Below are 72,089 nucleotides of genomic sequence, written 5' to 3'. Positions count from 1 at the left end.
TGTCAACATCAATACATCCAATCCCTTGCAATAACAAACAAGTACAGATTCTGTTCAGGAAATGAATTCCTCTAGCTGCAGCCACTAACCTGACTCTGGCAGATGGGGCGGTATTGGTTATATACATGTAGGTCATGTGGCCACAGTGCTCCATTGGAAAGACAGAATTATTACAGTACCTCCGCCAAGGAGGTTTTGTTTTCGGCAGCAGGATTACGGAAAAACTACTGGTCTGATTTTCATGAAGCTTCTTGGAAGGGTGTACCAAGGGCCAAGGAAGAACCCATTTTAATTTTGGAGCAGATCCGGATTCAACTCACAAACAAGCGATAATAGCGAAAGATATAGACGGTTTTCACCAGAGCGCAACCCCACAGCACTTCCTTTTTCTCAGCATTTGGCAAACTGCAGAAATATTCACTCGACATCGTTACTTTTGTTTTCGCCGCTCAGCTGTATAGACGGTTTTCACGGCATGGTCAGTCCTGCACTTGAATGTTTTTTTTTTCATTTATGTCCATAGCAAACACTGCAACAGGAAGTGAGCGGGGGTTCAATTTAGAATGTTTTTGTTGTCAAGTTAAAACCGTCTATAGCGAATGATATGGATCTGGCTCACAAACAAGCAATTTGTAGCAGACTGGACTATTGGCCTTTGCCAAGGTCTGCGCTCTTCGAGTTTCCTTCTAGTTGACAAATGGATTTATATCACCATGGTGGAAGAGGCAGACATCCAGTAGCCTAGTTTTGCTCATAAGGGTGCTACTTCATATTTATTAGTAGCCTAGCTTTGCTCATAAGGGTGCTACTTCATACTTATTAGTAGCCAGCTTTGCTCATAAGGGTGCTACACTTCAAATACCTGGGGACTGAAATAGACACTTCCCTGTCCTTCTCCCAGCACACTGACTCCATCTACAAGAAGGCCCAGCAGCGCCTCCACCTACTGAGGAAGCTCAGGGCTTTTAACGTCAGCAAGGACATTTTAACCCTGGTTTACAGATCCCTCATTGAATCCATCCTCACCTTTAACAATTCATCCTGGTACAACAACGCCCTCACCATAAAACACAAAACCAAACTCTCACATAACCAATCAGGCCAGTCAAATAATCGGTTCACCCCAAATCCCCCTGTCTGAATTGTACAACCGGTCAGTCATTAGGAAAGCCACCCACATCACACAGGACCCCTCTCACCTCCTTCACCAGTCCTTTCAGTTACTCCCCTCAGGTCTCTCTCACCTCCTTCACCAATCCTTTCAGTTACTCCCCTCAGGTCTCTCACCTCCTTCACCAATCCTTTCAGTTAGTCCCCTCAGGTCTCTCACCTCCTTCACCAGTCCTTTCAGTTAGTCCCCTCAGGTATCTCACCTCCTTCACCAATCCTTTCAGTTACTGCCCTCAGGTCGATGCTACAAAGTCCCACTGGCCCGGAAAAATACTCACAAAAAATAATTCATCCCATCCGCAATCACCGCCCTCAACCTTTTAAAGGCCCATTCCGTCGGTTCTGGCGAGAAATAAATGTGCACAAAGTGTTTATTATTGGCAATGAGAGAATGCGCCTTGACGTAACTTAAAAATGGCGACCAGGGGCGTTTCTCTCAGACCAGCCGTTCAGAACATACATGGAAAAACCGCAGTTTCGAAGTGGATAGCATCTCCCGCCACAGCTAGAGGATGTGACGTCTCGCGCGTTCACGAGCTTGTCTCTTGTCCTAGACGCTAACAGGAAATGGCTGAAGTAGCTTTTAACGTTACGTTCGTCGCTAGCTGCTAGCTAAAGGAAACAACAACACAGACTCCAGAAAAAGTCCAGACTAAATAAATAAATATTTATCTAATGAAGCCCGTCTGGCCAGACAGCAGCAATGCTGACCGACATCGGGGGGAAACTAGAGTCAGGACTGTGTTTTCGGTTCATGAAGGAAACTTGCTGCTTGTAGCTACTGTAATGTGGTTTTGACCAGATAACGTTAGCTGCTTGCTAATGGATTTTCAAGATTCAAGATTTTTACTGTCACTCCGTAGTACAAGGATCTGACCACCTGGTCAGAAACTCTGCTAACATTACTGTCTTGTGTGAAGTAATGCAACCCTAACGTTACTACCGTTATGCTTATGGTCATGGAACATTATTGTTTGACTGCATTTAGCTGCGGTGGTGAGTCTGCCTGAACGTTAGCTTGATGCTATATGCGGCTAACTAATAGATTTAGCTATATTTATAGAAATTACCACCAGCCCCACTAACGTTACTGTCTTGTGTTGATAATGAATCTAACAGTCGGAAATATGCCTAACGTTAGCCTACTGTCTGTTATGCTTACGGTACATTGTTTGACTGTTCAGTTTGGTCAACTCCACTTCCCGCAGCCAGCAGGCTCTGACTGCAGTTGGCTGCAGTGGGACTGCACATACTAGTAACGTTAGCTTGATGCTAATCGCGGCTAACTAATATTAATTTACATTTATAGAAATTACCACCAGCCCCACTAATAATGTTACAGTATTGTGTGGATAATGAATTTAACAGTCGTAAATATGCCTAACGTTACTGTTATGCTTATGAAACATTGTTTGATTGTTCAGTTTGGTCAACTCCAGGCATTACACGGTACCGTACATACAGGGGGAGCAGGCTATTTCCTGGCTTGTGCTAACATGAGTATCGACTTGCCCGCAGCCAACGTAAGCCAAAACACGACCAAACATGCCACAATAACGTCCCCTAATTCATCCAGAATCCTTCCTGGGCATCTCGAGGCTGATCTGACCGATAAATTGTCCAGTTTGCCGTTTTCAAGTGACTTTTATGAGTTAACGTTACAAAGCAACGAACAGCTCTGCTGTTGCCAGGCAACTGCTTGTGCGCGTGCGAGTATGGTGCCCGCGCGTCAGCTCGTTCACACGCTGCCTGCAGTTACACTAACGGCCACCGGCGTCAGTAATAGTGAGTATTGACGGATTGGGCCTTTAAAGTAGGAACTACATTTTAACTTTTTAACATTTCTTTAACTACTGCACTTTGACTCCCCTCCAGTATTGTCTTTTAAATGGGCACTGCACTTTTAACATCTTAACAACACTGTTTTTGTCAGTTTTGTTTTTTATTATATGTGTCTGTGTTTTTTATGTGTTTTTGTAACATGCACCTGAGCCTGGTCAAATGAAAAATGTCTGTTGCGTTGTGACAGACAATAGTTTTTGAATCTTGAATCTTGAATCTACTTCATACTTATTAGTAGCCTAGCTTTGCTCATAAGGGTGCTACTTCATACTTATTAGTGGAGGAAGCAGGTTGTAGTGTTAGGGGGTGTTTCCTTCACAACATTTATATCTCTGTTTTCCAGGGAAAGGTTTTAAGGAGCACACGTGCTCTTTGATGCACCCCAGCTTCGCAATCACATACAGACCAAGGCTAGGGTTGAGTAGTCAAAATAATAGGTCCTAACTGATGTAACCACTTTTCCTTGACCTCTGGAAAACATCATGAAATCCTAAGGTAATAAGGTCTTGGGGTAAGCCTTTTACTAGGCTACGTACGTAGGCTACTAAGCTACGCTGGGCTCAAAGTGCCACTGAGTAACAAACAGCTAGCTATCAAGTAGCCTACAACTAAGTCACACTAACTTTTGTTTTTAAGAAAAGTGTGTTGTTTTTTAGCAATGCGTCTATTCCTTGCAGCTCAGCCGCAGATCTACATCTGAATACTGTTTCATACGCAGCAGATCGTCTAGTAGAAACACTGACTGGAGGGGTTGCTTTAAAGGAGGAGAAGAGAATGACTGAATCACATTACCAAACCAATAAAATAAGACAGTTAAAGACATTCTTAATCATTGTAAAAGCTACACAAAATGGTCATTGACAAGACAACCAACATGGTAGCAAGGGCAAGCTTGCCTTCCGTCTGACTGCTGTCAGGGGGAAGCTGAGGAAGAGGAGCAGATTCTGGCTGACTGGAGGAAGCTCCTCTATTCTCTGAAGTCCCGCCAGGATCACTGACATCCACTGAAAGAGAAAGACAGACAGACAGGGGGGGAGAGAGAGAGAGACAGACAGACAGGGAGAGACAGGGAGACACTTACATAACTATTCACTTGTCACCAGTATTTAGGTAGTTAGCATTAGTTAGAACAATTAGCCTATGGAAGGCAAACCATTGCAAACTGTTTTCCTCTGTGCAGACCCTGTTCCTGTTTAATTAAAGCTGAATTGACCTGATGTCTGTCTGTCTGCTCTCTCTCATCTTGACTGAAGTCTGCTGGTCCTGCGTTGGCTTGACAGCCACCGGAGGCCCTGATGGTCTGATGGAGCTCCAAACCCTTTTCTCTGCTTCTATACAGCACTTAATGGGACCGGCATTACATTCATCGTCAACTCTCTGACAATTCTGTGACAATGTCAGCTAGATTTCCTGAAATCTAGTCTGCCTATTTTCTGTTCAGGGATTTATGCAGTTCAACACCAATTTCAACCACAGTGATCCCACAAACTTGAATCCACTTGCCTACAACTAACACAACTAAATACTGGTTAATCTTAGCCGTGTCTGGTAACAGGGTTCTTTATCAGGTCAACCAATCCATCCTATTCAAAATTGTGGTGGGAAAGACATTAGTAAGTGTGTATAATATTTTGTGTCCAGTTGGCCCCTTGTGGCCAGACCTACTGAAGTGTCCTTGACCAAGAAACAACCCCTAACTGCTCCACCGGCGCATAGCTGGTTGAAATTGAGATTGAGATTACATTGAGATTTAGTGGTTTGCAGAAAAGTAAAATGAGAGACTGTGGATGCAGAGTAACAGGTACTAATAATCTAGGCGAGTGTTGGCATAAAGTGTTGTGGTCACAATCAATTTATGAGATATGTGACAGCATTATATACTAGGTCTATGTTTTTCACATGTCTTACCTTCAGCTCCTGACAAACTCTGCATTAGATCATTCCTGTTGATCTTCATCAGAACCTGCTTGGTCACCTCCAGAGAGTTTTCGCAGTAGGTCTGCTCCATCAGATCCACTGTGTCCAGCCTGTCTGCATTCTCCAGTCGGCTCTTTGGGATGGCTGGGAAGCCTTCCAGGATGTCGGCATACAGGAACCACTTGAACTTTTTGAAGTCTTGCTCTCCTAAAGCATCCAGTGTTTGGAAAAGGAGCAATTTTGTCGCCATCGTTGTGTCCTTTGTGTGGGTAGTGTATCGCCTACCACCGTGGAGACCCGGGTTCAATTCTGGTACTTCCGGCTTGGTCAGATGTTCGTACAGACACTGGCCATGCCTGCAGGTGGGAAGCCGATTGGGTATGTGTTCTGGTCGCAGAGAAAAATCTTCAACTCAGAGAACAATAATGCATTGCATTGTCTTGGGATACAAAATGAGTTAAAAATACAATAATTTGTGATTATTTTTTAATGTGAAGGTTTGGCAACATTATCTATCACGGTTATAGTGATCAACCACTTATATATTGACAAAAAAGCTTGGTCCCTGAATCTGCACCAATAACATTCCTTTACTTTATATGTACTGTATTCATGTAATACATATACAAATGTCAATTAGATGGTAATCTGCATGAGAAATAATGAAAAGAAAAAAATTACCATATGCTTGTATAGTGATCAATTTCACCCGTCCCAAGGTGATCACTATAAGAGGAGTGCACTGCAGTAAGCCAGTCAAATGTAATAAACCAGCCAAACTGCATCATGCCTTAGCCAGTATATCTCACAAGAGGGCGCTCTCACTCCACACAAAAACATCATCTATGACAAATCCTAGTTTGACTTTTAACACAGAAACCATCAAACTGCATTTCATGTTGGCGCATCACATATGTGTGGTGGCCTGCAGAAATCCTTCACATGTCGCTGCTGCCCATGGTTGGCAATGAGCCAAAGAAGGTTGGAAAAATGAGTTTTGCAGGTATTTTTGAGAGATTTGGCTACTTTCATCTCCCTGGTTCACCATGGTGAATAATTATTGTCATAAAACAAAGGGAAAGTATTTATTTTTATGTTTTTGGTGAAATGCCACTGCAGAAAATATGTAGAAAATGTTTAAAGACATTTTTCTCATGTTTTACTTTTAGGCACATAACATTAAAATACTCATAACTTTTGATCTGAAAGAGCTATCACAGTCATTCAAAAAGTTATATATACGGGAGAGTTTCTAATTCATGGAAATATCAAAAATGAAAATGTAAAATTCCCACCATGTGAAGTTTTTTTTTTGCACCACATCATTTCCTCTTTAGGGTCTTCAATTCAGTTTATAGCCCCTTATCACACAAGCATGTCTGAAATGGCTTTACATAGCATCACCACAGTCACTGCATCATAGGTGACATCACATACTACCCAGTTTACTAGATTACATTACGATACACAAACACAGCATGTCTTTAGACTGTGGGAAGAAACCCAGGCATACATGGACAGAACATGCAAACTCCACACAGAAAGGACCAGGGTGGAGATTCGAACCCACAACCTTCTTGCTGTGAGGCGATAGCGGGGAGGGGATGTAGATAATATTCTCCTATGTTTACATGCAGACATTACATTACATTCGCAAACTCGTACAATAACTCCAAAAGAAATGAATCAAGACAAACCATTTAGAAATTGTTTTCACTCTCACACACTCAATATCTTAGGCTATATCTTAGACTTATCTTAGGCTATTATATTAAGTTTGAACCACTGAAAAACACATTCATGCGCATTTTTGCGTATGTATAATGGAACCCGGTCACCGTGTGAGCGGGCAAAAGCTCACTGACCAGTTACAGGAGGGCTCAGAGACTATAAAGATGTTACGCGACGTCTGGTTTAGTGTGCTACACTCTGTTCACCAGTAGAGAGCGTAGGCTGATGGAAAACATGACATCGTCATGTTATCTTCAACGATACAGTCATACACTTACACAATACAATTACACAGGGTTCATGTTCCTGATCCTTATACCTGAATTCACATCCATCAAAGATGTGTACAACGTGTTTGCTAGTGCAGTTCATATAAATCGACTGATAAATCTAAGTTAAATTCACTCACATTGGGTTGAAAATAGTTTCATCTTTCTCCGCCTGGCAGCTCCACAGATCACAAACTGTCTGCGACTGTAGAGAGCGATATCTCATCTCATATGCAGATTTGAGTGCTGCACACAATTTCCACCGAGTGTGTGGAAAAACCCTAATGCTTCATTTCACTAGTGGTTTCCTGTCCTCGCTTTATTTCTGTGAGCTGGTAAACAGCTCGGAAAGTCTCTTCTACATAAACAAATTCAAACTAAACTAGGAATCCTGCTGAACACTTAATTTTACTCATACTAAATTATAACAGTGAATAATTTTGGTGTTACTCTTGTTCATACTGCAAGGTCTAATGCCATAAAGATACCACATGTGACTGTACTAATAGTGATCAAAATGTGTTTCAGTCAAATTTATTGGAGTTAGTTTTCAGACCAGTTCTGAGATTTCTTCACATTTTACAAAGCAAATAAAGGCTAACAACGTGTGGCCTCGTATTGATCCAATTAGCAGCACTAAAAGTAGGCTGATGGAAAACATGACATCGTCATGTTATCTTCAACGATACAGTCATACACTCACACAATACAATTACACACGGTTCATGTTCCTGATCCTTATACCTGAATTCACATCCATCAAAGATGTGTACAACGTGTTTGCTAGTGCAGTTCATATAAATCAACTGATAAATCTAAGTTAAATTCACTCACATTGGGTTGAAAATAGTTTCATCTTTCTCCGCCTGGCAGCTCCACAGATCACAAACTGCCTGCGACTGTAGAGAGCGATATCTCATCTCATATGCAGATTTGAGTGCTGCACACAATTTCCACCGAGTGTGTGGAAAAACCCTAATGCTTCATTTCACTAGTGGTTTCCTGTCCTCGCTTTATTTCTGTGAGCTGGTAAACAGCTCGGAAAGTCTCTTCTACATAAACAAATTCAAACTAAACTAGGAATCCTGCTGAACACTTAATTTTACTCATACTAAATTATAACAGTGAATAATTTTGGTGTTACTCTTGTTCATACTGCAAGGTCTAATGCCATAAAGATACCACATGTGACTGTACTAATAGTGATCAAAATGTGTTTCAGTCAAATTTATTGGAGTTAGTTTTCAGACCAGTTCTGAGATTTCTTCACATTTTACAAAGCAAATAAAGGCTAACAACGTGTGGCCTCGTATTGATCCAATTAGCAGCACTAAAAGTAGGCTGATGGAAAACATGACATCGTCATGTTATCTTCAACGATACAGTCATACACTCACACAATACAATTACACAGGGTTCATGTTCCTGATCCTTATACCTGAATTCACATCCATCAAAGATGTCTACAACGTGTTTGCTAGTGCAGTTCATATAAATCGACTGATAAATCTAAGTTAAATTCACTCACATTGGGTTGAAAATAGTCTTTCTCCGCCTGGCAGCTCCACAGATCACAAACGGTCTTTCTCCGCCTGGCAGCTCCACAGATCACAAACGGTCTGTGGGCAAGAGACTGGGTACATTTATGAGGCCAGTCCGGAAATTGGGGGGGGGGGGGGGGGGGGGACACATGATGATCCGGAAGTGACGTCACATATGTTGGCCTCAATATTGGTCTGTGTCTTAAATAAACATTTTCCGACTGAGTTTATGGTCTGGATCAACAATTTAATATCTTTTTCATGCGCTCATGGGCTCCATTTTCTAAATTATGGCCCCATTTCGAGTAAAAGAGGCGATAAACAAGACTAACTTTTGGGGCATGGCTTCCTTGATTCACACAACCAGCCACAGGAAACCAGATGATCCCAACCACAGATCAGCCAGACTTGTGCTGCATTTCATAACCGGCCCTCGATTACAAGCTTCCCCCTCAGAACTTCCCCTTGGGGGAATTCCCTCCTCCAGCTGTGCTATTCCAATTCATTCTCAAGTGAATGTTCTAAGATCGACCCTTCAAACAATCAGCTTCATTCCCTTATTTGCCTGCATTGACTGTGCTGCATGTCAGAAAGAGTGTCCACGCACCTGGGGGCAACGTGCGCACCCACCTCAGAAACCTGGGCGTCATTTTTGACCAATCAATGCACCTGGACAAGCATGTCAAATCCCTCACCCGCACCCGTTTCTTTCACCTCAGAAATATTGCAAAACTCTGGTCCATCATATCACACACTGAACTGGAAATGTCTGTACATGCCTTCATCTCATCCAGACTCGATTACTGTAACTCACTGTTCACCTGCCTCAACAAATCATCTGTCAACCAACTCCAGTTAATTCAAAACGCCGCTGCCAGACTGCTCACTAAGTAAAAAAAATCATGTCACATCACCCCCATCCTTGGCGCCCTGCACTGGCTCCCCGTACACTTCAGAATAGATTTCAAACTCCTCATTTTCACTCACAGAGCCCTCCACGGTCACGCCCCTCCTACATCTCAGACCTCATCCTCCCATACTCCTCCAGCCGGTCACTGAGGTCATCCGACCAGGTGCTCCTGGTCCCCAGGACCAAACTAAAAAGTAAAGGGGACCGAGCCTTTGGGGTAACGGCCCCAAGGCTCTGGAAAGAGAGAGAGCGAGAGAGAGACGAGCCAGCTCTAGGCATAGGCCATGAAGGCGCCGGCGGTCGCCTAGAGCGCCGCAGTCACCAGGGGCGCTGCACTGGTTGGATGCGTAACAGATGATATTACACAGTCTTTCAGAGGCTAGGGGGCTCATTTTTAAAGCCAGAGTGAAGTTACTGGTGTCATATGAAGCTAGAAATCCTAATGCATCCATTGGGAAAATGTCATGCTAGCTTGGCAGCTAGCTTGACAGGAAGGGGGCTAAATGGTGCTCCAAAGTTATGCTAAATTTTGGCGAGGGAAAAACTGACATGGCCATTTTCAAAGGGGTCCCTTGAAAATGCAGGGTTTTTTGCATGTGATATTTTCGCCTATTCTATTTTAATTCTACATACTGGGATCCCTAAACAGTCTTGGAATTGCATGAATTGGAAAGCTGAGACTCTTGTGGATTCAATCACGCCAATCTATGCATGTGTGATGCTCATAGACTGTATATAGTGATGACGTTAGTCCGCATAGTATTCTCATTTCATTGTAGTCAGACATTTTCCGAAGGTTGACCTCACTGTATAAAATGACCTCTAGTCTAGGATATTCACAGCCTCATGGAACTTTACAATCACAAACAAGAGACCTAGGACATTAAGAGGATGTACTGTATGGCTTCCCTATGTATATTGACAATAAGGGAGTTTCTGAACAATTTCCAGAGCAGAAGTGCTTGAAACCAATCGCTGAAAAATGCAATTCTTACAGACATTTCTGTAACACTTTATAATAACGTTGAGTAAGTCATTTATAAGCTATTAGTTAATGATGAACTAATCATTTACAAAACATTAATATACATTTCTAGATGATTAGTATGCGTTATGTAAACATATCACAAATGTGTTGTAAGTCATTTATAAACTTTTAGTAAATCATGAAATGATCATACATAAATCATTAGTAAATGATTAATAAGTGATTAGTCAATATATTATGGATCACTTGTAAGTCATTCAGTTTTTATACTTCAACTATATGTTCTGCCTATCATTATCTATATGTTCTGTCTATCATTATCTATCTGTTCTGTCTATCATTATCTATTTCATCACTATACACGTTTGTTAATCATGAACAAATGATGAACAAATCATTACTATATGATCTGTATATAATTTGTTGATGTATCCTTAATTACTTGTAAGGTAGCCTGTTAAAAGCCTCAAAACTATTATGATCAGTGTTCCTGCACCATAACTGTACCGGCTATGACCTGTTAGAGAAGCTCCTCCACAGGCCAACAGGAGCAGTCAGCACTTAGAAGCACTGCAGCACAAAGTACAAACTCTTCCTTCCTTCCTCTTCCCTAAGTGTAATAAATGATGTGTAAATCATTTACAAGTCACTTATGAGGCTTTCTGTATCCCCTAATCTAAAGTGTAAACAATTCATCACACATAAATGTGTTACATCATTTGTAGATAACTGTGAGCCTGTTAGAATCCAACACTTATCTAGCCTGTACTCTACTGTAGGCTACTGTACTGTACAGTACAGTACAGTACAGTACTGTACTGTACAGTACAGTAGCCTACAGTACAGTACTGTACTGTACAGTACTGTACTGTACAGTACAGTACAGTACTGTACAGTACAGTACTGTACAGTACAGTACAGTACAGTACTGTACAGTACATTACAGTACTGTACTGTAGGCTACTGTACTGTACAGTACAGTACAGTACTGTACAGTACAGTACAGTACTGTACTGTAGGCTACTGTACAGTACAGTACTGGACTGTACAGTACAGTACTGCACTGTACTGTACAGTACTGTACTGTACTGTACTGTACAGTACTGTACTGTACAGTACAGTAGCCTACAGTACAGTACTGTAATGTACTGTACAGTACTGTACAGTACATTACAGTACTGTAAAGTACTGTACAGTACATTACAGTACTGTACAGTACAGTACAGTACAGTAGCCTACAGTACAGTACAGTACAGTACTGTACTGTACTGTACTGTACTGTACTGTTGACTGTACTATACTACAGTCAACCTAGTGACATCATCTAGCAGCGACCTAGTTGGCGAAAAGGTGAAATGTTATCATATGAGTACATGAGTCATGATCAAATGTTTCATGTCCTCACACAAGTCTTCTTTGTTTAATTTGATTGCAGAATGGGAATCTATTTTCTTATTTTATTTTATTGTATTTCATTACATTAGGCTACTACTTTGTTTGGTTTTTACTGTTCACTAGATTGTTTGCACAGCAATTGAAGAAATTAAAATCGTATTTTGCACTGTTGCAATAAAAAAAATCTGTGTTCTGTTATATGCAAATCATTTGTATCAGGTGTGGAAGATCTACAGATGATATGTAACACACAGTGGTGTAGTCTAGTTTATTGTGTGTGGGTTTCAGCTTGGAGTGAGATTTGTTTCGGGGGGGGCGGGGGGTTGCGGGGGGTGGTACAAGAAGTTACTGTCGCTCGGCAATTCAGTACAGAATCCTGGATCAGCTGTAATTTAACAGGTTAAGCCAGGTTATCTTATCTACATAATTTGTAGCATGTAGCAGCATAGGTTTCTGACCGGATAACAAGCTGATGGCGAGAAGCACTCATCCAGTGGCTGTCTACCTCTGTGAGATATCTAACCAATAATGGTCAAATGCTGAATCATTCTGGGTGATTTCTTTAACTGAATCAGCGTCTGGGCATGCTTCCTGTTTTGACCAACTTTTGCTGAGGCTATTGGCTTCAGTTCTCCCTGTGGTTCCTGTAGGGGAACTAAGTCTCACTTTTGAAATTAATCAAACTTTTTTTTCTATGAAAGTAGAGGCTCTCTTCTTTCTTTTGGGATACAAGGTGAGATTACATTTCTATCTGGAGCAAAGGTAATAGATTGAAGTCATTCTCATATCCTTGTCTTAAAAGTCAGACAGAAAAGTAATTTATTTTAAATTAATTAATATATCTACAAGCATCAAATAGACATTTTGAAAACCCCTATCACCATGATCTCAAGCACGTCTAATACAACACAATGTGATATGATCCACCCTATTCATCGAAGATGTATAATATTCCCTGGTAGGATCCTTACCTGGTGAACTCAGAACCAGATCAAGCCGAAGACACTCTCCACCTTCATCTGTAGAGGAAACACTGAGACACTGCTTATATATGTCTGTTGACCCTCATAAAATCAGACCAGTGAAACCTGTTGCCACACCTATGGAAAATCACAGATAAGGTGAAGTTCCAGGGCCGTGCAGAGACCTTTAGAGGGGCAGGTGGTCAATGGTAAAAAGGGGCACATGCCCCTTTTTACCATTGATCAGAAAGCTCAGAAAGCTGATCATATTACTCCATATTACTCCAGTTCTTAGGTCCAGTAGGTTGCCAGTGTGTCATAGAATAGATTTTAAAATACTGTTACTAGTCTACAAAGCACTTAACGGCCTAGGCCCAAAATACATCGCTGAATTGCTCCCACGCTACGAACCGTAGACCTCTCAGGTCAGCAGGGTCTGGCTTACTAACTGTCCCTAGGATCAAATCAAATCATGGGTAGGCCGCATTCACCCACTATGCTTCTGCTAGCTGGAACAAACTGCCTGAAGACCTCAGATCTGCCCCAACTTTACTTACTTTTAAAAATAGACTAAATACTTTTATGTTTAGCATCACTTTTAACTGCTGACAGCTGTTTTTTTAGGAGATGTGTGTGGCCTATAAAGGTTTGAGTCCAACTATTATAAAGGTTATGGACATTTTTAACTGCTGCGCCTGTTGCTTAATGCACCTTTTATGCTCTTTTTCTGTTGTGATGCTTTTAAATGTATATTTTATCCTCTTATTCTTTTATTTTCTTGTGTCAACCATTTTATGTGAAGCACTTTGAATTGCCTCTGTGCATGAAATGTGCTATACAAATAAACTTGACTTGACTTGACTTGACATGCAGACCTGCCAAACTTGCGAAGATATTTTTTTTGTACGACAATAATAATAATAATAATAATAATTGATTGGATTTATATAGCGCATTTCTAGACACTCAAAGCGCTTCACATATCAGGGGAGGGAGGTGAAGGGAACTCAACTCATCCACCACTGATGTGCAGCACCCACCTGGGTGATGTACGGCAGCCAGTTGAATTGAATTGAATTGAATTGAATTGAATTAGCCTTTATTGTCTCCCTTGGGAGAAATTCTTTTTGGGCATCAAGAGACACAGCGTTAGACATATACATATTGACATATAGACAGTGCAATCAGACGACAATTAACATTACATTCCTACAGTGTACATATACATCAAGCGTACCCAGTGGTAAAGTATTGCACCAGCCCTCCACAAAAAAAGAGAAAAATGTTGAAATGAAAAATTATTAAGTATTGCACCGCTTCCCTAAGAATAGAACATGATGAGCTGTACTAAGTTGGTCTGCGTTATCTCTTACTATTGAGTGCTTTAATGGACAGTGGGACAAAGGAAAATTTATACCTGTTCAATTTACAGTTTGGTAACCTGTACCTTCTGCCTGACGGCAGCATCTCATACTCTTTATGGAGGATGTGATTGGGGTCGCAGGTAATTTTGAGGCCCTGCTTCCTCGCCGTCTCCTCAAAGATCTCTTGGAGAGGAGATGGGGGCTGCATACCGATAATTTTACCAGCCCTCTTAATTAGGTTTTGGAGTTGTGATTTAAGTTTAACGGACAGGTTACCAAACCATGTAGTGATGCCATAGCGGATGATGGATTCAATGGCTGCCCTGTAGAACAGCAGCATGATGTTTTTTTCCACTCCATGGACCCTGAGCCTTCTCAGAAAGTGCAAGCGCTGGTTAATACGAGAACATACAAAATCAACTTGGTTGGCCCAGTTTAACTGAGAATCAAAATAAATTCCTAAATACTTATACGATGTCACCTGCTCTACTCCATCCCCATGGATCAGGATCTGACTGTGATCCCCCACAGACCTAGGATCAAAAACAATTTCCTTCGTTTTTTTTTACATTTAGAATGAGGTTCTGCTCCTCACACCACTTCACAACCTCTGCTAGCTCTTGTTTGTACATGTCAACATTTGAAGTTTTAAACAATAAACTGAGTATAACTGTATCATCTGAAAACTTAATTATATAATTGTTGGGATACTGATTCTTCAGATAGTTTGTATATGCTATAAAAAGAAAAGGAGAGCTTACGCAGCCTTGAGGGGCTCCCGTGCTTATGACCTGTATGTCAGAGAGAGTGGAATTTACTTTTACCTGCTGTTGCCTTTCTATGAGAAAAGCACTGTACCATCTAATTATGTAAGGGTTGACATCCATCTGTTTCAGCCTGTTTAACAGGATCTGAGGGAGAATAGTATTAAATGCTGAGCTAAAGTCCATAAACATCAACCTAGCATACGCTGAGGGATTCTCAAGGTGCTTTAAGATCAGGTGAGTTGTAGAATTTAGAGCATCATCAGTGCCTCTACCTCTATTATAAGCAAATTGGTGGGGGTCTATGAGATGTTCTACCTCCTCACGTAGTTTTTCTACTATAATACGTTCTAATGACAGTTTGCGCCAGAACGCTCACCACACATCAGCTATCACGGTGGAGAGTTGAGGACTGAAAGTGCCAATTAAGTAACGAGGGATGATTAGGTGGCCATTATTGAAGGAAGGCCTGTTTGGGAATTTAGCCAGGGCTCCGGGGTTACACCCCTCAGGGCTCCGGGGTTACACCCCCCAGGGCACCGGGTTTACACCCCTACTCTTGCGAAGAGTGCCGATGGGATCTTTAATGACCACAGAGAGTCAGGACCTCGGTTTAACGTCTCATCTGAAGGACGGTGCTCACTCACAGGACAGAGTCCCTGTCTCTGCCCTGGGGCATTGGGGAGATTATTCATCAGATCAGATTATTCATCAGACCATTCGGACCAGAAGGGAAGAGCAGCTCCTACTGGTCCTCCAACACCACTTCCAGCACCAGCCTCCCATCCAAGGATAGGCCAGACCTACACGCGCTCGATTCCTAGGCTCGCCCCGCCCTGCAGCTCGCATACGCAGCTCGCTCGGTGTGTGTTGCTCACAAAATGTTATTGCCCTTAAGTTTACATGCGCGCGGTGTGTGTGTTGACATCAGTGCCTATGACATCATCAGTCTTATGACATAACTGGTGACATCAGTGATGTCACCAGTGATGTCAATGCCTCCTATGACATCAGTGGGACAAAAATGTAAACAAACAGATTGTCCTAATTTTTTATTTTATTTATATACTAGGCATCTCGCGCGCTCGATGCTTAGGCTCGGCAGCTGCGCGGCCTCCCCCGTAGCTCACTTGCTCTTATGACATCACTGATGACCACTGCGTGTCATGGCCTCGCCTACGCTATGACATCGTAATTAGGGCAAGCACCTAATTAAAAACATCCGTGAGGTCACCCGCACAGCCATCGCCTCGTTCCTCCCGATTCTACCTCTACTTATACTCCCACTTATATAGCCTCACACTGATGACATCACTGCTGACATCATCACTGATGACATCATCACTGAACTATAGCCTCAGCCTTAGGCCAAAAAAATCAGGCTCCGTCAGGTCACCCGCACGGGTGCCCTTTACACACCCTGAAAGTTTCAGCCCGATCACATGTAAAACGGCATAGCTGTGGCCGGACACAGAACTTGAAAGAAACAAACATTGCACATACTAAATTTTATATAGATGCTAGTCATCTCACACGCTCGATTTCTAGCTAGCGGCCAGGTCTTTAGTTCAAATCTCTTTAGGCAGCATATTGGCTCAGTGGTTAGCACTGTGGCCTTACAGCAGGTCTTTAGTTCAAATCTCCACCCTGCTCCTTTCTGTGTAGTCATCATCCTCATGCCATAAACAGAGCCTGAGTGGGTTTAGTGAAGGTGTGTGTTTCTAAAACCAACGCTTTGTTAACCCAGTGACTGACTCACATACAGTATACATAGATGTATACTGTATATATATATACTGTATATATACATGTACATACATACAGTAGTACCCTGAAAGCTAGAGTAGGTGGATTTGCTGCCTCTCTTAAGGTCTTTGCACACACAGTACGTTTTGTTCATATGCTTTTGTTTAATCCGTCATTTGTATTATTTTAATTTGATTTAATTATTATTTGGAGTCAGTGTGTAAGCATGAGTGACAGAACATTTATTTTAAAACGTGTGACAATTTCAAAGATGAAAAATATGGACTTGGAGTGCAAAAGCCTTTATGGTCCTATAAGCCTCCTGAGGGAGAGGAGGAGCCTTCCTTCTCTCCCTCCATCTCCTCCTCTACCTCCTTTCCTCTTCTACTTTCCCCTCCATCTCCACTACCCCCTATCCTCCAAAATGTGAACTTTTCATGAAATCGAGCATAACGTTTTTCGGCAGCTAGCTCGATTGCTAATGTTAGCCAAGAACTCTGGCAATGTTTATAAAACTATAAAGCACGTGAACGCAAACGACTCAGATCATCTGAGTCAGATGATCTGACTCAGATGATCTGAGTTGTGACGTATTCCCGGCTCAGAGAAGAGTAGGAGCTGACATCACATCAATCCAGGGTGATGCTGAATCGGAATCCGTAAAGCCTCCAGGAGTTGATGAAGTATGTAAATGCAAAAAGCCAATGTTTACCGTGTTTTTGAATGGGTTTTGTTTGCTGCACCATTAGGTATGCTTTACTTTTGTTTTGTACTGCTTACTATTGTTGTTGCTATAGAGAAGCTATGACTTCCCTATTCACCTTATGTTCCAACACAGGGGCCAGCCAGTTACTTCTATTGCGTTGACACTTCCTGTGACCAAAACAGACAGTGTTTTGAACAGGAAGTCATAACACAACTGGGTCAAGTGGGGCGGGGCTACATAAGGTGAAGAGGGAAGGGAAGTCATAGATGCAACAATAGTAGACTTCCCAAAGGGGAAGTCATATACCTACAATATAATATACAATATAGTTACAACAACAACATAAAGCAGGAAGATATGGCCACTAGCTTCAGCTTGATATAATCACTGCTAACTGAAAACCCAGTTTACATTACGTCAGTTTAGACACAGACTGACCGGCTGATCATTTAGATGAGATGATATGTAACTTCCCTAAATTTTATTGTTATTTTAATGTGTGAAAAGCTGCATATTTTGCTGCTTACTTACTTTCTTTCCAATATTTCTAGGAGTCAACAATGAAGCTTTTAAAGCTACTACATGTAGGCTACATAAGAACACACACACACAATAAATCTCTTCTGTAATATACAAGAACAACCCAGATGAGTCTTCCTTTCTATCGTTTTCTGGTTTTGTGTACCTTGTAGGGCGAGCTAGCGACAGTTTTGTAACCAACAGTGTACCAACAGTGTAATTATAGAGCATTGTGTTGACAGTGTTTTATAATTTCACACACACACACACACACACACACACACTCACTCACTCACTCACTCACTCACTCACTCACTCACTCACTCACTCACTCACTCACTCACACACACACACACACACACACACACACACACACACACACACACACACACACACACACACACACACACACACACACACATACACATACACAGCTTTTTAGGTGCTCGGGTGGAGGGGAGAGTGGGAAGGGGCTGTGGTAGCTCAATGTGGTTGGAACAAAGTGAACTGACCAACAAAATATTATTGAATTACTGCATTTTGACTCACTGACTACAGCTGCTTCCTGGTCCTGCGGATGCACTTGTTCAATGCTTGTGTAATCTCACATATGTAGCCACACCTCAGAGTTTGAATGAAAACACAGGGAATCTGCTTTGTTTTTCGGTTGTAGAAACGTAAAGATAATTAATAATTAATGAATTAGTCTTAATTAATTAAGTCTTAATTAATTAATTAATAAAGACTAAGGACCCTATCGTACAGGCGCTATCGTTTGCACAGCAATTTGCGCACCTCTTGTGCCATCTTCCCTGCGTCTTAAGCTATCGTCTGCCTCCACCATCCAGTTTTGCGCTGGAATCTAAGCACAGACACAGGTGTAGGCGTGGCCCAGGCATGTTATTATAGGCCACACTTATTTTAAATCATAGGGGATCCCTGAGCCCTCCCTGTGTTAGAGCCTATTAAAGAGATACTCAACACTTTTTCCACTTTTTTCTGCTGAAAATCAATATAGGAAATTAGCTGTGTTCTTGATCAATCCAGGTCAAAGTCCTGACATTTACTGTAAAACTGAGTAATTCCTTATCTCTTCTCACATACCTATCCAGTTCCATACAATCCAAAAAGGCAAAAAAGGCCAGCTGTAGACTCACATTTCCCTCTCTTTCTATTGGCAGAGCTCTTGGTCAGTGACGCAGGCGCGTAGCCACGGGTGTGCTAGGGTGTGCCAATGCCACCCAGACAGGCCGCTGGCACACCCAAAAAAAATGGGGTAAAAAAGGTTTTTTGTTTTGTCTGCAAAACACATCAACGCTGTCATGCACTGTGTCCAACTTATCCTATGTGCGAATAGAAATCACGCTCCGCTGACCTATGTGCCCCAGAGCATCATGGGAATAGTTAAGCTGTCGTCCACGTAAAGTAAACAAATGCACGCACAGCTGTAGCAGCAGCAGCAGCGCAAATCAAGAAGACATGAAACAAAGCTCGCTTTTAAGCTTTTTCGGCAAAGGCAAGAAACGTCGCTTTGACGACGAGGAAGAAGATGACTCGTTGTCACCCTCCCCCTCAACAAGTGCGGATTGTAGTGCACCCTTCCCGCACCTGTATTGGTGGTGTACAGTGGAGAAGAGACAGATGATTATGAAGAAGATGATGCAGCCGAAACAATGACGTTAACAGCGGGGAACGCAGCCAACAACACACTGGAGGTTTGTGCAGAGCCAGAGGACACTGAGAACGTTACAGATCTCTCTGCAGTAGACGAACCTTCATGCCAACCAAATTTGCGTTCTTTCCCGACTAGAACACTCATTGGAAAAAGTAGGTGAGACTTTTTTGAGATACTAAACAAAGTGGTTTTACATGTTGCCAAAAAATACAATTTAATTGACTGCTTCTACCTGCTAATAATGAGTGTGAAAAGGAGCAAACAACACACAAATATTCCTCTAAATCTGGTTTGAAAAGACCCAAATTTTTTTTGGCGGCGACCGTAAGGCATACCCTGGCTTTCTGTGGCACACCCAATGAGCCAAGTCTGGCTACGCTACTGCAGTGACGTCACCAAACCCAGGCCGCCCATCTCTCGTGCCTAGGCCCCTCCCAGCCAAAGTTTATAAAAGTGCCTGCACACCACGCTGGGCCTATGGAGTGTGGATAATTGTTGAATAGAGAGAGAGATATGTGGAAGACGGGTGTAAGAGGGGAAGATTTCTGCAGTTTCATTCACTGTAGAAGCTTGTATTGTATAGATGTTTGCTGTGACATCTGCCCTGTGGAGTCTGTGGTGGAGGCGGAGGACTGGATGTGGCGATGTGGACAATTATTACCAGAGGTGGAAAGTACTCGAGTACAAGTACTTAAAGCAGGACTAAACCCCCCCAGATTTCCTGCAAAACTTGTTGAAAGTTTAAAATTCAAATAAACCTTAGTCACACACACAAAAATCCCATGTTACGTTGTATTGTTTGTATCTTTCTCCACCTATCCTCACTTTAAATACATGTTGGCTTTGCTGTCAATCACTCACACACACACACACACACACACACACACACACACACTTCATTATTTCACTTGATAGCAGAATAACCAAAGAACAATTAATTAGTTGGAGTACAGCTTTCATATTTATTAATAATATAATTATTCCTCTATATGGTGAAAACAGAACCTGTTAACCAGCATAAACCTGTTAACAGAGGCAGAGGCAAGTTGATTTGTACATTATATACTATTTTATGTATAGCACATTGCATACACAACTCAAAGTGCTTTACATAAAATAGATAAAAAGAAGAGCAGAGAAATAAAAAGTATCACAAAGCAAAATAATAAATAAGCACATAGAGTCAAGACAGAGCATGTAGTCGGTTCACTTTCTGGCAGAGGCCTTTGGCATACAAACATGAGAAAGCCCTGTCCTATTCCTAATAATAACAACAATAATAATAAGTTCCTTAGTGGAAAAGAAGTGCTCTGGTCCAGTGTGGCCAGATCCTCCAGCTGTACTCCTAGGAGTGAGCGGGACAGTGATCCAAACTGTGGTGAGATCATAGTCCCGTCTGTTATTTTCAACATTCTTAAAAAGACACAACCCTAACCCTAACTTGCAGCAAATAAAACCCACTCAACTTAAATGTGTAAAAATCCAGAAGCATCTTGAAGGGAAAACAGAGATACGGAGCCTTGTGTTTGGTCTCATACAAATAACAGACACACAGCTCTGTTACAACAGCTGGACAAACCTGACTGATAAAGACAAATGATAGTTCTAAACCTACTAGTATTAATTAGCTCTAACAGTTCTAATTGAGTGCCAATAACATCACTCATGCCCGCTTCCCAGTTCAGCATGGGACGTAAGGGATTTCATACCCCATCCATTTCTCCATAGACATTTCAAGAAAATCATTACAAATAGTTTTACATGGTCAATTCAGCTATATTAAGAATCAAGGGTGGTCAGTGGTTCTCAAACTTTTTTTGGGGGTAGGCTACCCGCTTTCCCTGATTCCTGAATCCAAGTACCCCATTTACCTGACTACATCTTTTGAGGAATATATTACAAAATAAGAAGTGGAGTGAAATAGTTGGAATTGGTGCCTCCTGAGTCGATTTATCTTAACATTTCATTTATTCTCATGATTTATTACATTTGAACCTTTCGCTCAAGTATCCCCTAGGGGTACGCTTACCACAGTTTGGGAATCACTGCAGAGAAATGCACAGTTGCCATCAGTTGTACAGTAATGGAGTTAGAGAGTGTAGATTATGATCATTAATCATCATCATTAATCATCATTTGTTTGATGGTAGCTGAGATAACCCTATGTGAAAACGTGTTCTTAAAATGTACCTGTAATTCTTTGCACTAAAACAAACAGAAAGATTTGGAGGTTTTGTCATTTCTAGGTTATTATTGATTTTCTTTGTCTGGCCCACTTGAGGCCAAATTGGGTCGCAAGTGGCACATGAACTAACATGAGTTTGACACCCCTGGAATGTTCTAGAACAGGCATGTCCAAAGCCCTGGAATGTTCTAGAACATGCATGTCCAAAGCCCTGGAATGTTCTAGAACAGGCATGTCCAAAGTCCGGCCGGGGGGCCAAATGCAGCCCGCGGACCGATTTTAAGTGGCCCTTGGCTTGCCTCTCAAAATATACATGTGGCCTTCCGCACAGTATTGGTTAATCAAGCACGTTCAATTTGCATTTTTCCTCCAGCTGATGATGACAGCACTATCCTACAGTTTGTAGGCAAGCGCCAAGTAGGAACAACACGGGCAGAACTACAGTGTTTTCAGATTGTAAACAAAATACGTAGAGTACAATTGTATGTTTAAAAAAAATAACCCATATGATGCGAGAAGCAGCTGGACCCCCGGTATTTTCACATGGTCTAATCTGGCCCCCATTCAAAGAAGTTTGGACACCCCTGTTCTATGGTCTCTCCTGATTCTGACCAATGACCAAGTCAAACTCAATTATACAGATTTTTCTAAACGTCTACGGGAAAATGAATGGGGAATGAAATCCCTTTGGTCCCATGGCGAAGCCGGAAGAGGGTGTGACTTTGGCACTCTATTAGAAGCAGTAACAGTTGTAATTGGTCTGGATCATCGTATCGTATTAGACAGTTGGCAGTTGGAATACACAAGAACCCCTCAACAACACAGTGTTAATAGTTCAGCATCATTATAGTAAAGCAAACTGTGTTGTCAAACTCCAAAGACGTCCAAAAATGACACAGCCTATAGAAGTATGGCATCAATACCACTGTCAAATGATGTTCAAGCCGTAGCGCAGGCAGGGTAGCAAGACGACAAATCACAGTACAGAGGAAGCAAACATTGACTGTGAACTGACGCTGGGCCCAAACTGCATATCATCTGAAATACTTCTCAAAACCAGCCAGAACTCCTGAAAAATGACTACCGTAATCTTTTTTATTGCTCATTCTTAACCCATTGATACCTGATGCAGCATTTGCGTGTATATCCCTATATGGGTGCTGCCCGCCCGCCTGGAATCTCCACGGGGCGACCCCTGACAACCACGCTCTTATGCGCACGCCATTTACGCTATTTCTGTAAATACGATATTCCTGGAATGCGCGTTTTAACGAGCCAGTTACATTTCTTTGCATTCTTAGAGATTATAGTTTTTGTTTTTTGTTCATGTTTCATACAATTGGCCACGTTAGTAGTTAGTTTATGGGATAGGAATTCTGCCAGATGACAGGCACCAAGCGCCATTTTCTACTTCATTTGGAAGAGAAAATGATCCTGAAATGAAGATTTGATTGACAGCTGCATGTCGTGATATGATTGGTTGAAATGGGGTAGAAATTTGATAGTACTAGGTGACGTCAGCAAACTGTAAATTACTGTTATCAATGAAATCTTGAAAAATTAACTTTTGATGTGAAAAAGTGTGAAAAACTAAAGAAATTAGATTTTTGTGATTTTGTTTGCATACATTATTAAATAGGTGCACTGCATACCCAGGTATTTGAACTAAAAGAAAAGAGAAGTAATTTTTGGGTTCAGCTCGACTTTAAGACCACGAACCGCGTCACGCGGTTCGTGGTCTTAAAGGGATACACACACGAATGCTGCATCAGGTATCAATGGGTTAAGTCTTAACCCATTGATACCTGATGCAGCATTTGTCTCTTAACCGTTAAGAGATGTGAATAGGAAGATGCAGGGGCGCCGCCAGGGATTTTGGGCTCCATGAAAGGATATCACATTGGGCCAAAGGTGTAGCACTCTATGGCTTTGTAGAAATGTGATTATCTAAACAGCTGTTTTAATCATTATGATTGTGATTCTATAGCACAAACGTTACACGCGGGGAAACCGCATCAAACTGAACCATTTTATGAAAATCGGAGGGGAGGGGGGTGGATGATTTTTTGTGTGTGCCAAAATACAGTAAAATAAAAAGAAACCATTAGCTTTATTAGTACATTGTGAATAAAATATTCTATTAATGATGATAAGTTAATAATTTAATACTGCAAAAAAAATCACGAGTCTTCAATTTTCAGTGTCAGTGTCAGTCAAGGGCCCTTGGAATCATCCACCTTTTGCGCACCCTTACTGCGCCCCTGGGAAGATGGCATATACATAGCTAGAAATAAAAATACAGCAGTTTGTAACTCTGATAAGAACAGCGGTATTATTTTGCATGATTATTAATAGAGTTTTCAAGTGTTTGGATCAAGTAAGGCCCAGGAGAGCAACAAACTTCTTATTGATCATCTATAATCTGTCCATATTCTCCGCTGTGCACTTTTAGTGTCTTAAGGTCCATTCAACGCTCTCTGTGTGTGTGTGTGTGTGTGTGTGTGTGTGTGTGGTGTCATGTACCAAAAACACTCAATGCATTTCTCCACCTTCATTTTCCAGCCTCTCTCTGAGCTTACCAAGAACAGGCTGTTTCTGTCGCCGTGTCTTTAAGGCTCATTAATATTAACGACCCCTCTGTTCTGATTGGCTACTCGTTACAAGAGTGAAACGTGAGACTACTACAGATAGGGAAAATGCAAACCTTTGTGAAGTTGCATTAGTCCAAGCAGCTGGTTTAGAGGCTGGCTTTTCTAATATGGATTGCGTGAATTGAGTTTTGAAACTTTCACCGATAGACCATCCAATTCCCTTATAACCAAATGCCCCATTTACTGTACACTGGGACACATCAGTGTGTCGCCATTAAGACATGATATGGGCCCTGTAATACCCTCTCACCTTGTCACATCTGGACATGGACTGTGGGGTACTTGGCCGCTTGTGCTATACAACAATATTAAACAATATGCATTCATGCAAATATCCCCTTGGGATGTAAAAAGTGCATGAGATCCAGACCAAGGAAAGTTTTCTGACCACTAAACAGCTGGTGGATTCCAAAATTCATCAGCCACTTTCACAGTGTTTAGATGAGGTGGTTGCTCATGTAAAAAAAAATGTACTAGCCTCATTTCCCATTCCCACCCTGAAGAGAAATCCCATAATACTCAAAGCACAGCAGAATGTTGAAACAGCATTTAATGCGTCCAAACTCAGCGAATGCGAGCACACTCACATCACAAGAATACAAGAGAAGCAGGCCAGCACTCCAAAATGTCCTTTCAAAGATGTGATGAGTCACCTGGGACAGAGAAGCACAGGTGTCTCTCTCTCTCTGTCCAGGTAATGAGTCACCTGGGACAGAGAAGCACAGGTGTCTCTCTCTCTGTCCAGGTGACTCAAAAAGACATTTTGGAGTGCTGGCCTGCTTCTCTTTTATTCTTGAAACAGCATTTAAACCATGTCCTCTATCAACCTAAGCCTTACCTTAATATTAACCTAAACCGTAACCTAGCCCTCACCAAAAAGCTTATAACCAACCCAGATTAAAAATAAATAAATTAAATGCTAGGTGTCAGTCGTCAGTTTGTAAAGCAAAACACATTAAATTCTCCACCACACCGCAGTTTTGGCTTTCAAGTTTCATGAGCCATAGGAGCTCCAACTTCAGACCTAAAAAAAATAAACTCCAGAACATCTGAGCTAAAAACTCGAGACATGAAGCACTCTAGATTTCCATAAATCCAGAGGTCAAGAACTCAAGTAGCCGAGAGATCCAGAGCTAAACCACCACAGAGATCTGCAGCTCCAGATCTACCGAGGCATCGAACTCCAGAGATCCAAAACTGGGGAGCGCAACAGAAGCCCGCAGCTAAAGAGCTCCAGAACTAGGGCTGGGTATCGTATCGTTACTTGATACCTTTAAGGTATCAGCCAAAATAACCCAGTACCAAGTAATATCGAAACTTCTCCAGTCAAATGATACCCGCACTTGATCCTTTTTGTACACAGATCTAGAAAAAAATTACTATTTGTAGGTTTTTTTGCTCACAGCCAATCACTGCAAGCGTTCTTCGATTTAATGCGACACCACCTTTTTTACACCAAAGAACGGTGGAGAAACAAGTGATCTGCGTTTCTTAAGCCGGCAGAAGAGCTCCAGACGGCAGATCCTTCAAGGAGCATGGGGAACCAGCATGAAGCATGGGGAAGCAGCCCGCCCGGCTCCAACCAGAGGTAGTGAATAAAGTACCCTATTGTATCACTTAATGGGGACTGTTTTTTGGGTTTCTTTACCCAGCTCTATCCAGAACTCCAGAGAATAAGACCCCAGCCCTAAAGAGTTCCAGAGGTCCAGAGATCTAAATCTCCAGAGTGAAATAAATTCAGATCTAAGGAACTCCACAGCTCCAGAAATCCATAGCTTAAGAACGCCATAACTCCAGACAGAGAGAAAAAAAAAGTTCAACAAAGTTCAAGTTCCCAGAGTTCAACAAAAGGAGGGGCTGTATTCACAAAACCCTCTAGAGGGGAACAAAAATAAATAAATCTTCTCAAGTGCCATTTTTCTCTCTCAACTTCAGTCTTGAGAGGGGAAAAAAGATATTCTCAAAACAGTTCTTATATACTGTCTTAACGTTCTTCTTATATTTCTTAATAAGAACCGACCTGTCATACAATTACGAAAGGTAAGCCTCTAATATCCTATATTTAAACACATTTTAGATAAATAAATTATAGTTCAAAGTCTAGGTTCCCTACAACATTAAGATTTTAAATTTCTAACATTAAGTTTAACGTGTATTGTAAAGCTTTAATTGGTGTAGTATTGTAAAGCTTTAATTGGTGTAGGGACAAGTAGGCCACTGTCTCATGTCTGTTGAAAATAAGCTACCAAATTTTACGCTTACCAACAGCAAACCACGTTTACTTCTTTGCCCTATAGTTGCTCTAAACAGGTTTTTACCCGTTTATAGATGGAAGCTCTTTGGGTTGTCTCCTAGCCTTGTCTCAATGACAGTAAACCTAAAGTTTATTAACCAGGATTAATTCAGGCACAATTTTGAGAAGTTCTTGGGTAGGAAAATTAAATAACTTTGTAAGAAATTAGACTGTCAATAAGAAAATATTGGGCAATTGCATTTAAGAGCTTTCTTAAGAACTACCTACCGTAAATGTTCCTCGTATGTCATTTCTTAAGATCTAGCTTAGAAGACTTTGCTGAATCCAGCCCCAGAAGTCCCATGCAAAAAAAAACAAAAAGATCCTGGGAATTCCAACGCTAAAAAAACTCCTCGGTTGAAGAACTATATAAAATAGAGAGCTCCATCGGCAGCTGGCAAGAAGCGGCTCAGGATGCGGAGGCAGGTGGGGGGGTGGTAGCTCCCACTTCTTCCCCTGCTGGTGAGGAGGAGGTGTGGAAGGAGTCGGGGACGCTCTTGGCATACTCCACCAGCTCGTAGGAATCTCTGATGTCTGCCAGGCCGAACCAGAAAACCGTCCACACACCGTTAACGAAGCTGCCGTCACAGTGTTTGAAGTACCTGGACAGACAGAGAGAGGTTAACGAAGCTGCCCTCACAGTGTTTGAAGTACCTGGACAGACAGAGAGAGGTTAACAAAGCTGCCCTCACAGTGTTTGAAGTACCTGGACAGACAGAGAGAGGTTAACAAAGCTGCCCTCACAGTGTTTGAAGTACCTGGACAGACAGAGAGAGGTTAACAAAGCTGCCCTCACAGTGTTTGAAGTACCTGGACAGACAGAGAGAGGTTAACAAAGCTGCCCTCACAGTGTTTGAAGTACCTGGACAGACAGAGAGAGGTTAACAAAGCTGCCCTCACAGTGTTTGAAGTACCTGGACAGACAGAGAGAGGTTAACAAAGCTGCCCTCACAGTGTTTGAAGTACCTGGACAGACAGAGAGAGGTTAACAAAGCTGCCGTCAGTGTTTGAAGTACCTGGACAGACAGAGAGAGGTTAACAAAGCTGCCCTCACAGTGTTTGAAGTACCTGGACAGACAGAGAGAGGTTAACAAAGCTGCCCTCACAGTGTTTGAAGTACCTGGACAGACAGAGAGAGGTTAACAAAGCTGCCCTCACAGTGTTTGAAGTACCTGGACAGACAGAGAGAGGTTAACAAAGCTGCCGTCAGTGTTTGAAGTACCTGGACAGACAGAGAGAGGTTAACAAAGCTGCCCTCACAGTGTTTGAAGTACCTGGACAGACAGAGAGAGGTTAACGAAGCTGCCCTCACAGTGTTTGAAGTACCTGGACAGACAGAGAGAGGTTAACAAAGCTGCCCTCACAGTGTTTGAAGTACCTGGACTAGGGTTGTCACGATACCAAAATTATGAGTTTGATACAGATACCTGCCTAAGTATCTCGATACCGATACTGAAACAATACCACGGCAAAAACCTAAAACAGCCGGAAAAATTGTGGAATGTAATAATAATAATAATACTAAATTGATTTTTTCAGTTTGATATTGTCATTTTTAAATCTAATTGACTACATTTTAAATTTGACTAAATAGAAAAGGAGAAATGTGCTCAGAGTCAGTAGAGTGCAGAACTCTGCCAAGGTGTATTGAGTCACTTCATTTTGTGTTCAGTCTACTTTAGTGCACATCAACTGTAGTGTGCTCAGTGCTGTATGTAGTGTGTATGTGGTGTGTATGTAGTGTGCTCAGTGCTCTATGTGGTGTGTATGTGGTGTGTATGTAGTGTGCTCAGTGCTCTATGTGCTGTGTATGTAGTGTGTATGTAGTGTGTATGTAGTGTGCTCAGTGCTGTATGTGGGCTAATAATCCTGCTTGAGCTTCATCAACATTAAGTGCCAGATTTACAGTTCATGTCATTTATGTTTATTATTTGCATGCACAATAAATAGGCTATTGAAATATAGGCTATATGTGGCAGTGGTTTATTGTGTGGTGTAATTTTTCATACATGTAGGTGTGTTTTTGACAATGAATTACTATAACATTTGTAGTTGAATTATTGTAAATATTAGTATTGGGGACATCGGATTGCTGCATGCCATGTAAGGGCTTTAATGACACTCTATGCCACAGACGGCATAGCGGCTCACCTCGCAGTCGCAGCACACTTCATTCAATGTGGAATATTGCATCATCTTGCCCTCCTAGCGACTTCATTTATCAAAAAGTGATCTGGTAACTATCTGACCGTTGAATACGAAAGCATTTGGCAATAAACTGGTATAAAATGGTGTCGCTGATGGCTGTTTTCTCTAGCCTACTGGTACTTACTTTTCTAATCCAGAGAGGTCTGAGCGCTTCACACAGTGCAACCCCTCCTGTCTGCGAGCTGGGGACTGTAGCATTTGTCTTTGCTACCAACGCACAGACCAGCGTCAAACATCCGTCACTTCACACATACCATTTCCCTTTCCTGCCTTCAAAATAAACTAGACTAGACTACTCTGTACTAATCTAATTCACTCAGACCCTTCAGATAGGAGGCAACTCAATAAATTCCATCAAGATAGCTGAGGCTACACAACCATTAGTGCAGCTCATCAAAAAGAGCAGATTAATTTATTCAAGACTTTGTGGCTGTATTGTTTTTGATGTATTTGTTTTGACTATGTGTTGATGCATTTGATAAAAAAAATGCAATGTTGTGTTGCACTCTTAAATATACTGTTATACGTTATTGATTGTTGGTTTATTTATTCATCACATTATTAGACCTAGGGGTGTCACGATACCCTCAGTTCACGATACGATACAATACACGATATTGGTTTCACGATAACGATATGATACGATATTTATTCATTTTTTACAAAAGTTGAATAATGAAAATATATGACTGGAAAAATAGTCTATTTGAAATACACAAAATGCAAAACAAATGCTGTTGTTGGAAATTGTTATTATAATAACTAGAAAACAACATGGAAGATAAGGCTTATCTTGCAATATAATATATCACTATACACTATAATGTACACTGTCACAAACTAAACGTTTGTTGCATGGTAAAAGAAAAATAAACTATACAATCTCTTAAATAACTTATGCAGGCAACGAGCTGTGTATTGTGTAGGCTAGTATCTTCACATTTAATTGTCATCCTCTAAGAGGATGATTCCTCTTCAATTAATTCTCTGACTGCACTGCATGTTGAGCGTTGCGCAGCGTTAATCGACGATTGAAACGTATCAAGTTAACGTTACTCTTTATTTAATCAATCCAACACATGCCAGAGAAATAGTTTCACAACGAGAGTACAGAGCTGCATCGCCTAATGACAGACATTATGCGCACATTAGATGCATTCAGAGCGAGATTCATTTGTAGGCTGCATTGATTAACTGTTTACCCGACATGTTGTGCCCGTGGAAACAATGGCACAACTACGGTAGTTCATTTCAGACTAGGTCTTTACAGATGAGGGGAGACATCTTGCCTGTCACTTGGACCGGCGGGCTCTCCCTGTCCTTCTCCCCCTCATGTGCAGTGCAGGCAGAGGCAGACACACACAGTCAGTGCGCCCTGCTGTCATCCACTGAAACATGCGGTCCTCATGGGGATAAACACACGGGGAAACGTGAATAAGTGTTGCGCAAACTTCGCCAGCCAGGGGAATGCATTAGTCTACAAACAGCGCATTTAATCTTGTCGGTTATTTAATGAGCGTCGGTTTAGTCCCCATTTCAAGCAAAGCAATGAAAACGATAGAGAGAGAATGCAGATCAGTGCCGTCAGTGCAGCATGTTCACAGGTTATTTTTCTCACTATATAGTTTTTCATCTCCACGACACATATCGTCACGTTTTGATATCGCGAAATTTTGTGGGACGAAATAGCGTGACATCCCTATTAGACACTCTCTCTGATGATTAAAAATAGCGTAAACAGTAAAACACAGAATTCAGGTGTTTTGCGGTAAAAGTGGCTCTCCTATTGACTTTATCCTATTGACTTTATCCTGCCAGTGCGGCTCTCATGGAAAAAATAGTGAGGATCACTGCACTAGCCAATCGTGCCTTTATGGACGCCCGACCAAGCTGGAACCGAGGGAACACGAGGATGCGAACCTGCGACCCTCGTGTTGATAGGTAGGGAACCGCTACTCTACCCGGACGCCCCAATGCAACTATTGACTTTATTCGCATGGTGGCCTTTTTTGATTTATGTAACTGTGTTAAACGATGTTGATCCTCGTGCTGGGCGATATGGGGTGCACAACGATTGATCGATATTTTGTTGACGCATGATTTGAATTTTTTTTAATGTTAATGTTGTAATCTATCTAATGTTGTAGTTTAATGTTGTAATCTATGTTTAGTTCCATGTTCTATGAGAGGACGAAGACCAAATGGAGAGAGATATTGCCTACGGTGTATTTCCATATAGCTAAGGACACAATCTGGGAACCCAGAGTCTATTTTTATTTGAAAAATAGACTCTGGGACAGCCCTACCTTTTTCCCCGGCTTCCTGTACAGAGCGCCTCTCCTGCCACCGTCACTTCCTTTTCCGCATCCGTTTTAGCTATTCGCTAATAACGTTAACGCAAAAACACACTACATAGAAGACGTCAACTCCTCTCAGTGGAAAATTACTGGAGGTGTAGTTGTTGTGACGGGTAGTATCGCCAAATACTACAAGTATGTTCCTATGTTCCTTTAGATCAGAGATACAAGTTATTTTGCCTAAAATTGATGATATTGACTATCGCGATATTTCCCGAATATCACAATTTCAGAAAATGTACTTTCAGAGGCTGTAGCGGGCTCAGTTTTAAAGCCAGAGTGAAGTTTCTGGTATCATATCAAACTAGAAGACCTAATAAATCAATTGGTATCAACCATCTCATGCTAACTTGTCAAGAAACTCGCTAAATAACACTCAGCTAGGCTACATTTTGGCGATGGAAAAAACATTTTCAAAGGGTTCCTCTCTTTCACAGCCTAATGTTGGCAGGTATGGTGTGTGTGTGTGTGTGTGTGTGTGTGTGTGTGTGTGTGCGTGTGTGTGCGTGTGTGTGTGTGTGTGTGTGTGTGTGTGTGTGTGTGTGTGTGTGTGTGCATGTCTCTCACCAGGGGTTGATCCTGTTGGTGGCTCTGGACCTCCAGAAGAGTTTGCCCAGGTCTTGGGTGATACACTCCCACAGGATGTGGCTGGTTCCCTGGCCCTGCTTGCTGCTGCTCACCACAAACTTGTCCAGGTAGGGTGTGCCACTGTTCACTGGCTCTCTGGTGATGATGGCTACCGCACTGTAGCTGCAGGCACAGACACACACACAGACAGGCTGATGATGGCTGTGTGTGTGTTTGTGTGTAGCTGCAGGCACAGACACACAGACAGGCTGATGTTGGCTGTGTGTGTGTTTGTGTGTAGCTGCAGACACAGACACACATACAGGCTGATGTCGGGTGTGTGTGTGTTTGTGTGTAGCTGCAGGCACAGACACACAGACAGGCTGATGTTGGCTGTGTGTGTGTTTGTGTGTAGCTGCAGACACAGACACACATACAGGCTGATGTCGGGTGTGTGTGTGTTTGTGTGTAGCTGCAGGCACAGACACACAGACAGGCCGATGTCGGGTGTGTGTGTGTTTGTGTGTAGCTGCAGGCACAGACACACAGACAGGCTGATGTTGGCTGTGTGTGTGTTTGTGTGTAGCTGCAGACACAGACACACAGACAGGCTGATGTTGGGTGTGTGTGTGTTTGTGTGTAGCTGCAGGCACAGACACACAGACAGGCTGATGTTGGGTGTGTGTGTGTTTGTGTGTAGCTGCTGGGTGGGCAGTACGTACCCTTCAGAGAGGTAGATGTTTAATGGGCCTGGGTGGGCAGTACGTACCCTTCAGAGAGGTAGATGTTTAATGGGCCTGGGTGGGCAGTACATACCCCTCAGAGAGGTAGATGTTTAATGGGCCTGGGTGGGCAGTACGTACCCTTCAGAGAGGTAGATGTTTAATGGGCCTGGGTGGGCAGTACATACCCCTCAGAGAGGTAGATGTTTAATGGGCCTGGGTGGGCAGTACGTACCCTTCAGAGAGGTAGATGTTTAATGGGCCTGGGTGAGCAGTACATACCCCTCAGAGAGGTAGATGTTTAATGGGCCTGGGTGGGCAGTACGTACCCTTCAGAGAGGTAGATGTTTAATGGGCCTGGGTGGGCAGTACATACCCCTCAGAGAGGTAGATGTTTAATGGGCCTGGGTGGGCAGTACATACCCCTCAGAGAGGTAGATGTTTAATGGGCCTGGGTGGGCAGTACATACCCCTCAGAGAGGTAGATGTTTAATGGGCCTGGGTGGGCAGTACATACCCCTCAGAGAGGTAGATGTTTAATGGGCCTGGGTGGGCAGTACGTACCCTTCAGAGAGGTAGATGTTTAATGGGCCTGGGTGGGCAGTACATACCCTTCAGAGAGGTAGATGTTTAATGGGCCTGGGTGGGCAGTACGTACCCTTCAGAGAGGTAGATGGAGTGCAGTCGCCCTGTCAGAGTGGCCATGTAGTCTGACCTCAGAGGCTTATCAAAAGACTTGTTGATGAGAGCCAGCAGCCGCTCCACATCGATACCCTCCAGAGAGCTGTACCTACACACACACACACACACAAAATTGCGTCACAGTAGAGCTGGGTGATATGATTGACTGTGTGTGTGTGTGTGTGTGTGTGTGTGTGTGTGTGTGACTGTGTGTGTGTGTGTGTGTGTGTGACTGTGTGTGTGTGTGTGTGTGTGTGTATGTGTGTGTGTGTGTGTGTGTGTGTGTGTGTGTGTGTGTGTGTGTTAGGGGTGTCACGGTACACAAAAGTCACGGTTCGGTACATACCTCGGTTTTGGGGTCACGGTTCGGTAGGAATACGGTACGGTACAACGGGGGGGAAAGCAAAAAATCTAATTTTCTTTTCATTTTTTATTTGGAACCTTGGGCATTCATTTTGAACAGGCAGTACTAGTGCTCCACCTAGTGTCACAAACTGGTAGAGCATGGCCCTGTTTAAAGCAGTAAACAGTGAACAGTGAACATACACTCTCTTGCATTTAGGGATGCACCGATTGCCATTTTCTTGGCCGATTCCGATTTCCGATTTTTGAATAGTCTGACTTGCCGATACCGATTTTTGCCGATTCCGATTTTTTTTTTTTAAAACAACAATTGACAGCTTACACAAACGTTTTTGTAACTTTGTTTAAAAATGAAGATTCATAGAACAATTCTTACATCTAATGGGGATCCAAATAAACAAATAAACAATTCTTATCATTTGCATGAAGTAGGACCTTCTCACTCAAACACATCTCAAAATAAAAGTGTTCGAGGTTAGGCTACTGGACAGAGCTTTTTTGTGCAAATACAATGAATACAAAAATTAAATTAAATCCAATAGCCTATATCCCACAGCTATCATGCATTTACTTTTCCAAAAGAAAACAGGTGCAACAGAACATCAAAATGATCCATGGACAAGGAGTTTATAGACTGGCTCCAGACCAGTCCTCTTGAGTAGAGGGGAAATGAGTTTATGAGTTACAGTAACGATCTTCAGTCTGAATATCAGGCGGAGTTTACACACAGTCCGAAGTTTGGTATGCGTATTTTTATCTGCCATCCGAAAAAATATCGTCACGCACAGAAAACGTTGCACACTTGTGAGTCCGATGCATTTTTATTATTATGTCCGTCGTTCTCATGTCGTTCTATTTGCAATACGAAACAAATAGTCTCTCCTGTATCCACGTCACGTTACAACATGACTTGACAGGCTGAGGCAGCAGCGCTGATGTGGAATGGAAAAGCAGGTTGGGGAATGGTTATACTGGATGCTCGCGTTCACCTCGCCAAGCCGGCTGTGCGCGGTGGCGGGTTGCTGGAGCACCGCTTCCCGGGGAGAGAGAGCAGCCAGTGAGGTGAAGCGAGCCGCTCTGACTGGACTCCAGCCGAGCGGGACACGGCCGCACCTCTGTCTCCACGGCTTATTTTCGACTTGCATGTGTGACAAACTGCGAGCTTTGTCTACTTCACTGACGGTGAAAAAAATCCACAACGAGGAAGGTATGCTGGCATGTGTGGTGTGGTGGCTGGGTGCCTGTCTCGTTGCTTTGGGGTGCGCGCACGTCATGTGAAAATCGGCTCACAGAATCGGCTATTTAGAGTGACCGGAACAGATCACCGATCGAGGCCGATCACGTGAAAATCGGCCATTTCCGGTCACGTGCCGATCGATCGGTGCATCCCTACTTGCATTAGGTTATATTTTATGTAGGGCTGGCTGGGTCACAATGCCACAATGAGCTACAAGGCTGAAAAGCATTTCGTTATAAAAATGCAAAAATAGAATAAAAAAAATAAAACTTGTGCAATTGGGAGTATTTCAATTTGTTCAAATTAAGCTATCTATAAACATTCAAAGTTTAAGCCTAACTCTGTCAAACAGACAGCAGAAAACAAAACAACCTAGTAGTTGCTAGTAGCTAGCTACTAGTAGGGACTGAGGTAGCAGGCCAGATACAGCCAGGTATTTGCCAACTGGCAACTTTGGTAACTTCATTCTAAACAAAGAACTCAAACCTTTGCATATAATACTGCATTATGTAGTTAAATGTAAACAGCAAACATACACTGGCACATAGGCCTTATGTTTGTGCTGGATGTTGTCAAACAAATGGTTCAATAAACTCAAAAGCACCTCTTTCTTAAGTTGGGAAAATAAATAACAAGGAGTGGTTTGAATATTTTGGTCTAGGGCTGATGTAAAATAAAAGGCAATACAGAACTGAATAACATCTGTTGTGAAAAAACAAAATAAATACAACGTAAATTAAATAATATGATCAAATAAAATATGTGCTTTTAGGACCAATGCATCACATTATCCTGCAGACAGCTCCTTCTCTCTCATTACATTACATTACATTACATTACGTCATTTGGCAGATGCTTTTATCCAAAGCGACTCACAATAACACATTTTTTGTCAGCAATAGAGCGATCCACTATGTAACAGTCTATAATAGTAAAGGGATTACTTGTGCATTTTGGGTAGGAAAAATTACATGGGTTACTACGTCTGAAGCTGCGATATCTACGGCGTCTATGGGCTGAAATAGAAAAGAAATACAGAAATAAATATTATATAAAGTGAAAAAGATAAGGTTCATGTAAAAGAACAAGAAAAATGCATTGCATTTAAATAATTTAAAAAAGTAAATGGAAAGCCATTTTACCCCCTAAAGAAAGTAACCGTAATATGTTCAGTTAAGACATCATAGAAAATATCAACCTTAGTATAAAATTTTATTAATACAATACCTGTTCTGCTCTGCTCAGAAGTTCTGGGATGATGAGATCATCAAAGGTTCTCAGCTGACAGGCAGGATCCAGGTGAGGAAGTGTCTTAAACCTCGGATCCAGGGCAGTACACTTGTGTCAGAAGTCCTGAAGACCAGGGTCAGCATATCTGTTTTGCAGATTGTCCCTGATGGCATGCTTGATTTCTCTGGCAGTAGGAGTGTCGTCATCATCTTGTTTCATGGATTCCAGGATCGTTGCTTTGAGTGGTAAGATCATGGAAACCGATGGTGTTTTTTCTGTGCACAGTATTGTAGTGATCGTCTTCAGAGGCTTCATGATCTCAATGACACACTCTGCGACGCTCACCTCATGGTCAGTCAGATTGACGATCTCCTGGTTGTTTCTGAGGGCCCTTTCTGTTAGCGAGGCGTAAACAGCAGATTTCTGTTCATGGTACCTCTCCACCATCTCGTAGCTGGAGTTCCAGCGTGTGGCCACATCGTTGATGAGACAGTGCTTTGGCAAGAGAAGCATCTCCTGCTTTGTCTCCAGAATGTGGGCAGCCGTGGTGCTGCGGTGGAAAAAAGAAACCGTTTTTCGGATTTTCCACAGGAGTCGAGATACCTGGTTGACTGCCATGCCTTTCTGTGAAGCCAAATTCAAAGTATGGGCAAAGCATGCCACCCAGTCCTGCTTTGTTGACAGCATTAACCATGTTTCTTGCATTATCTGTGGTCACGGCGACCGTTTTGGGCTTTTTGAATTTCCACTCTGCTACTGCCTCTTGTAGCTTCTCAGCTAGGTGGCGCTAGTGTGCTGTTCATACACAGGTCTCGTTAGTAGAACAGGATTCTTCATTTCCCACTCACTGTTGATGTAGTGCGGTGACGGTGAGGTAGCTTTCAGTAGCACGGGACGTCCATCCATCAGTTGTTAATGCTACGGCGGGTGCGCTTGTACAGACGTGGGACCACGGTTTCGCTCATGTGTGAACGGCATGGGACCTTGTAACGAGGCTCGAGTACCTTTAATAAATGCCTGAAGCCGGCTTGCTCTACCACTGCATATGGGCGCATATCCATGGGAATGTAGACGCCAATCGCCTCTGTAATCTTCTTGTGTCGGTCTGTGTTGGCATTCAGAGGATGGTTAAAAGCAGCGGGGAGAAGCAGTTGTCCCGTTTTCTTTACCCCGTCTCCGGTGAGCGGTGCATCTGGGTGGTGTCGCCTGAGATGCGTCAGCATGTTGGAGGTGTTTCCACCGACGTACCCAACAACTGGCGAACAACGCCGACACACCGTCTTTGTTCCATCAATCTCTCGCAATCCATCGCTGTTGTAGTCGACTGGGAACCTGAAACTCTCCCACACCGCTGATTTAAAAGAAGGTGGCGGCTCTTCCAGCTCTTGTATCTCGCCTGCACTCGCCATAGTGTTAGTTAAAGTGACTGACAAAATGGTCGTCTTCCTCGTGTTGTTTTCACGTGTCTTCTTCTGTGGCGTTTAATGGCGTTCAAACAGCGTTTAGGTGCTTTACTGCCACCTTCTGGATTCGACGTATTCATCGTGGAGCTCCACATATCGAACCGTGATGCCCATACCGTGAAGTCACGCGACGAATACACGTACCGCGACACCCCTAGTGTGTGTGTGTGTGTGTGTGTGTTATACTGACCGGTGTATGGGGTCTGCGTTTTTAAAGAGGGTCCCAGAGCCTGAGATGGAGGACAGACAGAAAAACAAAAAACCTTACACAACTATATAAATCCTATATACTGTATATATATTATATAAATTATATATATATTATTATTATATATATATGTACTACACCAATTCATTTTGTTGTCGCAGTCGACTTTCCAATGTCAGGCCCAAATATGAACATGGGGAAGCAGGAACAGGCATCTTTACCTCTTGTCATGTGACATAATGGAAGCATCTGGGACGTCCCACGACACCCCGACAAAAAGTCTAGCCTGTCAGAATGTTTCCTATTTTCCTGCCTAGTTTGACAACTCCTACGACGTGTTCCTTGACATTGACCAATAAGATGACAGAGTGCTCTCTGGACGGTCTTCCTTGACATGGACCAGTAGGATGACAGTGTGGTGGTGTGGTGTTCCTTGACATTGACCAATTAGAGTTGCGCAATCTTGACCTCAGTCAGATCGTCCAATCGCCACCCTTTGACATCGCCAATACACAATGTCATCGCAAGACAAAAGTACAGTATAACAACTTTTTATTCATCGGTCATTGTGCCTGCCTACATCTACATATAACATTACTCTTATGGAGCTGAGCACAGAGTAGTTTTGCATGCCAGGCGACGCGGCTTGTGGAGAATGAGAAGAGCAGACGAGATGAGATGGCTCGGGGGACTGGTGACGGCAGGGAGATTTGTAATTAAAGATTTTGGTGGCGGGGCTCGTTGCGGACATCAGAAACATGTTTGAGGGCAGTAGGCTCATAGCGTTTGTTAATGTTCTGGTCTGAACACACACTCTGCTCAGTCAAACTGCTGCTCTCAGGGAGCAGCCACACACGGGGGGCGGGGTCAGGGAGCAGCCACACAGGGGGGAGGGGTCAGGGAGCAGCCACACAGGGGGGAGGGGTCAGGGAGCAGCCACACAGGGGGGAGGGGTCAGGGAGCAGCCACACAGGGGGGCGGGGTCAGGGAGCAGCCACACATGGGGGGAGGGGTCAGGGAGCAGCCACACAGGGGGGAGGGGTCAGGGAGCAGCCACACACACGGGGGGCGGAGTCAGGGAGCAGCCACACACACGGGGGGCGGGGTCAGGGAGCAGCCACACACACGGGGGGCGGGGTCAGGGAGCAGGCACACACGGGGGGGCGGGGTCAGGGAGCAGCCACACACACGGGGGGCGGGGTCAGGGAGCAGCCACACACACGGGGGGCGGGGTCAGGGAGCAGCCACACACACGGGGGGCGGGGTCAGGGAGCAGCCACACACACGGGGGGCGGGGTCAGGGAGCAGCCACACACACGGGGGGCGGGGTCAGGGAGCAGCCACACACGGGGGGCGGGGTCAGGGAGCAGCCACACACGGGGGGCGGGGTCAGGGAGCAGGCACACACACGGGGGGCGGGGTCAGGGAGCAGCCACACACACGGGGGGGCGGGGTCAGGGAGCAGCCACACACACGGGGGGCGGGGTCAGGGAGCAGCCACACACACGGGGGGCGGGGTCAGGGAGCAGCCACACACACGGGGGGCGGGGTCAGGGAGCAGCCACACACACGGGGGGCGGGGTCAGGGAGCAGCCACACACGGGGGGCGGGGTCAGGGAGCAGCCACACACGGGGGGCGGGGTCAGGGAGCAGGCACACACACGGGGGGCGGGGTCAGGGAGCAGGCACACACACGGGGGGCGGGGTCAGGGAGCAGCCACACACACGGGGGGCGGGGTCAGGGAGCAGCCACACACACGGGGGGCGGGGTCAGGGAGCAGCCACACACACGGGGGGCGGGGTCAGGGAGCAGGCACACACACGGGGGGCGGGGTCAGGGAGCAGGCACACACACGGGGGGCGGGGTCAGGGAGCAGCCACACACACGGGGGGGCGGGGTCAGGGAGCAGCCACACACACGGGGGGAGGGGTCAGGGAGCAGCCACACACACGGGGGGCGGGGTCAGGGAGCAGCCACACACACGGGGGGCGGGGTCAGGGAGCAGCCACACACGGGGGGCGGGGTCAGGGAGCAGCCACACACGGGGGGCGGGGTCAGGGAGCAGCCACACACGGGGGGCGGGGTCAGGGAGCAGCCACACATGGGGGGCGGGGTCAGGGAGCAGCCACACACGGGGGGCGGGGTCAGGGAGCAGCCACACACGGGGGGCGATCGAGATCGGCTAGGCTCAATTGCAGCCATTGAGTCGGCAATATACGATCTGATCGTCAATCGCCAAAACCCTCTATGACCAATAGGACGCCAATTAATCGTTTGATTTTGTGCTGCATAATTCCAACCAGGGAAGGATTGTTGTAACCATTTGATGTGATTGACCGCGAGGTCCACAAGCCAGCTTTCTCGTTGCACCGCTGAAGCTCTGATGACATCATTCTGCATAATAATTAGCCATGCGTTTGTTGCATTTGTTTGTTTGAGAAGTGGAAGAGGGCTGTCGGGCTGTCGGCCCCCGTGAAAGTCAGCATACGATGATTGTTCAATGTCAGACTTGCCAATCTTCCAGCAAAGACACGGCAAGACTTTATAGCGCTATGCTTACCTAATCAGACATGGTGACCATCGTGAAAGACACAAATATTGTGTAGTCTGATCCCGGCATGAGACCGATGGATAAAATGCAAAACAGCGTCTGTCTGTCTGTCTGTCTGTCTGTCTGCCCATCAGTCAGTCAGTCAGTCAGTCAGTCAGTCAGTGGCTCTGACCTCTGTGGCTGAACAGTTCACTGAGCAGTGTTTGGGCAGAGGTGATGACAGCGGTGGACTCTGTGGGCAGCTGGTTGAGCAGTCTTGCGATGGCGGCCACACGGCGGCGCTCGGCCTTGCTCAGCCAGGCCGCATCCGACAGCCCAGGCAGGTCGCCGGGCAGCGACACTGCACCCAGCACCTGGAGACACAGCAGGGGGTCAAGGTGGTGTCAAGCATTTATTTGACCCTGCTGCACACAGGGTCACATTGATACAGTATACTGTATGTCGGCCATACGTTTGTCAATCTCTTACAACATCGTAGTGCTCGGACCAGCAGAGAATACCGATTTAATTACCCAAGAATATACTATAATTGAACTGGGTATTCACCCCACAGCGACCTGAGAGAAGAAATCTGTGATTTCCTGATTACCGTAAATTCCGGACTATAAGCCGCGTCTTTTTTCCCGTTTTTTGGCCTTTTTTGCCCCCTGCGGCTTATATAACGGTGCGTCTTATCTATGGATTTTTTCCAAAAAAAAAAAAAAATCTCTCTTTTTTAGCACTCTTTCTAACTATAAATCCACTTCTGTTTTAATTTCCTCTCTTGCCCTCTTTTAACAACATAACATAACATAACATAACACAACACAGGTAAGCAGAAAGAAAAAGACGAAGCAATCACGCCATGAATGAGGAAATGACTCACCTGCTGGAGGCTGGAGATACACCGCTTGGGCTAAACTTTTACTCCGTGAAACACTATCGATTAAGTCCGACATCGCTCAGAGGTTTTGAGCAGCTTGAAAACAAGTTTGAAAACGTGCAGAAGTCCATCCACTCACTCACTAAAGAAACTAAGGCAACCGTGAACAGAGTTTATAATGCGGAAAAGCGCATCCGCGCACTGGAGGACAAAAACAACACAGTGAGTCCGAAAATGGATAAAATGCAAAATCGAAACCCTGCACACGCAGGTTGATGACTTAATCAGCAGGAGTAAAAGAAATAACATTCGCCTGATCAATGTAAAAGAGGGAGCTGAGATTGGTGACATGGACGCTTTCGTGGCAAAATCCTGTGTTACATCCTGGACCTGAAGGAAGGCGAGAAACCACCAGAGGTGGACAGGGCACACCGGGCGCCTCGGCCACGTCCAGACCCCGGCCTGCCACCGAGGGCCATCTTCATCTGCCTACTCCGCTGGCCCGACCGTCAACTCATCCTCCAGGCTGCGGGGAAGAAGCCCCTCACCTGGGAGGGTACGCGCTTTTTCGTCCGGCAGGACCTCTCCGCGTTGGTGCAACAGAAACGCGCAACATACAACAGCATCATCGAGTCAATGGATATCGCTTTGGCGTACTGTACCCAGCGAGACTCGTCATAACCATTGATGGACAGCGGCGGAACAAGAGCTCAAAGTGAAACTGCCGAATATCTTTTGAGTTGGACTGGTCAATAGTACTGTGAGTAACTAAAATAAAAAAATAAAAAACGGAATTCTCTCTTCTTTAGCACTCTTTCTAACTATAAATCCACTTCTGTTTTAATTTCCTCTCTTGCCCTCTTTTCACCACACCGCGGACACTGTGTGCACTGTAAAAAAAACAAAAAATACCACAATGTGTGATTTTGTCTGGGGATTAGTGACCTGACTTTTGTTTTGTTGAAATGTTAATAAATGGGAGCTTCCCCAAACAGCCATCTCTTTCCCGACAATCCCCTCTGTGCACGAAGCCTTACATATGGTAATTAAACATCAAAACACCCGCGGCTTATAGACCGGTGCGGCTTATATAAGAAAAAAATAGTCACCTTTGAAGGTGCGGCTTATAGACCGGAATTTACGGTAGTCCAAGTGTGCATAATGGGAGAGCTGTGTCATTAAATCAGAGCTAATTTTAATCTGTGTAGTTTGCACACACTTTGTGTACTTTGATTAGCCACAAACAGCTTTATAGTAGATATGTTGACAGTTTGGACTCATTCCAGGTTCCTACACAATTTCAATTTAAAAAAAGCCCATACTTTTTCCAGACCTTGGTTTGTTTTGAAGATTGTGTCTGGTGTTCAATATGATTTAGGCATACAGACATCTTGCCCCTGGCAACTAGGTCATATCACTGTATAGATGAAGAATTTCTGCTTCACCGCCACACATACCAGAATAATGATGTGAGATGATTGACAGGGTACCTACACGCTTTCCATTTTATAACCCTAAGACTTTATGTTTAAAAGCCTTCGCATCAACATCAGGCCGGCCGGCCCCGGATCAGATTCTGGGCCTCTTGGTCCGGTTAGGCCCCTGGCCGCTTCCAGATGACGCTTCTCCGATGAGATCACAATGCTGCCTGCGGGGTGCCTGTGACATCATGACAGATGTGATGTCCTTGCCAATGATGTCATGGTCGAATATGACACCATCTCCGATTACATCACAATGGGATGTGAGACGAGTTATGACATCACCAGTGATGTCAGACCCCCAGACTAGGACAGCTATAAGTAGGACCAGTTCAGTAGCTAGAGAGGTTCTCCTAACCTTCTCCTAGTCATGCCACGATCCCAGCGTCCCACGCAAGATAGTGATTCTGGAGATGAAGCCTACGGCAATCCCCCCAAGTCCGCTACTGAGCCCGGACGGGACACGTGGAGTTACTCAGAGATGAGACCGTGTCTTGGCAGACACACCTGCGACATCGCGAGCTGCGAGATCTGAGCCAGGTTTATACCTGATGAATAGGGCTGGCACGGATCACGGATAATCCGTGACCCGTACGGATCAGCCCCCACGGTTCGGAACGTCGGGGTCCACGGACCCCCCCCCCCCCCCCCCCTTTCGTTTCATTTAACGTTTAACGTTAGTGTATGAGAACGCCTGCAGCGCAGCCAGACACAGACAGGCATCATGGCAAGCACAAGTGAGCTTCCTCATCCCTTGTCGCTGCTGTAAAGTCTCTCTGAAGGCTGTGGCTAGTGGCTACTAAAGACAACAAACTTATTTCAACACCTCTGAAAAAGCACAGGAATGCGAGCAGCATGTTGCGGGCTGCACAAGATAGCGAGAGCCACAACACACACACACGTTTCACGAACACGTCACCGGACGGTGAAATGTTGCCTTGGACACATAACAACAAAACAACACGTGGGGCCACCGAGTAGCTTAACGTAGCATCAACGTTATGTTTCCAGACTCACCCGGTCTGGTCTGTACCCGTCAAGTGACTACGTTAGCTAGCAACAGCGAGGAAGTTAGGCGCAGTGCCACCTAAAACAGGAAGTTGGGTTGTTCTGCCTTCAGAGTAAAAGCATAAATTGTGTCATGAGAAAAAAATATTTTTTGAGCTGTGCAGGGCAACAAATGGTTAGAGAAGTATAATAGTATTAAAAATTCAAATCGAAAATCGAATTTTGAGAGAAAAAATCTGATATAGCCTATTTTTTTTTTTTTTGCTGATCCGAAAAATCCGTGATCCGTGGCTCAAAATCCGTCACGCGATCCGATCCGTGGGTTTTCTGATCCGTGCCAGCCCTACTGATGAACCCTGAACCCGACTACGGGTCCTTCAAGCCTGTACAAGAATCGGAACCAGAGTCTGGGTCCATCACCCGGAACTCTATAATAAATGGTGCCAAAACCTGGGACAGCTGCATTGCCGCAGAAGAGAAGATCCCTTGCTCCTGACCGAGAGCTCCAGGCCCAAATAAAGAAGAGCTGGTTGGTTGCACAGTTGCAAGCCGAGAGAGCCAGGAGGGAGGTGGCGCAAGAGATGGCACAAGAGAGGAGAGAGATGGCACAAGAGAGGAGAGAGATGGCACAAGAGAGGAGAGAGATGGCGCAAAATGCAAGTGAAGATGGTGATGCGAGCTGAAATGCTAGCCAAGGAAGCCGAGCAGAAAGCTGAGAATGACAGATTACAAGCCACGCTCGAAAGATATGATGGTAGCCCGGCCCCTCGCTTGTAGGACTCGAGAATGAAGGGCTTGGAGCTTGAGGAACTCGAGCTCAAGGCCAAGCAAGAGTCGGAACGCGAGAGGCGCGAGGCGGAGGCCCGAGCCCTAAGAGAAGCCAGAAAAGCCCAATAGGCAATAGAAGATCAAGAGGATGCAGGACTAGCAGCTTCTGCCACCCAGACGACCCTGTGTACCGGAACCTACAGGAACCATGTTCTTGACTGCATGTGATTTTGGTGCAGACCCTATGTTCTTGACTGGATGTGATTTTGGTGCAGACACTATGTTCTTGACTGCATGTGATTTTGGTGCAGACACTATGTTCTTGACTGCATGTGATTTTGGTGCAGACACTATGTTCTTGACTGGATGTGATTTTGGTGCAGACACTATGTTCTTGACTGGATGTGATTTTGGTGCAGACACTATGTTCTTGACTGGATGTGATTTTGGTGCAGACCCTATGTTCTTGACTGGATGTGATTTTGGTGCAGACCCTATGTTCTTGACTGGATGTGATTTTGGTGCAGACCCTATGTTCTTGACTGGATGTGATTTTGGTGCAGACCCTATGTTCTTGACTGGATGTGATTTTGGTGCAGACACTATGTTCTTGACTGGATGTGATTTTGGTCCAGAGTGAAGTTTAACAATTGATACATTTGCTGGGGATCCCCCTTAAGGACCCCTGCTGGTCCCTGGAGCCCAGGCTAAGAAGCAGTGCCTCCTGCTGGTCCCTGGAGCCCAGGCTGAGAAGCAGTGCGTCAGTACCTGCTGGTCCCTGGAGCCCAGGCTGAGAAGCAGTGCCTCCTGCTGGTCCCTGGAGCCCAGGCTGAGAAGCAGTGCCTCCTGCTGGTCCCTGGAGCCCAGGCTGAGAAGCAGTGCGTCAGTACCTTGTTGCTGTGGCTGCGAAGGCCTCCTGAGCTGTTGAGGAACATGACTTTGTGGGGCTGCAGTGCTCGGGAGATGGCCGCCGTCACTTCCACCGGGTCCAGCGTCACCGAGCAGCCGTGCCCGTCACGCCCCACCGGACACACCAACGGGATGGCACCGCAGTCCAGACTCCACTGCAGCAGGCCCGGGTTCAGCACCACGGAGGGAGGGGCACCACTGAGAGAGAGAGAGAGAGAGAGCGAGAATGAGGGAGACAGACAGAGAGAGAGAGTCAGAGAGAGACTCAGAGAGAGACGTTAGTGTCATTGTGGCATCCTAACTAACCTATACATGTTGGTTGGTGTGGAACTATTACTTAGCTCATACAACAACCCCACGTCTCTTTAAGCCTGTCTGTCCTCACCTGCTGCTGCCCCACGTCTCTTTAAGCCTGTCTGTCCTCACCTGCTGCCCCACGTCTCTTTAAGCCTGTCTGTCCTCACCTGCTGCCCCACGTCTCTTTAAGCCTGTCTGTCCTCACCTGCTGCCCCACGTCTCTTTAAGCCTGTCTGTCCTCACCTGCTGCCCCACGTCTCTTTAAGCCTGTTTGTCCTCACCTGCTGCCCCACGTCTCTTTAAGCCTGTTTGTCCTCACCTGCTGCCCCACATCTCTTTAAGCCTGTCTGTCCTCACCTGCTGCCCCACGTCTCTTTAAGCCTGTCTGTCCTCACCTGCTGCCCCACGTCTCTTTAAGCCTGTCTGTCCTCACCTGCTGCTGCCCCACGTCTCTTTAAGCCTGTTTGTCCTCACCTGCTGCCCCACGTCTCTTTAAGCCTGTCTGTCCTCACCTGCTGCCCCACGTCTCTTTAAGCCTGTCTGTCCTCACCTGCTGCCCCACGTCTCTTTAAGCCTGTCTGTCCTCACCTGCTGCCCCACGTCTCTTTAAGCCTGTCTGTCCTCACCTGCTGCCCCACGTCTCTTTAAGCCTGTCTGTCCTCACCTGCTGCCCCACGTCTCTTTAAGCCTGTCTGTCCTCACCTGCTGCCCCACGTCTCTTTAAGCCTGTCTGTCCTCACCTGCTGCCCCACGTCTCTTTAATCCTGTCTGTCCTCACCTGCTGCCCCACGTCTCTTTAAGCCTGTCTGTCCTCACCTGCTGCCCCCACGTCTCTTTAAGCCTGTCTGTCCTCACCTGCTGCCCCACGTCTCTTTAAGCCTGTCTGTCCTCACCTGCTGCCCCACGTCTCTTTAAGCCTGTCTGTCCTCACCTGCTGCCCCACGTCTCTTTAATCCTGTCTGTCCTCACCTGCTGCCCCACGTCTCTTTAAACCTGTCTGTCCTCACCTGCTGCCCCACGTCTCTTTAAGCCTGTCTGTCCTCACCTGCTGCCCCACGTCTCTTTAAGCCCGTCTGTCCTCACCTGCTGCCCCACGTCTCTTTAAGCCTGTCTGTCCTCACCTGCTGCCCCACGTCTCTTTAAGCCTGTCTGTCCTCACCTGCTGCCCCACGTCTCTTTAAGCCTGTCTGTCCTCACCTGCTGCTGCCCCACGTCTCTTTAATCCTGTCTGTCCTCACCTGCTGCCCCACGTCTCTTTAAGCCTGTCTGTCCTCACCTGCTGCCCCACGTCTCTTTAAGCCTGTCTGTCCTCACCTGCTGCCCCACGTCTCTTTAAGCCTGTCTGTCCTCACCTGCTGCCCCACGTCTCTTTAAGCCTGTCTGTCCTCACCTGCTGCCCCACGTCTCTTTAAGCCTGTCTGTCCTCACCTGCTGCCCCACGTCTCTTTAAGCCTGTCTGTCCTCACCTGCTGCCCCACGTCTCTTTAAGCCTGTCTGTCCTCACCTGCTGCCCCACGTCTCTAAGCCTGTCTGTCCTCACCTGCTGCCCCACGTCTCTTTAAGCCTGTCTGTCCTCACCTGCTGCCCCACGTCTCTTTAAGCCTGTCTGTCCTCACCTGCTGCCCCACGTCTCTTTAAGCCTGTCTGTCCTCACCTGCTGCCCCACGTCTCTTTAAGCCTGTCTGTCCTCACCTGCTGCCCCACGTCTCTTTAATCCTGTCTGTCCTCACCTGCTGCCCCACGTCTCTTTAAGCCTGTCTGTCCTCACCTGCTGCCCCACGTCTCTTTAAGCCCGTCTGTCCTCACCTGCTGCCCCACGTCTCTTTAAGCCTGTCTGTCCTCACCTGCTGCCCCACGTCTCTTTAAGCCTGTCTGTCCTCACCTGCTGCCCCACGTCTCTTTAATCCTGTCTGTCCTCACCTGCTGCCCCACGTCTCTTTAAACCTGTCTGTCCTCACCTGCTGCCCCACGTCTCTTTAAGCCTGTCTGTCCTCACCTGCTGCCCCACGTCTCTTTAAGCCTGTCTGTCCTCACCTGCTGCCCCACGTCTCTTTAAGCCTGTCTGTCCTCACCTGCTGCCCCACGTCTCTTTAAGCCTGTCTGTCCTCACCTGCTGCCCCACGTCTCTTTAATCCTGTCTGTCCTCACCTGCTGCCCCACGTCTCTTTAAACCTGTCTGTCCTCACCTGCTGCCGTGTGGGGCCTCCTGCAGCGTGAGGAAGGCCTCTGCAGAGAAGAAGGGCATGACGTTGGCCGAGTGCTGCTGCAGAGCCTCGGTCAGCCGCTGACTCCGCTCCACCAGCCGGGATCCGGCCTCCGGGTCTGCCTCCCCGCCACCACACCCCATCAGCCGCCTCTGAGTCCGCGCCACCAGCCGGGATCCAGCCTCCGGTTCTGCCTCCCCGCCACCACACCCCATCACCACCACCGGCTTCATGTCCATCCGCTGCAGGAAGGAGAGCCCAAACGCCAGGCTCTGGACCATCTCCTTGCTGTCGAACACCGAGCTGTCCACCTGCCAGAGACAAAACGGCCACGTGACACGTGTTGTAATTACGAACATGGACTGTAGACCAGGGCTTTTCAAAGTGTGACATTGCGGGCCGGGCCTCCCCTCTGAGTCTGAGTCCTGGACTCATTTTCAGAACTCGTGACTGACTTGGATGTGGAGGAACAGAGAACAGAGTGGAACATGTCAGCTCAGGTTCCAGGCTTCACCGTGCTGGAGGTGAAGAGATCAATACACTTTTCTTTGTCTTTTTTCAGTTCAAATGGCTTTATTCACCTTATGTAGCCACGCCCATTTGACCCGGTTCTGTGGCCGTCCTACGACTCCAGGCTAAAAAAAGTAATAAAATAAAATAAAAAATGGCTGCGCTGCTCCAATATCATCTAACTCTGAATTAACTAATAATTTAGCCAATTGTATGTAACATACCAAATAAAAGCAAACGGCAATGTCTAAGAATGCAACGCCATGTAACTGGCTCGTTAAGTTTCACATTCCAGGGAATTACGTTAACGTCTGTGGGTCTTTATAGACGTTAGTGGCTCGCGCTGCGCTCGGAAGAGAGAAAACTATCTGAAGCTTTCTTTGTTGGAGTCCAGGTATGTTTTACAAGAAAGTGCTCGTCATTGTCGACGATAACGTTATCTGACCTGGCTAACAGTGGATACTTGCTTGCTTGCTGTGTACCGGCTCAAAGTAGTAGGCTACGTTATTTATTTTACCCCTTCACTATCCGCTCCAAAAACAACTCTTTTATTTTGCGCCGTGACCGCCGGAAGTGTTAGGTGGACCCGGAAGAATTTGGTCCACTGTAAGGTCTGAACATTTGTTTGTTTATTTGTTTGTTTATTATGGATCCCCATTAGTCTGACTACTCAGACTATTCTTCCTGGGGTCCCTGCAACATACAGAAAATACAAAACAATTACATGCAACATACAGAAAATACAAAACAATTACACTGCACATAACAAAACGGTGAACAATGTTCACATTAAAACCACAAGATTGTGTTAAAATAAAATAAAAATAAAATTAGGTAAACTAAATAAAATTAGATAAACTAAATAATAAACATCAACAGTGTCATACAAGGGCATACTGCCCTAATAATGCACACATTTTCACACATTTTCATGGAGAATGCACACATTCTCCATGAACATGAATATTCAATCGAGCAAGAGACTAGGAAAAGAATAGCAAAACAAAAACACTGCACTCAGACAAAACTAAGTACAATGTCTTTGCAAAGGACTGCTTCCTTTAGCTTTTTTTTTTAAGTATATTTATTGTTGATCCTGGTAAGATTTGTTGGTAGCCTATTCCAATGGGAAACAGCTCTATACATGACAGTTTTCTTAAGTGCGTTGGTAAATAGGGTGAATAAGGTGAATAGGTGAATAAGGTGAATAGAGAAACTGTTTTGTGTACAGACTTTCTGGGGGGATTGGTGAGTAGTGAAGCAAATCTAACCAGCCACGTGCATATTTTGGGCCCTGTCTCAATAACACAGGATTTACAGCGCAGGTACACTCAATTAAAGTCAAAAGCACAATAACCCTCTAATTGTCCATAAACTTATTGAACATTTTGTAAAAGGGTGGGGCCCTAAGGGATAATTTGGATCAAAATTGGGATAAAAATGTCTTTCCACAGCCTGTGCCGAGTTTAGGAGAGGAGAAGCTTCCTAGTGCCGACAGGAACCTTGGGAGTTTGAGTATTTCATGACATGTTTGCTCCGTGTGACTGCATGTGTTGTTTGCTCGCAAACGGTGCACCATGATAGTGAGATCAAACACACCCTGCTGTAAATTCAGCACAGGCTGTGAAAGACTGCTTTTTATATATATATATATATATATTGTTTTTGTTTCCTAAACCTTGTTCCCTTTTTGTTCCCTAAACAAAAATTATATATATATATATGGGTAGGAGAGCGTTTTGAATTGACTTATGGAAGGTGTGACGCTCGTTCACAGTGGATCGCAGAGGAGCGGAGAACAGAGAGGAACATGTGAGGGCTACTCTGAACCTAGACTGACTGCTCCTAGTGACATGTAAATAACTACAGTGCTACATTCTTCACAATGTTACATTTCACCCCAGGCTATGTTACAACTAACCTGTACTATGGGGTGAATTGTAACATTTCACTCCTTGTGTGTTTGAGACTAAACCATGCATTTTCTGTCCGTGTTACAGATAACAAATGTTACACCATTTAACAGCACACACGACACATGTGAGTATGTATCACATGTTCAACGCATTGCACTTAAAGAGCTGCGAGAAGCTCCCCTGCCTGCCCATGGCAACATGATGAAATCGAGGGAGATGTTGTGGGGCGCGTGACGTGAGCAGAAATCTTCCCCGCCCAGCAGGAATTTCACTTCCGGTTTAGTGATTGTGCCTTCAAAATAAAAGCATGATAAAGTTCGGTTTTTAGAAATGTACCCATAGAGAGCATGTGTGGGAACGCCCACAAAATGTTAAACGGCTGGCGCGCGAGTGGGGTAAAACCGCCCATATATCTCAATGGGCTGACTCACCAAAAGACGGTGCTGCGGCTCTAAACTACATGTTTGGGGGTTCTAGAGCAGAACACAAGACGTCTGCTCAGATGTGCGTTTACTGCGGTGGTTAAATCCCCGATCGTGTCTGCCTGGGCTGGGCTATCAGCAAAATTCTAACTTTGCTGAATGGATAGAATGGGGGAATTTACCCCACCCTGACCCCGCCCCCAGCAAGGCTGAGCCAGCTAACCCAGCGTCTATTGTGGGTGTTCCTAGAGCCTGTATGGGCGTTCCCAGACATACGGACTGTCTCTATAACACCCAACATAATGAACATAAGAACACTAAGACGAACCTCTAGTTTAATGTTTCAATGAAAATAGATCAGCAGAACAAATACAAAGGAGACTGTGTACAGAAAACTCCTGCTGACCACCATGGGCTCTTTTGTCTGTTCTGACTGTGTGCCCGTAGGCTGTAAAATGTGTTTTCCCAAATGCCAACAAAAGTTTTTCAAATTTTATTTGATTTAGAGTGCAGTTTGCCATTGGTATTTATTCAATTCATGTGACATCACTTCAATTTTTTGTATTTCATTTTCATCGATTTTGAATGCCAGCTTTTATTTTGAAAAATCCTGACCGGCAGTCAGAAATTCCAGCTCAGAAATCCCTGCTCACTTCACAGTTCACACTGACACATGTAGCCAAACTTTGGAGCGTTATTGAGCTAACATGTCACGTTAGGTCTAGTTTCAGAGGGGCTGACACCAGAAACGTCTCCCCCCTGGCTACTACAGCCTCTGAACGACAGTGGTAAACCTATCGGATAAGTCAGACTAAAGTAAAGAAAGCTTGAGTTTTAGCTAAGTGGCTAGTAGGCCTATTCAACTTTGCTATAAACGTATTCAGCTGTAATGTTATAATGATGTTCCATAAAGGCTTTATAATAAAGCGTCAAGCTGAAAGCGAGTATACGTCACCTCCAGTACAGCGAAGGCTGGCGCATGCGCAGACGCGGCTCTCTGGAACTGCGTGAGCCAGTAGCGGGCCTCGCGCGGGTCTCCGCCAACCTCGTCGAGGAAAGCCTTGACGTCCCGGTAGATCAGGCTGCGGCCAGCCCGCCCCGCGGCGGACTCACAGCCGGGCCCGGGCTGCTCCTCGGCCGGTTTCCCGCCCGGTCCCGCCACGCTGCTGGAGCTCAGCAGGCGGCGCTGCAGTCTGATCGTCCTCCGCGGAGCGGGGCCGGGGAGAGACAGGTACTTCCCGGCCAGAACCATGGCCCGACAGCCCGGTGAACCGCTGCTCACTTTAGCCATGCTGACCGACCGACCGACCGACAGGCTGATAGGCTGGCTGGCTGCTGCCCGGAGCTGCTCTCTCTCGGCTGTAAGCGCCGGGTGATGCTCGTGTTGCAGGACAAAGTGAGCAACAGTTTCTTGTCGAGTTTCGGTCAGGACTTTTCAAAGTAAAAGCCTTCATTCAAACTTGATAAAATACACAAATTGAAGTGAACTGATGTCACACAAATTGAATATAGCCTAGCCTACCCTTGGAAAATGTTATATTGGATTGTTGTTTTTTGATGTTGTAGTGCTGAAGAATTGAACGCACAAACTATATGCTTGCTCCCATCACTCAGAAGCGCATTAAATGAAATAATTTCAGAAAATGCTTAAAAATCAAAAATGTAATGTGTTGGACCAAACTCACTAGATTCATTTAGAATATATGTGAATGAAAAAGAAGGATAGCCTACAGTGTTTTAAAACCTTAAAGAACATAGGATAAAAATGTTTACAACATTTTTTTACTTGTTATGCCCGAGTGGAGCATACAACAATAATAGTAATAATGGCAATAATAATTCGGGGGAACAAAATAATAATAGCTAATTCAGAGCTGTCTCTGAGGGGAGGTTCACTCTCCCACGGTTTGAAAACCCCTGATGTAGATCAATACTCCATCTACCCTGGCAGACTAGTCTAACTCAGATATATGTAAAATTAATTGTTGTTGACATTTACAAAAACACATTTCGAAGCCTCCTCCAGGCACACACAGTCAGACCAGTCACATGACCCAATTTCAGAAATTGCTTAAAAAAATAAATGATATCTGAGGTAGACAGTAGTCTGCCAATGCCATGATATATGGAGTATTGATCTACATGAATCCAGTGAGTTTGGTCCAACACATTAACATTTGAATTTGCACAAATCAGCTTAGATGGACCATTTTGCATAATGGAGATCAGCTACTTCCTAGAGCCCATCACCATCCACAAGCCCCATATCTGACATACCTACTTAAAACCACACAACCCATTTTGCATAATGGGTATCACTAATAGGCCTACCTATTAGCCTACATGTTTTCTGCACACAACCTACATTGCTTAGATGTCTTATAAAAAACAGTTTTCTATTCAAATGAAATAAGGTTTCCCATTAAATAAAGAAGTATCATCTACCATTTAAGACATTTCACTTTTTGTTTACACTTGTCCAAATTAGTGCTGAAGCATTTCCAGAAATAACACATTGCCTCCTTTGTATTTCTTCTGCTGGTCTATTTTCATTCAAACATTAAACTAGAGGTTCCTCTTAGTGTTCTTATGTTCATTATGTTGGGTCTCATAGTTAGATTACTACTTTATTTTTTTTATTGTAAAAACCGACCTTTATTGCGCTTTCATTTTGAAGGCAAAATCACTCAACCGGAAGTGAAATTGCGAAATATTGTTGCTCAGCTCAGATCACGGAGATCCAGTCCCCTGGGCCCTCCCTCAAGTGGTCGTTCAGCGAGTTCATCCCAGTGTTGCCAGATACAGTAGTAGGCTACTAGTAATTATGGCTACATCACTCAGTGATGTCACATCATGTGACTCACATGTAACAGTATGCTGACTTTTTCCCTGAGAATTCTGACTTTAATCTCAGAATTCTGACATTAAAATCTGAATGCTGACTTTTTTTCTCAGATTTCTGACTTTAATCTTAGAATTCTGACTAATCTCATAATTCAGTCTTTTCCCTTCAGAATTCAGACTTCTTCTTTTTTAGAATTCTGACATTAAACCCAGAATTCTAATTGTATTCTGACTTCCCCGTAATCTGTCTGCCTTTATTCATTCTTCACATAATGAAAAAATACATACATTAATTAGCAAAAAAGGTGGGGGGGAATTCGGACAGTTATTTAGTTTTTTGGATTTGAAATGAACAAATTGAGAAGCACAGCTGTTTTTCTATTTTGTGTTGTTGTAAAATGGGGGGAAACTGAAAAACATAATGAAATAATGCATTTTTATTTTTCAATTTTGGATTATCAATTGAAATATCAAAAGAACAAATTATACATACTTCGGAATACTATCTCATAAATATGACTTAGCATGTCATAATTAGGAATCGTATCTCATAGCTATGTGTTAGCATATCATAATCCTGGGTTTGATTCCTGCCTGGGACGCTGTGGGCACTGATGGTGTGTCTTCAGTGCCTGGGACGCTGTGGGCACTGATGGTGTGTCTTCAGTGCCTGCCTGGGACGCTGTCGGCACTGATGGTGTGTCTTCAGTGCCGACTGCGCAGCAGGACCGTGCAGAGACCTTTAGAGGGGCAGGTGCTCAATGTTAAAAAGGGGCACATGCAGACCTGCCAAACTTGCGAAAATACTTTTCAGTACCACAATAGTGTAACACTTAGTTCACTTGCTTTCGCACCACTATGCTTACTGTAGTTGCACACGGTCATTGTCCCCGCCATATCATCAAGTTATTCAACATATAAGTAGACTATGAAGAAAACAATATAATATATATTTTTGCCTTTTTTAAGGACTGGTTGAGATAGCTACAAACAAGGGTGAAATTGAGGGGAGAGAGTCAAAAGTGTCAAAAGTGTCAAAAGTGTGAAGTGGTACAGATCATCTGAAAGCTGCGGAAACCTGAAGGTTAATTTGAGATGCAGCTCAGAACTGTGTCATGTCTTCATGTCATGAATGTAATAAATAGGGCTGTCAAACGATTAATTTTCATAATCACGATTAATCGTGCGATTAACTATAATTAATCGCGATTAATCGCGTCTTTGTATCGCATGTTTAAAATGCTATTATTTTGCATTGCAAAGCATTTTTAATTAGATATTAATCATTATTACCAGTGTGTCGTGATTGGGAATCAAATGAATGCAAATAAATGTACTTTGTGATCTTGAATTTTAGATTTATTTTCAATTCAATAGAAGTGCAATGTAGACAGGTCACAAAATGCATCTTGAATAGAAAATAAATGCACAATAATTGTAAACACTCCAGAACCGATACTTCCGGCGGCGGCGCTGTGGAGCAGTCGAAACCCAAAATGACACAGCCGAAGAAGGCTGTATCTGAGCTAAAAACTTTGGCACTTCCATGTGAATAATGGCTCGGTATTGGAAACTGTGTATTGATAACGTGTATATCGCGTGAAGCCATTAGAGCCGACCTCCCAGTGGTTAGAGGACCCGCGCATCCGAGACTCTGAAGGAATAATGAGTGAGGAGTCTCGCGCTAGCTAGCTGGCTGCTAGCTGGCTGCTAGCTACTTTCAGGTGATCGCTCGCCTCAAACTCGATGTACTTCGGTGATATTTTAATTCCGTTTTACACAAGGTGCAAACTACGGCTCTTGACTTATCCACTGTGCCATTTGGGGAGTAAAACGATCCATTTAAAAGCGTATTGCTGTCGTTCTCTTCCATGCCTCCTGCACAAGCAGGAGACAGGAAACCAAACGGCTTGACTACAAGTACGGGGCGACGAAGGGACAAAATAGCGGCATGCGATTAACGCGATAAAAAAAAATAACGCGTTATGATCGGCGCGCGTTAACGCTGACAGCCCTAGTAATAAACACTGTTTTTGTTAGTCATCTATTCAAATGTCACATATTTAGAGTCATCAGGGGTTAGAACACTATTAAATAAATATAATGGCCATACCTCATCTGAATGCCCTAGGTCTCTAGTTTGTGATTGTAAACTTTCATCAAGCTGTGATTATCCTAGAGGTCACAATAGGTCATTTTATACAGTTTCCCCCCCAAAAAAGGTCTCTCACTACAATGAAATGGCCACTATGGGAACAAACATAATCACAAATGAATACAATGTGGGCTAATTGAATCCACAAGAGTCTCAGCTTTCCAGGCATACCAATTTTATGCAATTCCAAGATTGTTTAGGGCCCCAGTATCCGGACATATTATCAAACTAGACATCTCGCGCGCTGCGCGCCCCTGACTTGATTTTGCTGATGACATGATGTCACAACTGCTTTTATGACATTACTGATGACATCACAACCTCTTATGACATCACTGATGATGTCACAATGCCTCTGACATCGCTGATAATGACACAATGCCTCTGACATCACTGATGATGTGAAGGTGGCATAGGGGGGAGATCCGCCCTAACCAACATATTACGCAGATTGGGCGGGCGTTTGTACAACACTAGTGGTGGGCTAGAGAAACAGTTCTTCAGACCCGGGTCAGTGTCAATAATGTGTCAATCTTGTTTAATTTAAAGGTCCCAATTCGTGCAGCTGTAACCTCTTAAAAACGTGTGTCTCTGGTCCATAAAACATGATTCTGGATTAATTTGTCGAAAATATAGCAACCCCGTTTGTTGTGACGGAGTTCTCACTTCCTCATCTCGTCGCTTCCCAAGAATGGTCAGTTTCTATAATATATTCAGAACTAACAGTCAATCAGATTAGCGTCTGTGGACCAGCACGCTAGGTTGCGAGTTATCGTTAACTTAACGGTTACTACGCTAAAGAGGACATCTCAAAATGCCTAGACTTACCGAATGCACCTCTGCAGTTGCTGGATCACGTACAGTTGGCGTCGCTCCAGCTAGAAGTGTTAATTTTGTGGCTATAGACAAAATGGTGCAGGTAGCTTGTGTGAGAGAGACCCGCGCAGTATGCGTGAGGAAGCTCGTGACGTCCCGATCCCCCGTCTGGGCAAACAAAGCGTTTGGGGGCGTGGCTTGAAGGAGACTGCAGGGGGAAGCTGGATAGGGACAAATCCAACTGTGGCAGTTCTGAGCTTGTGACCACTCATTACAGGGAGGGCTGACAGCAGTATATATGCATTTACAAGTAAAAACAGCTTTTGCACGGAATGGGACCTTTAATTTTCAATGTCCTTGGCTATAGGAGAATACTGTATGGCACAAAGCACTCTGTTCATCTTTTCTTTGGGTCGAGTGGTAGCCAGACATTGAGTCTGTGATACATTTAACAAACATGAGCTCGCACTCTTAATCCAAGTCCAAGTCATTACGCCTCATGTTTAAAACTCACAAGGACGGAATGGCCAGACATTTTTGTTACACCTTTCATTCCGGCAGTGGAGAAGTACCAGCCCCGAATCAACGTCTGTTTAAAAGGCTAACCCCACAGAAAGGCGGATCGGAGGGGGGCAATCGCGCTGTTTCCTGTAGTCTCGTCTGTGCACGTTCCCTTCCGAAAAACAACTATAGTATTCCTATGCATTTATAGCCTATATCCCAACAAATCCATAACTCAGGCATAAGTGAAAGTAAAAGAGTAGCCTATATTAGTGGTCCCCAACCACCGGGCCGCGGACCGGTACCGGGCCGCAACGCATTTGGTCCCGGGCCGCGAGCCCGGTCCAAAAAAATAAAAAATAAATTATAAACATAGGCTGTGTGTGGTAGTTGAAACATAGTTTCAAGTTGACGTTTATTTATGTTTGTAGTTAAAACAAAAACATAAATACTGTAAGCTACATACAGTACAACACAAAAGGCTGTTATTTACCCTTTGTCGCCACCTGGTGAGTAAATATATGTGTAACTAAAACCATTAAAATTGACAACCGGTCCGCCACTTTTTTCCCCAGGTATCTACCGGTCCTTGGCACAAAAAAGGTTGGGAACCTGTGGCCTATACAATCCATGACTGCAACAGGGGCGCCAGGAGGAATGCTCCGTGCCGAGACGTGTTTATTTTAGCGTGCGTTTGCATCTGTGGTGAGTCGTGCTCTGAGGATTCCTTCTCTGTCAGTCTCTCCTCAATAACAATCCACAATCCAGCAGGTAGGCTTTTTTGTGTGTCTGTGATAAATCCCTCTGTATGTCGGAGGATATCCACTCTGATCAGTCTGCTATTTAGCCCTTCTTAGGAACGCTGGTATATTCAGATCATAACCTGAATCCAGCAGTCTGGGTTCACAATTATCTCTCAAGCCACAATTGGTCATCCAAGATGTACATTACAAGTGTCACACCGAAATATCAAACTCGCCCGGGTAGGCTATTGAAAGTCAGCGAGGCTGATAATTTCTTTTAATTATTTTCTAAAACATATTGACCAGGGTAGATTCTTTCTAAACCACAGTTCAAGCCTGCATGGCGCCGGCGCAGTCGACACCGGCGCCATCTTGCAGTGTTGTTTGAGAAAGGATCGACCCCGGTCGACGCGTTTTTAGAAAATAATTAATTCGGTTAATTCGTTCAGCTGCTGGGCGATGGACATGACCCGAGATGCTGAAGGAGCTGGTGTTGAAGTAGCATCAGGCAAGTTGAAGAAAACTTCATCATCGGAAAAGAACGAACGTGATTCCACGGAGCCGGTAAGCGTTGTCATGTTGGACAAGCCAGTAGCATGTTGGCTATCCAAGAGGGAAAGCAACTCTGATTGCTAGGCTATCGTTAGCGATAAAACGGTTGCTTCAAGTTTTTTCCCCCAGTATTTTATTTTTCAAGTTTTCTTGAAACCAAACAAGACAAACAAACAGGCTCAGATACAGGGGGGAAAACAAAACAAACAAACAAATAACATGCCGCAATGACACTCACTATTACAGTTCCTAATATAATATCGTGCTTATGTTCTTCTGAGGATTGATTTTAAAATGATTTTACTTGTTTATAAAGCACTACATGGTTTAGCGCCCTCCTACCTATGTGATTGCCTGTCCGAATACTCCCCTAGTCGCTCCCTTAGGTCCTCTGGTGCTGGTCTGATCAGCATTCCAAAAGTTATGTATAAAAAGTATGGCGAAGCAGCCTTTAGTTTTTACACACCTTCAGCTTGGAACAGACTCTCCTATTACATAAGGCAATCTCCATCTTTGTAAAGTTTTAAGAAGCATCTTAAGACGCACTTTTTTACCATTGCTTTTAATGAGCAAAATTTGATCTTGTTATCTTTTATTATTTTTAATTAGCTAATCTGATCTTTTATCTCCTGTTTTATTTGTGTTTATGGATGTCTTCTAATTTCACTGTTTTACTGCTCTGTGTTAATTGTTCTGTTCTGTATTTACTTGATCTTTTTATTACCTTTGTTTATTCTTCACATGTAAAGCGCTTTGAGCTGCATTTTATGTATGAAAGGTGCTATACAAATACATTTAAATAAATATTATTATTATTATTATTATTATTCTAGGAGATGTTGTGTAAGAGGTCAATGAGGAACTAGCCGGACAAGTCACCTGCTGCCCCTAACCTCATCGAGGTAGGCTAGAAATGGGCCCCAAATAGAATTTTTTTAATCGAGTTGGTCCTTAGGGACCTGAGTCTCTCCATCCGTATAACAGAGATCATGTACGTCAACCACAATTGGAAAGAGAGTGAAGAGGGCGGATTTCCATTCCATCAAAATAAGTTTTTTGGCAACAGTTGTCTCCAGTGTCAGAGACTGTTGCACAGCCATAGGGAAGTCCAGAGAGCAAGCAGCCGAAGATGGCAAGTTCTGCCTCCGGCTTAAGGGTTATTTTGTAGGCCTTACAGTACCCGTCAAATATTTTTGCCCGACAGTGAAGGGCAGCCCCAGACGGCATGAGACAGAGTGCCCTCTAACACCCCGTTCTCACAGGACGCCGAAGCAACGCTCAACCTAAGCTCTACCTACGCTGAACCCACAAGTTTCATTTAGGCGTCCTTGTTAACAGGCGAAGCCGTTCACACCACCCGCGCGCGTGTCTCGCTGAAGCCACGCTCACACCTTGCTCAAGCGATCGTTCAGGATTCACGCCTATTCCAAGCGTGACGCGTGCTGAAGCCGAGCATTTATCTGTCAAGCCGGGTATGAAGTCAATGGGAGTTGTGGGCGGGTTCAAGGCGCCGAGTAGGCGCTGAGAGGAAAAGAGAAGGCTTCTTGTGTGAACGGCTCAGCGTGAGCCTGCCTCAAGCTTCAGTTCTGCTTACGTTAGGCGTCCTGTGTGAATGAAGGCTTAGAATGGTTGCTTCAAGTTGAATAGAAAGTTGGTGGTAAGACGTCTGCAGATTGAGGGGGAAGAGTTAATAAACAGTGTTGTAGGTGTCACAACAGAAAAAATATGAAGATAGCAAAAAGTAGGTGAGGATTGGCAAAAGTAAGTGGCAGTGATCAGAGCTGAATGGATTGATTGATTGTTTGTTTGATTGATTGATTGATTGATTGATGACTTTATTGACAATATGAACACATATACATATCATACATACATAGGCCCACCAGTATCAAAATGATAAAAACTGCAATAAAGCTAACGGCTTGTTCCCACTGCGGTCCTTTAAGAACATGTCTGTGTGGAATATGTACTGGTGAGTGGATGCCTGGGTGTGTGTAAGTGTTGAAGAGTAGAGTAGAGTAGAAAAGTTTATTTATGTGTCACTCCTCAATACAACAACAGCATAAAAACAATTTGGTACATACAACAAGTATTGTGGACCACTCACTAGGAGTTATGAGACACAGACTTTAAAAATACAAAAAGGAAAAACACACAGTAGTGTACAATAAATCACATCAGATGAAAGAAAAAGAAAGAAAAAGTAACAGCATACAGTGATCAGCTAATTAGATGCATGTCCCTCAACCCCCCCCCCCCCCCCCCACCCCTGCACGCACGCACGCACGCACACACACACACACACACACACACACACACACACACACACACACACACACACACACACACACACACATACACACACACACACACACACACACACACACACACAGTCATCATCATACACAGAAGGATAACAAAAAGAAGAGAAAAAATAATAATAAATAAAAAGAAAAGCACATGTTTTAAACACACAGAAAACACTGTTTCCTGTTCAGGATGAGATGGCAGGCTTTGGCTCATTCGTTGAGACAGTGTTTACCAGCTAAAATTACAACTTGTTTATATCATCTAGATCATTAAAATGTTCAACGTAGTTTGAGAGCTGTAAACAGTTCTGAACGAATGTCCACATAAAGTTCACAATGAATAAGTGCATGGACTTCTGATTCAATAGAACCATTGTTATATGAGTACAGAAACGACTATCAGCTGATGGGGTATTTGTATATCTACCAGTTTCTATGGCTAAAGGAGCTACTCCACATCTAAATTTGGCTAAAGCGCTTCTGTACTGTCTAGATAGGATATTTTGTACATATGGCTCGGTTTCATTAACATTCTTGAATTGACAATAGGTGCAACTTGTTGCCCTCTGGTCTATTAATCTGCTGGGCCCACTTTTGTTCCTCTGTCTCTGACAGTGCGCTGTCTAAATTCTTCAAATCATTTGTAGAATATATCAAATCTGTACGGGCCAGGTGGGGCATATTAAGAGAGCTTTAAGATGCGTTCTCACACTGTACATATAGTTTTTCACATGTTTCAACTGGGACGCCCATAGAAACACACGCTTACAGAGCCGGGTGTTTCTGAATGTAGAAGTGCGTGATGGTTAAAATGCACTAGTCAGAGCCTGTGGGTAGAGCGGGGTTTGAAAAACACCGGTTTCAAACCCTCTCGGGAGAGAGAAGAGAGGCTGCTTGTTTTGTGTTCATCTACATGTTGACTCAACAATAATAACACTAATCTCCCAACATTGTTGAGAGAAGTTGAAAGAAGCAGGACTGGACCACTGTCATTACATGTAACTCAATGTTCAAATGTTGGCCAAAGAATAGGCCTACTTAGGCTTGCTTAACTGAGTGGAGAAAATGTACCGTAAATTCCGGACTATAAGGCGCACCGGAGTATAAGCCGCAGCAGCAAAATTGCCTGTTTGTTACATAAGCCGCACCGGACTATAAGCCGCAGGTGTTTTAATGTTTTTTTTTTTTAATTGTGTTTTAATGTTTAACACGTTGAGTGCCATAGCCGAGATATCTCATCTTACATAATCCAACGGTTAAGTGCCATAGACGAGCTATCTCGTCTTACATAAACATTTTTTTTTTTTGACGGTGGGACATCAATCAACCCCTTTTACGTCTTCTATATCACTATTGGAGGTAGAGAATGTGTATAATCTATTTTACCGACCACTAAGTGGCGACAGTTCTCTCCAGACAGAGACAGAGAGAAAGCCACAGCCACGGGACCCGTGGCTGTGGCTTTCCGTGCTGGAGAAAGCATTCTAATTTTCAAGGAAATAGCTGGGCGTGAGAGAGAGAGAGAGAGAGAGAGAGAGAGAGAGAGAGAGAGGAGAGAGAGAGAGAGAGAGAGGAGAGAGAGAGAGAGAGAGAGAGAGAGAGAGAGAGAGAGCACACAGAGTGGGAGACAAGGGCACCCATAATCACAGGCACGTGAGGTGGTTCTAAAAATCCATTTATCTCCAAACTCTCTGAAAATCTCTGAAACCATGCTGTACTCAACGGCTAATATCTACATAACTACTAACTCTGCAAACTAACTCTTTTAGACAGAGAAAGCACACATTCTATTAGTTATTTTTAGATGATTGGTGTTCACGAATTCTTAACAGAAAATAATCCTCGGCTCTTGTAAAATGAGCCAGAATCCTCAAAAAAAAACCTGGCACAACTTACCTACAGGATTGAAAAAATGGCTGGCACTCAATGTGTTAATTACCATATGTAAGGGTTCGTGCACAGAGGGGATTGTCGGGAAAGAGATGGCTGTTTGAGGAAGCTCCCATTTATTAACATTTCAACAAAACAACATAACACAACACCACCTTTGTTTTTTTTTACAGTGCACACAGTGTCCGCGGTGTGGTGAAAAGAGGGCAAGAGAGGAAATTAAAACAGAAGTGGATTTATAGTTAGAAAGAGTGCTAAACAAGAGAGAATTCCGTTTTTTATTTTTTTATTTTAGTTACAGTACTATTGACCAGTCCAACTCAAAAGATATTCGGCAGTTTCACTTTGAGCTCTTGTTCCGCCGCTGTCCATCAATGGTTATGACGAGTCTCGCTGGGTACAGTACGCCAAAGCGATATCCATTGCATATCTGCACGTTTTCAAACTTGTTTTCAAGCTGCTCAAAACCTCTGAGCGATGTCGGACTTAATCGATAGTGTTCAGGGGCGTCATGCAAGCCAACAATCTGAGGGGGCGAACTCTGGCGCCGCCCTAAGGGCGGCAAAAAATTTGGGGGGTTGGAAGCCAAATTTAGAGGAATATCTCATTTTAAATTAACAGACTGAGCAGGTGTAACCATAAGGCTATTTTCCAAACTGCTCAGCCTCCTGGAAAGATCCATAATCACCAGACTAAGTACATTGCCACTGCCCAGGCTCAATGGACTTGACAAAAAAGGGAGACCACATGTTTCAAAGCAATGTAACACAATGTTTATTTTGGCTGGTATTGCCTTTTCAGAAGGTAGAAATCTTTCCTCTAGAGCAGGGGTTCCCAACCTTTTTTGTGCCAAGGACTGGTAGATACATGGGAAAAAAAGTTGTGGACTGGTTGTCAATTCTAATGGTTTTAGTTATATATATTTACTCACCAGGTGGCGACAAAGGGTAAATAACAGCCTTTTGTGTTGTACTGTATGTAGCCTATACAGTATTTATGTTTTTGTTTTAACTACAAACATACATAAACGTAAACTTGAAACTATGTTTCAACTACCATACACAGCCTATAATATTATAGCCTATGTTTATAAAAAAAAAAAAAAAAAAAAAACTTTTTTTTTTTTTTTTTACCTCTCAAAAATCTGAGGGGGCAATTGCCCCCTCAGTTACAATGGGCATGACGCTTCTGATAGTGTTTCACGGAGTAAAAGTTAAGCCCAAGCCGTGTATCTCCAGCCTCCAGCAGGTGAGTCATTTCCTCATTCATGGCGGTGATTGCTTCGTCTCTTTTCTTTCTGCTTACTGGTTTTCAGTCTTGTGCTTCTTCCAGCAGACATTCGCCCCACTCTTTAAAGTTATTCAGTTGGTTCTGGTCACCTTATTCATTTGAGATCAGATCGCTAAAACATATTGTTTGGTCTGGTGTAGCAGCTGTCTAGCTGAGCGCCATGTTCACCGTGATGCCGGTTGATTTCCGCCAAATGATGTCAAGTCAAGTCAAATTTTATTTATATAGCACCTTTCATACACAAAGGCAATTCAAGGTGCTTTACAAAAAAATAATCGAAAAAACAAGCAGCAAAGCAATGCACATAAAATGTGCAGATGAAGCTGTGTAACCTGTAAAATCCATCGATTTTGGAGGTCACCGAGTGGCCGTTTGCTGAAAAAATCCATAGATAAGCCGCACCGTTATATAAGCCGCAGGGGCCAAAAAACGGGGAAAAAGCCGCGGCTTATAGTCCGGAATTTACGGTAGTTAGCCTATGTTTGCATAACAAAGGATTAAATTTTTCTAAATATATAAATATATTGTCATTTGTAACTTAAATTAAAAAACAGCCCACTATAACTCATGGGAAACCAGGCCAAATTCTGTCCACCAGCCCAAGCCCAATTTTCCTGGCACAATGCAACCCAGCCCATTTGGGCGGAAAACCGCCCAATCTGGCAACACTGGTTCATTCAGGTCTCTGCTGCAGTGTCGGCACTTCTCTCAGATTTCACCAGAGGGGCGGGAACGGGGGGGGGGGGGGGGGGGGCTGCCATGGCAACCAGGGTTACGCACCTGATCCTGATCCTACACCATTCAGGGGATGTATGGTTTTCCTAGGTACCGTATATTGACAATAAGGGGGTTTCTGAGCAATTTCCAGAAGAGCAGTGCTTGCCACCCAATGGCCAAATTTTTTTTATTCTTACAGAAATCTCAAAATGTCCAAAGTCAAAAATGGTCAAACCCTGGTCGTTGTTGCAAAAACCAAATTTTTTGTTTGCAGAAGTTGAAAATAATGCTCTGTGTGAAACAGCATTGAAATGGCTCATTAGAAAGTATCAAAGTATAATACCAAATATAAACAATACCAAAATACTCTTTGTTTCCAGAAACGTTTATTTTATTTTTTATTTTATTTTATTGCTTCATATTACATATATTGCCCAAAGGAATTCTTAAAGCAGGCCAGTGAGCATACAGAGGATTACACACTAATTCATTAAGTATTGGAAAACCAGGTGAGAAAAATGGCTACTGTGCCTTTAACTAAACAAGGTCATGTAAATAATACAGTTAGCTAAATAGCGTGTCCGTCCGCTGAGGTTTAACTCGACCAATGAGATGATGTCTGCCTCCAGAGCAGCTCTGTCTGTCTGAGAGATGATCGGTGATAGGTCCTTCTGGAGGTTTTGTGGGTCTAATTTAACCATTCCCTCTCTCAACCCCCCACCCCCCCCCCCCCCAAGGCAAGCATGAGTTCTTAGCCCAGTCTCCAGAATAAAAAGTTGGCATGTTACATTTCTATAAACCACACATAGACTCAAAAGTTTGTGAACCAAAGGTTATGTTGCATTATAAAATGGGTACCTCAAATCAAGCAATCTGATTGGTTCACAGCCATTGTATAATTCCAGTAACCGAGTTCAATAACCCATGGCCATGGGTTATTGGTTACCATGGCAACTCTCTTACTAAATGGCAGCACTGCGCTCGAGCCAAACAGCTTTCTCCTGATCTGCTGTACGGAGGGTCACTAGTCCTTCAAGTCTTTGTACAATGAGTCATTATGGACGCATGATGGCGCAACTCTCTTACTAAAAGTACGTTACTTGCTGTCGGCATACGGCTCTGGGGCCGGTTGCACCAACTGGTCACTGCAGAGTGCAGAGATCTCCGCGGAGACCTTTTTGACCGTCATCGTCGTAACTGCGGTCAACTGAGCCGTGTTCGTCGTAACACCGCCAGTTCGCTGTCTTTGAAAGCACGACGTTAGATTATAACTAACTAGTTGTGTGGCTTAGCCTTCCAAAATGTTGCCGATAGTTTTTTAGAAGTTAATACATAGAATTGGGAACGTTACATTCAATTTCATTCAGACTGTCTTTCTGGCTCAATCGCCGCCATTGGTGCAACCGGCCCCTGGTCGGGCTTTGCTCTCAGCCAAGCGCCAGGATTGGCCAATGTTAACTTCAGTCTCGAGAACGATCCAATCAAATCACCCGCAGGTCTATCTTCTTGCTAGAGGTCCCGCCTTCAGTAGTGTTTCAACTGAGTCTATCAGAATAAAATGCCAGTCGGATTTATAGTGTTATTATTATTATATTATTATACTTGGAACCCTTTTATAAAAGCAATATAGCACTCGAGCAGCGTGTGTTGTGAAATATATCACACTGATAAGCTGTTATCCCACTCGGCCTGCGGCCTCGTGGGATAACAGCTTATCAGTGTGATATATTCATCACAACACACTTGCTCTCGTGATATATTGCTTAATTATACATAGTCACACACATGCTTAGAGGCGCCATGAAATTTGTCCTCTGCACTTTCCCCATCCTGGCTCGTCCTCCACAGGCTGGCCAGGAAAGGTGGGGCAGCTGCAGTGAAGCGCCTGAGGATAACGTGTAATGTTGTAGCCTAGACAACTAGTGGTCGGGTAAATAATGACAGTCTGCTATTGAAATAACACAGTGAACAGTGAGGGTGTCGAGGTCGGGGGTGGTGGATGGGTGTATGCATTTGCCTTACCCTTTGTTCACACCTGGCACTTAACAGAAGCAGAGCTGAGGCTAAAGCCACGCTGAAGTTGAGCTCACGCTTAACCGGTCACACAAGAAGCACTCTCTTTTCCTCAGCGCCTCGCTCTGCATGCCTTGACCCCGCCCACAACTTCCATTGACTTCATGCCTTCATTCAGGCTTGACGCATGTGGCTGGTGTGAATGGCCTCGCCTGTTAACAAGGACGCCGAAATGAAACTTGTGGGTTCCGCGTAGGTTGAGCGTTGCTTCAGCGTATGGTGTGAACGTGGGCTTAGACACCGGAGATTGGAGTTTGATTTTCAGCTTTTCCAAAGTCTACACATTTCAACCGTAAGTCACATTTAACGTTTTTGTTATTTAACCCTAACATAACCATAGCCCTAACCTTAACAAAGTTGTTTTATTTGTGTAATGTTTTCAAATTTACATTGGAAACCCGGTGACATTTCCAAATTAACCAACTTTTTCAAATTGATGTTCGAAACACTCCTGTGGTTGGAGGTCTTGTTGAAATGTTGAAACGCAAGATATTTTGGTTCACAAACATTGACATTCAACATATCAGTGGTTTGCAGAAACGCAACATTTTATTTTGGAGACTGGGTTGAGATTTGTAGATAATGTGCTCACCCCAAAATAGTCCAGTAATTGATTGCATTTATATAAATCTTTTCAATGGACCCAAGGGATAGTTACATCAGATTCTGTTCATTGGTACGTTATTTCCCCCCCCGTAGCCTAATAATGCTAGTAATAATCAGTACCAATACCAGTAGTCATCCCAGGTGCTTTGCCACGAGCCCCCAGAAAAAGTCATGCCCCATGAACATCCGCTCTGCTGCTCCACCCACACCTGGTCCCCGGCCTCCAGCCAGTCATTGAACTTGCACCCCTCGCTGACCGAGCCGCTCTGACGGAAACAGGTCTTTTTGTGCTCCTCGTTCACCAGGATGAGCCAGATGCTGCTCTGGCTGCCCAGGCAGGGCAGGGCGCTGAGGGAGAAGCGGTAATCTCCAGCGAAGGGTGCGGTGAACCTGCCGGTCTCTTTGTTGTAGCCGAAGTCAAACTGCTTCTCGAAGCCGTGGCCCGTGTTGTCGGTGACCATGTCGAACCTGACGGGGTCGACGGCACCGCGGACCTCCCCCACCCGACCTACCAGGAAGTGCATCCCCTGGATCTCCAGGGGCGGCTCGGTGTAGTCGTAGTTGTAGCCGGTGTCGTGGCCTAGAGAGGAGATAGATTTGTTTCATGATTATTTTCTCTTCATTTTGCTAGATTCAGTCTCACAACTGCAAAAATATTTACAATTTCAATTTGTGGCCAGAGTCTTGGACAATGTCATAACCTTTCAGTGCAAAGTGTAAAGCACAGAGGAAACAATGGGTGGATGAAAATGTAAACATTGATCTTGCGACTGACGTAGTTATTAATAAACTGAATACAGGTCTACCTGCACTAGCAATATCTCTTCCAGTAATCTCTGTCTGTGTCCTTTGCATATCTTGCCAACCGTTCGTCCGATCGACTTCACACAGTGTCAGATTTGGCGCAATTTGGAGGCAACACGCTCAATATTAATAACCTTTGAATAAACAAGCGAACAGTGCTCTGTGCAGCAGCAGGGCTCGAGCATTACGGGCATGTGCGGTTCTCGAGAAAGCTACAATCAGCCCGTTCCAGACAGGCATGTTTTGAACGGGCGCACAAGGGCGACGAGATCAGAGGCCAGAAGGAAGAGCACCTCCCACTGGTCCTCCAACACCACGTGCAGCACCAGACGCTCAAGCCCGTTCTCACTCCAAACTCATCCAGGAGCCACGCTTTGTCAAGCCCCTTTAGCGACGTCCTTACTGCTTTGGGAAGCCTTACCTGTTTGATAGAATGCACTCCTGGAGCAGCACACAGCTGTGGGTTCAGGTAAGGGGCAGGCATGCCCTGGCAGGCACATGCTCCAGTACGACTTGGGAAATATGGTAGTACCAGCCAAGGGACGGTAGTCCCATCCTGGTTTTGGGGTAGGGTCTCCCCTACCCCAAACCCTAACCACACCCACCCACATGCCTAAACCTAATCCTCCCAGGGAGTGCTTGACCTTTGACTGAACCCACAGCAGCTGTGTGATGCTCTGTGTTGAAAGGCTTCCCAAAGCGGTAAGGAGGTCGCTAAAGGCACGTGACAAAGTGTGGCTTTTTTGTTTTTACCTGCACACACCACGCCGGCTTCTTCACCGTGGCCACAGTCATGTGACCCCACCCCCTCGTGCTGGCAGTCCGTCAGCTTAGATTCAGATCCATTACAGTTGACGTTGTCCAGCCAGAAGAATCCATCTCCCTCACCGAAGTGGGCTTCCCCGGGGGCCTCCAGGGCATGGCCGCAGCCCAGCTCCCTGCACACCACCTGGGCATCGGCCAGATCCCACTCGTCGTCACACACCGACGCCCACTGGTCATGAAGGTAAATCTCCACTCTGCCCGAGCACTCTTCACCGGACGAGCCGCCAACCAGCCTGACCAGAGGAGCCACTGCAATAACATTATTATAGAAACTATATATATATATATATATATATATATATATATAGTTGATCAGAAATGCAATTTTGCTTCCTCTCAGTCTGCTATATAGAAGGAAGACACATAACTCACCACAACGTTCAAATTTTGCATTGGGGCTAGATTAAGGCTAGACTTTGGGGACAGTTCTTGAAGTGAATGGGCAAGTAACTCCCCTGTAAGTGTGATGTTTGTGTAGATGGGTCATTGTATTTAATTGAGCAGTATTCTGCCATATGTGACCTGACCTGTATGCAGAATATATATTAAGTGGGGAGACATTTATTTTTTGTATCATTGTAAAGCAACAGCACAGTAAAGAGGATAATAATCGAATATGATGTCTGTAGTTCTTTATAGATCTAGCCTCTTAATTTTGCTCTCAAAGTGGACCAGATTGAATCATTTTATTTTAAAATGGACACCATTTTATATCATGTATCATGAGTGACAGGACCAGATTTTTTAATTAGGGCATTATGGCCGATTAAATGGTCCAAAATGGCCAATTAGTCATAGCACTACCCACAGCAGCCAGCAGGTGACACACACACACACACACACACACACACACACACACACACACACACACACACACACACACACACACACACACACACACACACACACACACACACACACACACACACAGTATTATTTACTGATGTGTGCATTGCTGCTGGTTGGGAGGGTTACTTTAAAAACGTAATCTGATACAATTACTAATACCTGTTAAGAATTTTAATCAGTAACGTAATCCAAGTATCACAATATTAAAGTAAAGTAACCTGATCACTTCAAATACACACTGCAGAAATGCCTTCACATCAATCAATATTGCCTGTCTTTCAAGAGTTGGAAAGCTCTTGTGGCTGAGTGGTTAAAGCCGCCTGCTTTGCAATCAGAAGTTCAGTGGTTTGAATCCACCACTGGGTTTTAGCAATCTCTGTCCCAGGCCAGAGCTTCTTTACAGGTCCAGTGCCATGTAACTACTACAGTTGAATAGACTCAGACTCACTCTATTTTACAGGTCCGGTGCCATGTAACTACATATATGTAGTCTAAAAAAACGAATTGTAGTCTAAAATTACAAATTACAAATAGTTCATATTATGAACTATTTGTAATTAGACATGAACACCAATGTACTTACACAGTAATTACATTGGTGTTCATATGTAGTTCATGTGTAGTTAGGGACATGTAAAATAAAGGGTTACCATTTTTTTCTGTAACTAAGGGGTAACCTTTTTTGTATCCTGATTACATAACTCACATGTTACATGATGTTACATGTCATCTGTTATAGAACCTCTTTTGCCTCAGCCCAACCTGCTTTGGTCCTGCTCTGTCTGTCGGCCCTGGAGGGCCTAGCCTTCTATACCGATCCCCATGGGGGGATTATGATACGGCCCCCAGATCTGAATAATGATAGGCTACATATGATTTAATATGTGCTATGTAAGATCTGAATAATGATACTTTTAATATGTGCTATGTAAGATGCATTAGAGAGCTTTATTCTCTCTAATGAAGGGAATTTAAAATTTACTTTTTACTCTAATTTTCCCTCAGTATATTTAAATACACACACACACACACACACACACACACACACACACACACACACACACACACACACAAATACTCACTTGAGCGTTGGGTGGAAGGTCCATTTACCAAATAATCTGAAATCTGAAAAGAGAGTTTGTGTTGGTGAACCCACTTTCCTCTACTTCTGCTTCAGTTAGTCATTTCCTACATTTCCCAGAATGCCTGCTGACAACCCCGAGAGAAGGAGTCTGAACCCTGAACGTATAGCAGCACATTCTATCGTATTGGGAACTAGGGATTTCACAGTTGAATGGTGTCACATCCGAGTTCACCGCATTCCAGTTACACAAGTCCAATGTGGGGGAGCCAAGATGGCCGTCTCCAGGAAAATGTTTGTTGCGCATGCTCTTTCTGTATACAAACAACTACAGGACACATATGAGGTCAATGATAAAACCACAACTGGTTTGACAATCCTTTACCAGTGTTTTTGGTCACATTTAACCAAAATATGTCCCCCTTTGCCTCACACCATTGGTGTGGGTGTGTGTGTGTGGGGGGGGGGGGGGGGCATGGTCTCTTCCACTCTTTGACCTGGGACATTCCTAGTTCCCAATACAAATGGAATGCGCTATTATTCAACATTCACATTCAATGTAAGTGTAGGTGGAGCTTTTCTACTCAAGAGATGGGAAAGACCAAGAGGATTTCTCCCTCTATGACTGACTGGTGCAAAATGGCGGCTCTAGAAAGAAGCCCTACCTCTTTGATTCTGAGATGTTTTACCTCCTGAAACATTTCCTCACATCAAACCGCACTGGAGCTGCTGGAGACATCCGGAGGTGACGTCACCTCATCTACGATTGGTCGGTTATCCCCGGGAACATTCATCTCTAATATTTCAGTTTTGTTCTCTTGGGTGACACCTACGGTGATGAGTGGTAATTGCAGGTGAGCTCCAAACAGTGTTGGACATGTGATTAGTTTGTTTGGCCATAGTAGCCGTAATGCTAGAGACTGGAAAAAACTAGCTTGTTGTCTACTTACTTAACCTACAGTAACCTGCAGAGTGAGTCTTTATTGTGTTAGCTCCGCCCCCCCTTTGTCACCACAGACACCAAAGTTCCTAAATGCTGCAATACTGAAAATGCAAAGGCTTCCATCAATGGACCATAGGCTCAATCAGCATTGTGTTAACTCACTATCAGATAGATAGTGAGTTAACAGACTTTTATTTACATGGAAATCATTGAGATTATCACTTTAAATACATCAAGTGTTTTAGGGTGGTTTCCCTTCAACTAGAGCAGTGGTTCTCATCTGGTCTTGCCCCACAACCTACATTCATCCTGAGTCATTAAGTTGCGACCCACATTTCAGATTTTTCCATGGCCAAAATGTAGCCTAACTTTGGAGCAATGTTTAGCTCCTTCCTGACAAGCTAGCATGACAAGTTTGGTACCAATGGATGCCTCACTGTAGGTCTTCTAGTTTCATATAAGACCAGGATCTTCACTCTGGCTCTAAAAAGGAGGCCG

General features: G+C 44.3%; 2 protein-coding genes across 2 annotated transcripts in view; both read right to left on the bottom strand.

Annotated features, from left to right (window-relative positions):
• The window catches only part of LOC310788611 (protein NLRC3-like), a gene marked incomplete at its 5' end in the record, with an annotated part of 10,863 nt that extends 5,684 nt beyond the window's left edge, over positions 1-5,179 (bottom strand). Inside the window, one exon of the mRNA XM_083650138.1 lies at positions 4,921-5,179. Within this exon, the coding sequence (XP_083506264.1) occupies positions 4,921-5,179 (259 nt within the window). The remainder of the gene's footprint in view (positions 1-4,920) is intronic.
• A 21,858-nt stretch (positions 5,180-27,037) lies between these two features.
• nags (N-acetylglutamate synthase) lies at positions 27,038-51,955 on the bottom strand (the record flags this gene model as incomplete). The annotated part of the gene is made up of 8 exons (XM_083650137.1): positions 51,549-51,955; positions 47,728-48,056; positions 45,226-45,442; positions 40,389-40,569; positions 37,647-37,686; positions 33,141-33,272; positions 31,761-31,943; positions 27,038-27,230 (listed from the first exon to the last, which is right to left on the bottom strand). The coding sequence occupies exons 1-8, from the start codon at positions 51,882-51,884 to the stop codon at positions 27,038-27,040; spliced, it is 1,611 nt and encodes a 536-aa protein (XP_083506263.1). The 5' UTR covers positions 51,885-51,955.
• Between the last annotated feature and the right edge of the window lie 20,134 nt (positions 51,956-72,089).

Source organism: Poromitra crassiceps (genome assembly GCF_964638095.1).
Source record: "Poromitra crassiceps genome assembly, chromosome: 13".
NCBI lineage: Eukaryota > Metazoa > Chordata > Actinopteri > Beryciformes > Melamphaidae > Poromitra > Poromitra crassiceps.
The sequence above is the reverse complement of the archived record's forward strand: the minus strand, read 5'-3'. Positions and strand labels throughout refer to the sequence as shown.